The sequence below is a fragment of the Psittacula echo genome, assembly GCF_963264785.1.
Source record: "Psittacula echo genome assembly, chromosome: 6".
Lineage (NCBI taxonomy): Eukaryota > Metazoa > Chordata > Aves > Psittaciformes > Psittacidae > Psittacula > Psittacula echo.
In genome coordinates, this window is record NC_137743.1 from 45,922,133 (window position 1) to 45,993,190 (window position 71,058).

Here is a 71,058-nt window from a genome sequence, read left to right on the forward strand (position 1 = left end):
GCGCCAATCCCTGGAGGTCAGATCCCCTGTGCTCCCCAGTCTCTGCCCCACTGCCTGTGGCTCAGGCTGGAGGTTGGCAGCTACAGTTTCCAGCAACCCCAGAATGATGCTATTTTCACTAAGAGGAGGGCAGAGGAAGCAGAAGTGAATGTGCTTTCACTGTTGCATTAAAAGCTTTGATAGTGTCACAGCTGATCCTCTTTTCTGAACCTTCACTTTTAAGTTCCACTCGCTTCAAATTCAACCAGTTCTTATAAGGCCTCCAACTTGCTAAGAGTTCTTCACATCTGGGGCTGTCATGCTTTTGCAAAGATGCCTTATGGAACTTTGCAAACCTATGGTGAGCTGTATGGTCTTAAAAACAGTGTTGCTGATATCTTGAGTGCTTCTCCAGCCCCTTGCATATCACCCAAGGGAAACATGATCTCCTGTTTCAATCCAGGTGCAACCTGCCAGTGCAAATCCTCTTCTAATAAATTCACATAGTATGGTCAAGGACATGACTTCTTCATTTCAATTTCTTGTTTGGACACTGTGCTGCTAATTTGCTTGGAAATGAGATGGTGACAAGCCCTACAGATAGAATTGGGATGCTGATCCCCCCCATGCTGGTCCCCAAACCTCATGTCTGCCAGTGGCTGTCTGCCAAATTACCATGGAGAGGCTGGCTGCGGGACCTGACGTGGCAGCTCCAAAACCCATTGCCAGGGCAGAGCAGAGCAGGTACACCCAGCATAACCAGGTCACTGTGTCCCAGGGTCAGAGATACATGGGGGGACCATGCCACCAAGATGTGATATCAGGATGGACTTTGGCAAAGAGTAGTCAGCCTGCCCAGAGGCTGCACTTGTCTAGGTGAAAGCAGGATGGAGCCAATGAGGACTGTTACATCTTGTATCAAAGCCCATTGACCTATGCGTGTTTCCAGGGGACTTTCAGGTGTAGATTCTCATAAAAAACGTCTAGTGGAAATAATGAGACTCAAACACTCCTTACCCAGGGGAATACCAGTACAGGTGGCCAGTCTCTAGGCTTGGAGGCTGTACTGGGATCTGAACTGGGGAGGCCACTCTACCATCTGAGGGTTTTCCAAGCACAGCTGTTGTCTTCCTGGAGAGTTTCCAGCTCTTGATCACCCTGGGGCAGATGGGAAGGTGAAAGGAAAGACTCCCTAAGGGCTCTTTTCCTTTCCCATGTTTTGCATGTGATCTTTAGTTGCACACCCACTCCAGCCTCTTATTCAGGAGTTTCTAGGAAAGACCTGGAAGCAAGTAGAAAAAAAACCCCCACTGATAAAATATGCAGATAGCCCAGAGGGGGAAGCAGGAGATAACAAAGAGTACACAACAGGCCTCAGGGGTAAATCTTTACAGGGTGACTCAGCGGAAAAGAGCAAAGGCAAAGAGCAGAGAATGCAGGCTGCACCTCCAGCACAGGGGAAGGGTCATTCTCCTGAAGGACACCGCAGCTGCTGCTAACCAAGACATCCCACAGCAGGTCTCCTTAGCAGTGAGAATGATTCACCATGGAGCAAACTGTAGAGGGAGCTGTGGGATGCTCCACTCTGTAGCCTCAAAGCCAGGAGAATGTCTTTGCTGGAAGATATTCTGCAATGCAAGAACAACTAGCTGAAATTCTTTAGCTCTGCTAAACACAGCAGATGATATGTTATAATAACCTGTAGTGACTATACACCCCATTTGGTGCCATTCATTTTTCTACAATGGACCAGAAGCTTGTGAAAGCGGATCCTGGTGTCTGCCTGTCTGTTTGTCACAGCCACCTCAGCTCCAGTTCTTTTCCAGCCACTCCAATCTCTTTTCCTTATCACAAACTCTTGCTGCTAGAAAGGGAGGACAGCTTGCCCTGCACCAAGTGTCATGTCATGCTTTGGTCCTCATTTTCAAAGGTCTCCCAGCTTCTGCTCAAGTCACTTCACTCTTACTCTGTCAGCTTTCCCACACTCTGTGGTCCTCCTTGCCTTTCGTCTGCAGCTGCTGATGAATCCTGGTCCACTCTCTGGCGTGTCAGCCCTGCTGTGTGCTGAGGCAGGATTGGGCTCATGATTCAAGGCGGAAATGGCTGCGTCAAACCAGTTCTGGGTTTGGCTCAAGCCCCTCCATTTTTGTTTGCTAGAGGCATTGGCTTTGAGTAGTGAAGGCAGGTTTCCAATGCCAAAGGGAAGGCATTCTCAGGGCTTCAGAGACTAAAAGTTTGTACATGATAAAGGGATGCATATTGCTGTTTCTAAATAGTGCAGGTGTGCCTGATGGGTGCTTCCTTAGTGCTTTTCTAATTCTAGTGCTTATAAATCTGTGGGGACTCTCTTCCTGCTAAAAGCCATGCTTTAATACAGAGGGAGCCTTCCCTGCAATGTCTATTAGATGGGGAGGAGCAGGTATGGCCCAGGTACTCTGGGGTTGTATGGGACATACCAGCCAGGAGAATCCATCCATAGGGCCAGGTGTGTCCAATGTAAAGCTGAGGGCCTTAATGGCCCTAAGGAGCCTCATCTGGGGCCTCCACACAGACTCATGGGCATATGTAAACTCAGCCTCCATATTAGGTGGGTTTTTTGAGACTGTGAAGGTGGTATTGGTATTTGTTTTCTTTGTCCTGTATTTGCTACCCTTGAAAAGGACCTGAAGCTGCTTCACGTGCTTGCTGTATTGGGGAGTGCTGATGGTGACTTTTGTGAGGACCCAGCCTCAGATGCTTCTAGACAGACCTCGTTGGTGAGGGTGTTATATGTACTGGGTCACCCTAGAGCATCCTCCTGCATTGTATGGATCACGTATCCTTCAGTAAGTTGCTGTTGTTTCCCAAACTGTCTGCCTTTTCCTCCTGCTTCCCCTTTTACAGGTCTCTAAGGTAGGTAGGATACATCCTGTGACTCTTTGGGCCAGCTGAAGTCTCACTCTGCCCCTCAAGTCCATCATATCAATGCAATGAGGTAATGAAATATAAGCAGTTTGGGTTTTGTTTTGTTTTTTAGGTTTTGGGTTTGGCTTTTTTTAGAGGATGAACAGTTCAGGAGATGATGTAAATTCCTGCAGAGCAGCCTGTTGCATGTCCTGTGAGCAAGGGCTGGAAAGTATCTTGTTTTACCTGTTTAAAAAGCAAACGACTCAAAATCAAGTGGATAAACTCGTGCTCAGGTAGCAACACTAAATATTTGGCTTTGAAATGTTTGGAGCTATTTTATTTGTGAATTTGTCTTACTTTTTTATATAGCTTTGGTCTTGGCCCAGCCCTTTTAAAAACAGTTCACACAAGTTGGGCCTGGCAGCCAGAAGTGCTCTCTTTCCAACCTGTTTTTTCCCAGTTGCTTCTCAGGAAAAGACTTAGATTGTGCTGCTTTTGTGGAGGAAAGCAGTTAACACCAGTGATGAGTCTGTTATGAGACAGAAAAGAAAAGCTACTCTCCACCAACCCAGTGGAGAGACTTGTGAACCTGCCATTTGCAAGGTGCTTGACTGTGCACTTTGTGCTTTATCATATGGAGGTTGCTAGGCTGCATTTCTCAGCACAGCAACAAAGCCTGCCTCATTTTGTGTCCCTTGTTTCTGCCTTCTGCCGCCTGAAACTGGCTGTGGAATAACCCCTGTGCTTGCCTTTTTAAGTTGCTACTTGCTTACCATGGCTATGTTGTGGGATGGACGCACACACCTCAATAGATGGAGTGGTGGTGGGGAGAGCCTCAGCATAGCAAAGTGGTATGAACTGTTCTTACATCTCAATCTGAGATCTCCCAAGGCCTGATAAACTGAAGAAAAGACTTTTCTGTGTTAATACACGAAAGTGATATCTTGTGCAATTACAGGAATACAGGACTGGCATCAACTTCAAGAGGTTCCCTGGCCCATTTCCCTGTGGTTGACTGTACCATGACAAATAAACATCTGATCTTTTTGTAAAGAGCTTCTGCTGATAGAGATTTCTCAGTTTTTTTAGTGAATTTATCACAGTATTTTACTGCTATAGGGATGTCTCCTTTTGCTGCAATTTTACCCTACTGCTTCTAACCCTAGCCGGTATGGAAAGTTGTTTCTTTAAGAGAGGAATTTGAAGATACCTCAGCTGCAACCCTCTTTTCTTCCTTTCTCACCTTACAGGTCCTCTTTTCCACAACCTTGCTCTTTCCCTATAACCCTTGGTAATCAACTGAACTAGAGGGTTCAGTTCCCCAGTTAAGTCTCTTGTGTATGCTTGCTTTTCTGTCTTCTGAGAGCTGTGTATGAAGATCTGACTTTGAGGAGCCCATCCTGCTCCTTTTGCTCAAGCAACTGGCCTTACAGTTTTTTTCATCTCCTTCTGTAACTCTGGTTTTGGACTTTGGCACTGATGGGATTCCTTAGGTTAGCGCAAAGGACTTGCTGAAATGAAAAATATCCAGGAAACTTTTCCTTTTTTAAGGTTATAATGCTTTCTACAAGTCCTTGAGTCATGACCATATTTGTTAAAAACAAACAGTGCAAAAGCACATACATTTCTCTCTCCTGGCCCCTTGTATTTCATCTTCTTTCTGCATGGTTCATTAGTTTGCAATCTCAACAATTGCCAGGGAAACATTTCTAATCTTGTCAATCGGCAGTGCAACTGCTTTTTAATTTAGTTTTAAAATAGGTTTTTAAGTCACGCTATGCCTATGCTATTGATTTTGAATTCTTGATTTAGTAAGTTGCTTAACAAGATCTTCGCTATGCTTCTTTAATGCCTTTCTGCAAGGGTCAAAGAATAATATTTACAGAGAGGGAAGAAGTGTTGCCCGGTGGTTGTTTATAAATGTAGTGTATTAAGCTAGGTTTCTTTAAAAGCCATTTAGTGTAACTTGCATTCAGTGAAATTAAGGCACTTGAATTACTTGGGAAAATTGTCCATTTAGGATAGATCCACACAGTGAACTGTGGACAGATGCTGTTCACCTGATGTGGATGGCAAACGTGTCCTTCGATCAACGGAAGGCCATTCCCCCCCCAAAATATCTGTTTTGTGCTAACCCCAGCAATGTAGAGGAAAGGCAGAAGCTGTACAAGGTGGTGTGCTGTACGCAAGAAATCCCACAGATGTGCTTGATGTTCAGTTCTTTCAGATCCAGCCGCAAACTGTGGAGGGGATGAGCACCCTTATTGCTGGTTGGGTGTTGCAGCCAGATCACTTCTGATTCTGCTTAAATTCAGTGTAAAAAGAGAAAAAAAAAAAAAAATCTTAGGGGTGCTTCAAGTGAAAGAAGAGAACAGAAAGATCGGAACATTACTGGCCATAGTAATTGGTATTTTAGTGTTCCTGTTTCTAGTAAAACTATATATCCAACATAACTTTTCACCACAGTGTTTTGGGATAAACATTGTCGAAAAACCTGACAATCTGGCTGCTGCTTCTCCTGTTCAATATTAGTGGCTAGTTTTCTTCGTTTGCATGCTTTATTCTTGATTGTCATGAGATGGTTTCCTGAACTGAGGTCCTTTGAAATGCTCAAGCTTTCAGAAGGTCAAAAGCCTTGCTTTGAGAGAAATTGATGCTTTTTTGATGACAAAGCAATAGCTTTATCAAAAATCTTTAGAACATTGTGTACCTTTCCAGCACAATGGTGTGGTCACTTCTTTCTTTGACATGAGGGGAGCAGATTGCTCTTGACTGAGATCTGCTGGGAGCTCCTTTGCTCTGTGGATACCTTTCTGCAAATGCTGGAGGTCATTTCATTGCATGTAGCCCCTGTGACCTGATAAGGAGATGCTGGCATTGGGCTTGCAGAAGTAGGAGTATCCAGAGGGCATAAAAAGTTGAATGTCACTATGCATTCAAGTCCTATGTGGCCATTAATTTTTCAATGTACATGGTACCATCAACAATGTCTTTGTTTATGTGCTGGGATGTAACTACCAGGCTCCTGTTTGTGCTGGTATCAAGATTACTTTGAGCACCGTGATGTCGAAAGCAAGGTATTATATTTACCAGGGTAATTGAAGCTGACTGGATAAGAGCAGGCTCCACTGACAAAGTGCCTAGAAAAGCCAGTGCTGGGGTCATCTTCCAGTTGCTCCTAATCTCTGCTGCCACCAACAGCATGGCTGTCTTGCATAGTGAGGATAGGGAAGAAAGTAATGGTTGGTGCCAGGGGATCTTGCTCTTTAACTGGTGTTTAAACTGACTTTCCTCAGACACAAAGAAATCATGGAGGCTTTCATGACTCTGACATGTGTATCTTGTTACCCATCAAACCACTGCTGTGCTCTGGTGTTGGATCTGACTCTGAGAGAGCCAGAACTTGCTTAGAATTAAAATGATGCTTGACAACCCTCACATGCAGCTGAAAAATCTCTTGTTTCTCTCTCTGGAAGAGGGATGTAAGCCATGAGGCATTAGGCCAATGCTTGCTGCATTTTATTTACATTCTTAGAATTAAACAAGGGGTTGATAAGATTGACAAGGAAGATATGACTTAAGAGCTTGTTAGACAGCAACCTCTAAACTCTTTGAGTGATTTAAAGAACAGTAGGGTATGAAGACTGTTTTCCAGTGTGAGATTAGAGTAATCAATAATAACATGCTCACTGACATGAAAGTTGCTTCTTAAAAGCAATTTATCATTCATTGAAATGCAGGAGCATTTGTGTTTGACGAAGCCCCAGTGGAAGGATGAAGAATATTCCTGTATGATTTCTTCCCCTTGTTGTGCCAGCAAGAGCAATCAGTCATATTTAAAGAAGTGTTTTTTGCTCTGTAATCACCTGTAGTTTGAGGGGAAACAGTATCCAGGAGCATTAATTATTTAATCTGCATTTCTTCCTCTATGTGTGAGATCTGGGTATTGTGCCGGGGAGCAGGGCCAATAAAATTTCTGGGCTGTATACTGGGACTTGGAGGTCGAGAGGTTAACACTCGGAGAATCAGCTCCCTCTACGGTCAAAAGAGGGAGATACACCTGCCTTCATGAGGCCTTTCCAGATTATGCCCTTCGAGTTGGGTATTCTCTGTTCAGTAGCTGAAGTCTTGTCTCTTCCTAAAATTGTGGTGTAAATCCCCATCAAGGTGGTAAGTCGCTCAACTGTATGGGCTCAGAACTGAATCATGTGCTTGGGCCAATACACCTACTGTGATGTGACTAGACTGCAAAAAGTGTTTGCAAATGAATGAACAATGATGAGGACTGGTATGGAAACACTGTTCTGCTTAAAAGACAATAGACCATGAAATGCTTTTGTGTTGCACTGAAAATCTGGCAAGAAATGGAGGTGCTCAACCATGTTAGGCACTCTTGTCTGCAGCCTGCATAGGAGCTGCTGGAGGGGGGGGATGAGGCTAATGCAGAGGAACTTTAAGTACACCCAGGAGCCTGTGTGGATTTGCTGCAGTTATGAGGTTGTGATTTACCAGACTTAAATGGACCCCTTAAAGAATTGCAGAGGGATGTGGAGATAGGATTTTGGGTTTACATCCCCAGCTGCTGAGCGAGCATGGATTTGGATGCTTCTTAGCAGGGCTGTATGGCTTTATGTGGGCAGCAGCTACTTCTCCATTGTTTTGGAGGCTTAAAATAAAATGCTCAGGAACTTGATCACCTCTGAGCTGCTCCATTGTGAGCAGGAGAGGAAGTGACGCCTTGGAAAGCAACACAGCTTATTCATGATTGGGAAGATCCTACTGCTGAACCTTCTCCATCAGCTGCAGATAATACTGCTCCTATCTTGGACACTCAGTGAAGCAGGATAAATCCAGGCTGTGGTTTCTATGCCACACAGATAGCAAGGAGCAATTATACAATCTTCTCAGGCTAATTCCAACTATGGGGCTGTTGAGAGTAGTTTGCTATCATTAGACTTTGGAAGGGGACCATAAGTGCTATTTCATGTTTATGGACCAAATACAGCAGTTGCAGCCGTGGCTGTTTTATAGGAGTGGGTCCCTTATGAGACTTGGAGATAAAATAATATACATAAGTGTACGCAAGTGACAGAATGCAGTTTTGCAAAACAGGGACTACTGTTATAAATATGGGGCTGGTAGCTGACTTCCAGGTTGCTCTATGCTGTTTTGTGGGGGTTTCATCATGCTGAGGCTCAGTTTTCTGTGCAATATGGGACAGTCAACATTTTATTTCCCTGTTACTGAGTATGTTTGGTGTCAGCATGTGAGAGCGGAGTAACAAATATGGAAATCCTGACATATACATGACGTGAGAGAATTTTGGCTCTGTTTGGAAAAGCATGGCTTTTAATTTCTGCTTGCATGCCTTGCAAAATGCCGAGGTTTCTGTGTTCATGGCAGAGGTCATTGCTTCTTTCTCCCCTGCCTCCAGAGCGAAGCTAGAAAGTTGGGTGGTGGTTTTATTTTTCTTGGATCTGTTGTTTTGTTTTGTTTTTTGTGTGTAGTGTTTTTTTTTTTTTTGGGGTTTTTTTTTTTTTTTTCCACTAACAAGAAGCTCTGAAGAAATTGGTGGTAAAAAAATTACAACACAGAAAAGAGCAAGCTGAAATCACAAATGTTACTACAGCTACCATGAAGCCAGGACCACAAGGTACTGGTTGCAGTAATCCAAATCTGGTTGGAAAGGTGCCTCTGGCAGGAAGCAGTGCCTCTGCCTAGTCCTTGGCAAGCAGGATTTTCTCCAAATTCATCCTTGGCAAGCAGGATTTTCTCCAAATTCAATCAGCTGCTGCTGGAAAAGTGTTAGAAGCTGCCTCATTGTGGTTTAATTGCCTGTATGGCTTTCCAGCCTGGACTGAACTTATTCTACCAATGGAGTGGGAAGGTGTTTCTATTCAAATATTTTAATATTTACTGGACTAATTCAGTCCGGTGGTAACACTGTCGCCATTACACTGGGAATTGTCATCTTCTTGATTTTACAAGTCTGGTTTACTTTTAGTTTATTTTGCAGTTCTTAAGACCATCACCTGGTCATAACATAATATTGAAAAGAAAAAAACCCAACCAGATTTTCTGTAGTGATGCTACAAATGCTTGGATGGCTGACCAAAGCTAGTGTACAGCAGGATATGGTAATTTGTGGAATTGCTCCAAACTGGGCTGGAGCCTGGTGCTCAGGATGGTGAAGTGTCAAAGTGCTTGTGCAAGCACCAATTGTTAAGATAGCTGCAAGCACAAGGATCTCTCCCAAACCTTATCTGCTGTGTCTTTGCATATAGCCTGTACTATGCAATTAAACCAGAATGTGATATAGTGGTTCCCTGAGCTGTTTGAAGGACATAGCACTGGGAAGCATCTCACAAATAACTTGGACCTCTGAACTCTTGCAGCTGTGGAAGAAAGCCTAGGGTCATAACCTGAGCTCTGCCAGCTACTGGGTGCCTCTAACCAGCTCCACATCGAGACCTGAGGACCAGCAGTGAGCCATGAGAGGAGAAGAGGGGATTTGGTAGGTAAAGTTTCCAGATGACATTTTTTGTTCTGTGGGTGTTTCAGGTCCTGTTGCTGCCTTGAAGGGGTGACACTAATAAAGTAGCTATGCAAAAAAACAACCCTCCTGCTTTGGGTGATGACTCCTTCAGCTCTTTGCACCTAGAGCACCCTTAATAGAGAAGGCAACAGTGGGATACCTAAGGGCATCTGAGAATCACTGGGCCTGCCTTCTAACAGCAATAAAGACTTTAATTTTTTTGGTGTCTCTCAGTGTATGTTTAGAGGCTTTCTTGGAGCAGTAGAAAAGGGATTTGTGGTAAAATCACATGCATGCAAATGCACTAGAAGATAGTGCTTATGTTGTTTGGTCTATTTTGTCCTTTATGACACTGATCTTTAATAAATCCAGTGCCGCTGGAAATAAGTGTGTGTCTTGAGTGGGGCAACTGTCAGAGCTATAGAGATCGGAGGGATGCAAAAGCAGACATAAAACCAGGACAGGAGCAAGGTCAGAGTCCCAGAGCAATAATGGTAAAGGGAGGGACAGGCTAGGGAGGACTGGAGGACAGCACTAGCATGTGCCTAGAGTGCTGCTATGAGGTGCTGCCTCCCAGCTGATCCTAAACATGTTATCCTTGGGTGCTACCTGGGGCAGGTGTCCTTCCAGCAGGACTGTCCTCTGGAAAGCAAAACCTGAAATGCTCTTGCCATAAACATTGTTGGAAGTGACTGGGCTGGGAGTGCTGGAGTCAGCTCTTGCCAAGAGACCCTCAGGCTGTCCAGAAAATGTATATGTTGCGGTCTGCTCTTGGATTATTCAAGGAGTTGAATATTTCCTGTTTGCAGGCTGTGGTAGATGGTGTCTAACGCTGATGGCTCTGCACTTGATAGGATTTTTTTTTATTTTACTTTTTTTTATTTTTTTTTTGGAAAAGCAACAAATATTTCTATTGGGGACCTACAGGTGGTGCTGTACAACTGGACAGGAAAGGGGGGGGAATAACCCCCTATCTACTTGTTTTGTTGTTTTATTTTTTTTTATTTCTAGAAAACTGCACCTCTTTGTCTGAGTTGATATTTCTCAATCTTGTGCTGCAGTCACTAAACTAAGTAATTTCCTATGTTTCTAGGGGGGAAAGGTATTATACTGTGTTCCTTAACTTCTGTAGAGTTTATGTAAACCCAGAGCTTTGTTTCTTTCTTAATATATACACAAAACACATAACATAAATATTATTTTCCCAAGAGCTCTTATTTCAGCCCTTTGAGCAGCTTCTGTCCTGAACAACTTGGAAACAAGAAAAGAGCTAGGATTCCTTTTAATTCCACCATTTCAGTGTAATTTTCTGAAGATAGGAACCTGTGCTGCCTGCCAAATAGGAATACTGTACAGTTGATTCAGGAACTGAGCCCATATGTGCACAATTTAAAGTTGCATCAATGAAGGTAACAGGAAAGAACTTTGTTAGTGTAGAAAATAGCTACTGTTCTTGATCTTTTTAGTTATAAATCAAACAGACTGGAAAATTCTAAGTTAACCAGATAATGTTTTTTTATGCACACCCATGTTATGCTTTCATTGTGAGAGTCCTTTGAGCTAATTTATTTTTATATTGCCTTTTAAAAGTCTGTTCCTCTGATTGGTATGAGTTTTCTTCCAGTTCTCATCCCTCAAAGGTGCATTCATGTGTTTAATTTTATGCACTGTAAATTTTATTAAGCTTGTGCAGTACTTTGAGTTAAGGCTTAGAGCATCTATTCAAGACTAGACTTGCCTCTAGATCTTCAGGGTAAGCTGGGGGAAGAAAGCTCCTGTTAACGGAAGTCTAAATAACCACATTTCCATGGAGCAGTAAGACTCAGCCTTTGCAACACATTGCACCCATGTGTGTATTGACGTTGCATGCAACGTGGCAAACAAATCTTACAGGGGCACTGATGCAGTTTTCCCTGGGGCAGTCTGGGGTTGTAAACAGCCTACATCTGGGCTGTCCTTACAACAGCATCTTGCAGTTGAGTTAGTGTCCCATGTAATATGGGTGTGAGTAGTCAGTCAACTCAGAGCATGCTTTGCTGCAATACATCCCACTCAGTCTTTGCAAAATAAAGATAATCGATGTCAATGAGTACATGAATTGGGATCTTATATGATGGGTTGTGCCCCAGCAGCCACTCGGCTGATCAATCTGGGCTTGTGCGTGCTGTGGCCATTTGGCTGATGTGAGCCATGGAACAGTGGAAGTGAAAGGGGGAGAAAATTTTCCACTTTACCATCAAATCTATCTTATCCTCTGCTTTCCCAGACTTGTACAGAACCACACTAACAAAATAGACTAAATGACAGGAGAAGTGTAATTTGGGCTGTGTTAATATCATAAATGATGTTAACATTTTGATAGAAGTATGGGTCTTGATCCTAACAAACCACTTGTGGGGAACACTACATTTATTTAGTTTTGCTGCTTCTACTTTTGGCTCCTAAATAGTGGTCAGATTCTTAATTATTCGATTCACTACATCACCAGGGTTGTGAGATTACCTGCATTGTTGATGAGTACAGACTGCATGTGCTCTGTATTAGTTATGGACACTTTTGTGGTGCATAACTAGTTCAAGTGATACTGCCCTCTTTGTTGATCAGGCAGGGGAAAGGATGGGGGAAACCAGTGCAGGTAGTATCTCCTTCAGTACGGGTGGTATCTCCTTCCTGGGTCTTTAACGTTCTCCAAACATGCAATGGAAAGTGGTCAGTAGACTATATCACAATTTAAGACTCAGATAAAATAACATTAGCGGATAATGCATGTGACTAATTCTATAGACACTGCTTTTATGCTTCAGAGGCATGTCCTCTTGAAACCAGACAAAACAGCAGCTCCATGCTCCTGCGCAACTGTGAACTTCAGATGCTCATGTGAACTTGTTTATAATCCTTTCTGGCAGGGTTGGGTCCTAGGCTGTGTGGTTTTCTCAGTTGCATGCTCTGGATTCCTGGCTGTGAAGCACAGAGGGTTTAGTCAGTGCAGTGGGGTGGAGGAACACTTGGACGTCCAGATCTGCTGACTTGACAGCTACTTGGTTCTCTTGGTGTGGCTGGCAGCTGCTGCCCACTTCCCAGCACTGCACACTGTGGTCTTCAGTCAATCAGCAGGGAATTCATGGAAAGGAAATGAGTCTGGGGTGAGACACAATGTGCACATCGTGATCTATTCTAGGAAGCCAATGTGTTTCTCATTTCCATCTCTCACAAGCCATGGCTGGCCGGGGCACAGATTGTAGTTCCTGGCTGCTGCTGAAGTAGAGAGCAGTACCTGTTGTAGGAGCACAGGCTTATTGCACTTTCCTTTATGTCTGAGAATTACAGCTGGAGGCTTGCTAATGGCTTACCTATTGATTTATTTCTTACTGCGGTGTTGGTGATATGCTTAGGTGGCAAAGTTAAGCTGCTTGTAAATGACAAATATGAATGATCATAAATCCTGTGGAATAAGTAATTCAGTCTCTAAAAGAAGCCCTGATTGGATGTAGATCAAGAATCTTAAATCTACATCAAATCCCGTTACTTCTCCCTGTCTTTTAAACGTTAGCCCATACCTTTTCTTTAGGATTGCCAGATCTAAGGAAAATGGGTTGAATAGGTGGAGCTGTTGTTACCTTAAACTACATCAAGAATGCAGTGTCCTTTTAAAATCGTCATACAAATTTAAATCTATGCTTTCCTTTATGCCTTGTGTGGGTGTCTCATCAATGCAAGTTAAAGACAGGGTGCTGCTGACACCTGAACTGAGAGGTGATTGCTCCTCTCAGAAGCTTGCAGCTTCTTTTGTCCTGTCCCTCCCAGCCAACTGATTGCTGCTGGCTTGAAGGAGTGAGCAGGCAAAGCTGTGGCTGAGAGGAAAAAAGAGGGTTTTTTCCACTTAGTCACTATAATCCCGTCTTCACATTACTTTGTGGAAAGAAGAAAAGCACTAATTTTTCTTCATACTCAGCTGCTTTCAGAGTTGACTTTTTGCATCAGCCCTTGAACTGATTGGTCCTGCTGGATTGGTCTCAATGACATCCCTTATAAATATGTAACCTGTAATACCCACACACAATGTAATGCTAACAGCCCTGCTGGCATTGGAAAACCAGGACTCATTTGTTTTTTGTTTTTGGTTTTTTTTTTTTTTTTTTTTTTTAAACTCTCTCCAGTCCCTTTTCCAAGGCAGTGTTTAAAGAAGGGTATGAGAGCTCTGTTTTAGCCTGGGCAATGCTGGCAGGCATCTTGGTTGGCAGAATGGAAGTGTCCAGACTGCAGCTCTATGGGAGAGGCCCTCTTGGCATTGCTAGGAGGCTACAAGTGCTTAGAGCGATCATCCTCCAGCAAACCTACGCTCTTGGCCTTAGTCTGCACGAGGCTTCAAGTCAGCTCAGGCCATGCAAGTGACCTGGCTGTCCTGTTCCTCAGCCTCAGGATCCCCTTCCCAGCCCTTTCTGGGGGCCAGCAGCAGCAGACATGGAAGACCAGGGCCAGGATCTCATGCAATGGCCGGCTGCTCCTGGGAAAGGAGACTCCCTTCTCTGTGCAAGAGCAACTGCTTTGGCATGCCCACAACACTAATCCCACCACTCGTGAAGACAAGTTACTTTCATGGTTTTGTTCTGAATAGTGGCAAGAACCACTTCTACCTGGGCTGTGTGATGGACCAGAGGAAAATGGAAACCTTCATTTAAATGAATATGGAAAACCTAATCTTTGTGGAGTAAGTCTCCCAATTTCAAGATAGCTTTACATCAGAGTTAAGAACCTATGAAGAAGCTGTGGTCCTTTGTCATGTGCTTTAAGGAAGTGGCTCTAGCTTTCAAGTTGTTATTACTGTAATGGAAAGGCTGCTGCAGAACCTCAGTTCTCATGGCTACAAACCCTCTTATAGTTCTGAGCTTAAATGGGTTCAGGGCCAACCTGCATCCATTTGTTCTTGTGCCATTATTGTCCTTTCACTCAAATGGCTCCTCTCCCTCTTTGGTGTCTCTTCCTCCACCACCCATGTATTTATAGTGAGATACAGTATTCCCTTCTACCTGTGCTTTTAGAGATATTAAACAAACCAAGCTCTCTGTTTCCTGGCATTATGTGAAGGTGTGTGTAAAGATTAGCAAGGTTTGAAATGATTTATCCTAAGAGGCTTTTTTCAGGGTTGAAGGAACAAACAAGATTTCCTTTCACACACTTGAGAGGAAGATATTACTTAGACATAAATATTTAGGATATTTTCCAAATAGCACCATTTTTTTCTGGAAGTTTGGGGACCGCAGCGCTTGTTGCAGAGGTTGTTCCAATTGGAAAACACAGCTCATTCAGGGTTGTCTCAAATAGAAGCTTTCTTGCAAGCGCATGGGAAGAAGACCTACTTCGTGAGAGTGACAGTGGGTTAGTAACAGGTCTGTTCCCTTTGATATCAAAAAGAACATTGACATCTAGGGAGACTTCTAAAAACAATCCCATGAGGGCAAGTTTTTTTGAGACAGTCACTGTCTGGTGACTTATGTAAGATGCCATCTTCTGCAAGGAGACAGCTTGGATGGCATGGTGACAGCCAACAAAAACAGCTACCGCTTGTAATGCAGCACAGGGTTATAAATATTTGTGCTACAGATGCTAAGAGTGGATACTTGTATACCCATTTCAAACCATTGTAAAAACAAAAGCATTGGGAGGTTAAGTGCAAAGAGCTTGAACAGCCACACCTGAATATGTGCAAGAGAATGTACAGATTTGTAAATTTTAAAGCAAAGATGTGCTCTGTAGTGACCAGAAATCTTCAGCTTGTTTTAGTGAACCTAATGTCTTAATATGTTTGGAAGCTTGCAGTAAAAGGTGCATTTCAAACACTTTATTATGGATACAATGGGAGTCAAATAACTGCCAGTTTCAATTAAACTCTGGCAAACACATGCATGATTATTAAACAAATTCAAGTCCCCACTCCAAGATCTCCTGTGTAGGCCTGTGTGAAGATGGGCACTTTCTCCTTCTGCCATCTCCAAGGAGAGGGGCAGTTGCTCCAGGTAATGCACCAGGCTGGTGACAGAGACAGCACCCTGTGGCACACTGAACTGCAGTTGCACCATGCATTAATTTTTGGGCTGGAAACAAGCCAAATGCTACTGTCATATTTGTTCAATTTGCACCACTTATTTACAATCAGAGAACCCACTTCTGTGCCCTGAAAACACACCCCTACTTGAAGCTAGGCTGCTCTGCCATCACTGCACAAGGGACTACTTACTTGAAATGTTTCCCTTTCTTTCTGCCACTGCCCATCTCTCCCTCTTTCCAGCTTGCTTTTGATCCCCCAAAGGCAACCTTCTACCTCCATGCTATCCTATCCTTGGGGTGTGCTCCCTGAGCTGTGGATCATTGCATGTGTATGAGAAGCATCTAAGGAGCTGGGATTTGTCTAGTTTGAAGAGAAGGAGGTGACCTCATTGGTTTCTACAGTTTCCTGAGGAGGGGAAGTAGAGAGGGGGGTGCTGATCTCTTCTCCTTGTCATCCAGTGATAGCACATGACATGTGGGAATAGTTCAAGGCTGCATCAGAGGAGGTTTGGCCTTGACATTAGGAAATATTCCTTTACCCAGAGAGGTGGTCAAACACTGAAGCAGGTTTCCTTGATTCGATGCCCCAAGCCTGTCAGTGTCAAACACAGAGGTGTTTGGATTATGCCCTTAGCATGCTTTAACATTTTATCAGCCCTGAAGTGGCCAGGCAGTTGGACTAAATGATCACAGAGGTTCCCTTTAGCTGGAACTACTCTTGTAATCGTTGCTTCCCACAATTTAATTGCCCTTTGGATGTTTGCCAGTTGCTATTTGCCCTGGATTCCTAAAAATTGCTGTGCTTGTAGGAGGCTGGTCTCAAACAACTCTTGCCTTGTTGTGTTTGAAACCCAGCCTTTGTTTTGTGAGGTCACAACTGATACTGGTCATTATGGTGAGGAAGCAGTTCCTCAGACCTGGTGGTCAACTCCAGGCACGGACCAGGGCGACCTTATAAACTGCCTTTATTTTTTTTTTCCTTTTCCAGGCTTTTAAGTGGAAAGTTAAAAGACAGCGTTTCCCTATGCTGCAGCGCCGATTTTGCCACCTTTAACCTGAGGGAGCGGCCTCCATCCCGGCCTCCCCAGGCTGCCGTGCCTCCTGTCCGCCGCTTCCCGTTTCGCGCCGCTCCGCCCTTTCGGCGGGAGCGCGCCCTGCCTGCGGCGCGCCCAGCAGGGGGCGCTGTCGTGCGGGAGCGTCGGGGAGGTGCCGGGCAATCTCGGTACCGGGCTGGGAGGAGCGGGGCAGGGCCAGGACCCTGCGAGGCGGAGGCCGAGGAGGAGGCAGTGGCAGCAGCGATGGTGAGCGGGGAGCGGGGGGTCGTGGGTCCCTGAGTCCGCCGGCGAACAGAGGGGTCAGAGACAGGGGTGCCCGGCGCGGCCTGCGCTGTCCCGGCCCTCAGGCAGTGAGGCCGGGGCCTTGTCCGTCGGGATGGACCGGGGGATCTCAGGAGCCGTCTGGCCAAGCTTGGCTGTCGGCGAGGGCTCCCCTTTCCTGTTTCCCTCGCTTCGGAGCATCACCTCCCCGGACCCCCGCCGGCGCTGCGAAGCCCGTGCTCTGCCCCTAACCAGGGAGGGGGTCCCTTTTGCAGGCCTGCTAGCCGTGCAGTGCTTTCCTTGTTTTCCACAGGTGTCTGGTTTCAGGGCAAAGAGGGTTAGAAATGGTATTTTCGGCTATCTCTGTGGGTTTACTTCATCAGAGTCGTGTAAAAACTGCATTTTCTGCTTGTTCCGGATTTTGGGGAAGGTATCTGAGCTCTACTAAAAGTTATGTGGCTAATAGAGACCTTGTTTCTTTTTTTTTTGTTTGTTTCGTGATTTTGTTTTGGTGGAGTTTGTTTTGTTTGTTGTGGTTTTTTTTGGGCTACAAGTAGCAGAGAAGCAAACTCTTCAGACGCAACAGGGATTACCTGAGATATAGTTGGCTCTGGCATGCAGTGGTATGGCCTGTGTTTTCTGAGACCTCAAACCTGGAAGGTGTGGTAGTTTCTTTCCCCCTGGAAGGTACCTTGAAATCGTGGCTGCTTCTGGGTGGTGATAAAATTGCATAATCTCTGGCCAGCTGCCTTTTCCCACTCAGTCACGGGGAGCAGCTGTCCATGCCCAAACGCTCAAGTGCTGCTTCCTCTTCCCACTCTGGCATGGAGCTGTGCCCAGCCAGTGGGTCACCACCTCCATGTGGGGAACAAAGGCAGGGCCCATGCCATTCCTTGTGTCTGTCAGCACGGGTAGCCTGGGAGAGCATCGTAAGCTTGTACGGCTTGTGTTTCGGTTGCTTTCAGCTGCCAATAGTTAGCTCTTTTGGAACTGAGTAAATACTGCACACCTTGTACACTGTGTGGTCTAGACTGGCCTGGGGTTGCTGGAAGCGTGCTGTGTGGTCAGACTGTTCTCACCTTAGTCACTCCGTGCCAAGGCTTTGCAGAGAAAACGGCTGCTTACTGCCTGGAAGACCTGCACAGGTCTGCTGTTTCATTTGTTAGACTAGACAGTAGCTATTGCACAGTGTTCCTCACTTTTGGAAAGCTACTGAAGTTGGCTGTATACTCAGGGACCAAAGCTTTCTCTGGACAAACACTGATGCATCACATTTTTTACAAAATTATGATTTTACTCTGCGATCCTTCCATGACCTTAGCAATAGGGGTTGCAAGGCACAGGAAATTTTCTTACCTAGATGAAGAAAAATCTTGCATCTCCCATGTACTGTGCAGTTCCTGCCTACTAAGAGTTTGCCATCCTCTTGCTACCCTTAAAAGTCAGAGATGATATCCCCTGCTAACCTGAGGTTCTGCTGAGATGATGCCTTGTTCCTTGCTTTTGATTTCTCCAGCGCATATTTCCCCTGTTTGGTGGTGTTAAGATAAACCTAATCACAGCATTTATTGTTGTATGTGGTTTGACTGGTGTGGCAGTGATCAAAACCTTGCTATGACTGGCTTGGCAAAAGGGAATCAATAGAACCCATTTCCATGAATAAGGATTTTGAGGTTGCTGCTTGTCTCTTCTGCCAAACATACTGTTCTGGCAATAGTTTCAGTCAGATCTCCTCCTGCATCAGCAGTCTCCCACCACAGACCTACGTGCAGTGAGGGTTGTTTCAGAAGGCCTGATCTGTTCATGTCTTTGGTTTTTGAAAGTGGAGTGATGCATTTTTGACCTAGAGCTGTTGCTGTCATTCTCTGCATCCTAAATGATCAAAGACATTCCCTTTCAAGTATTAGCAGACCTTCTTCTGGAGCATTTAGTACTGAAATCTGTTTGTATACTGGCTAAATGGCTATGTCCCTTTAGTGGTTAGTGTAGCAACAGGGACTTTGGAGTACATTTTGGTACTGTCCTAAGAGCATGATGCGTAACTGAGATTTGGGTTCTGTCAGCTGATGCAGGTGCGTTGGTCTCTTTGCAGTGGGTTGTGGTGACTGTAATATAATTTTCTTTATTCTTTTTTAGGAATTGTTTGTGTTTCCTAGAAATTTACAGGTAAAAGTCACTTGGAAGCCCTTGTGTTCTGAGCATTTCAGTTTCCTTTGCCCCTCCTAGCTCACTGCAAGCCATCTGTGAACAGCATGTGAGTAGGTATCATATAGGCCAAAGGGTTTTTCGTGTTGGTGTTGATAAGATAGTCTTTGAGGATCCTGTAGTGTGGTCAGAGTTGCCCAAGATTAGGGCCCTTAATGTCTAATAGCAGTGTTCAGTTTGTGCTGATACTAGGGGCTTTGTTGGTAGGAAACTGTGCCAGGTTTTGATGCTGGCTTTGTTTGCAGATACCAGTTCCTAGAACAATTGCCATGCTATCGTCTGCTTTCAGACAGCTCCTGCCAAGACTTTGTCTTTTAATGCTGTGTGTACCTCTGAATGGCGCTGAGCTACTTGTAAAATGTTTCAAATAGATACCCATTTTATTCTCCAGAAGGCATGCAGAAAGGACTGTGTGATCTGCATCTGAGAGGATGCCAGGTGGAGGAATGAACAAATATGTCCAGATGAGTCCTGACACACAGGGAGCTGAGCCCTTCTTTTATCCTAATTATTGTGGATGCTGAGAGAGGACATTTCCTCACAGAAACTGCACCTTCTTGGAGCCAGTGACCCACAAAGCGATCTGTAATGAGTTCATGTAGGGCATCTATTGAATGAATCCAGTCTCTTCCAAGATTTGTAAGTTATGTGCTACCTGGAGCATGCCTAGACGTTTGCAGAAACTTTGCTTTTATGCATTTGTTGAGTGAGCAAAGTGAACAGTAGGTAAAAACATCTTGTGCGTGTTTGTGGTTAAATGAAATCTGAAATAGCGCCTGATTTTGGTGTCCTTTGAGCTGTTGTAAAACTACAAGCTTTCAATCAGCCTTTCGCATCTTGTTTCGGTAATTTTACATTCCTTCTCTTCAGTGGAAGCTGGGATGCTGCTACTCTTACTCTGAGTTGCTGCCTTGTTTGTTTTTGTGCTTAAGCTGTAATTAGCCATTGTCTAGCCACTCCTGGTGGGATAGTACGTGTACATTCATTTCAGATACTGTATCTGGCCAAAAAAACCCAAACCAAAGCTGTCACTCTGGGGGGGTGGGGTGGGGAGGGAAACATTTCAGTATGGCAGTGGTGGAAATAAAATACAACGTAGAAGAAACTGGTGGTACCAGGAAGCTGTGGTAAGATGAGCGTGACCTGAACATGTTTTTCTGTCATATAGTTCAGCCCATACACCTACAGATTCATGATTCTTGATTTCTGAGAGATCCTGTGGCTGGATTTTCTCTGTGTGCCCATGTCCTTTGGTGAGGGGGGCAGCACACAGTCCAAACCTTGAGCTGTAATTAGGACCTGACTAGCAAATATTCTTTGCCTGGTGCTTATGTAAAGGTATTTGTCATGCTAGGGGTGGTAGGGAGGGACGGAGGAACAGATTCATTACTGGGGTGCAAATCAAAACACTGTAGGCACATGCAGCAGCTAGCGCCATTTGAAGCTGAGGTGGCATTGCTCAATCCCCTTCCCTCGCTCTCCTGTAGGAAGCTGGCTGGCTGAAGGCTGCAAGTCCAGTACGTAGCTGCGGCTAGACCAGTTATGCTGCGTAGTTAGGCTGGCCAGACATGCCTTTTGTGGCCAGAGCAGGCACAGGAAACAAGGTGTTAGCTAAGGCACAGCTAATTGAAGTCTTCCTGCTTCTTATGGGCAGAATAAATAAATGAAGTTGCTCTGTCTTTGCTCGTTTTGTGTGGTTTAAGTCAGGAAGCGTTGTCCTAGGAAAAACTTGTTGCATAGGAGCACGTGCCTTAATTACAGTGGCAATACCTGTATTCCATGTGTTATCATAATCAGAGCAGATCTACCTCATGCAGTTGCTGTCTTCTTGATTTACTGTGTGCTGAATTGTGTGTCATGCTGCCTCATTCATCATGCTGCTCTGTTGAAGAGAGGAAAAACAAATGCCAAATGCAGACATTAAGGTTTTGGCATGGGGAGGTGGTCAGAGGGTCTCTGGTTTGGGAAAATATGTGGATTCAGGCAAAAGGTGAGGATGAGGTTTGATCTTAGCAGTTCCTACTTGCACAGTGAACCGAAGACTTATGCTAGTGCTTAAAATAAACTTTCCTTTAAGAGCTACTTTTATTCTGTGTCCCACTTTAAATGCTCTCTAGGGAGAAGGAAGATTCTGCTGATAAAACCTTTTTTCTACTCTTCCCACAGATAAATGGTGGTTCTCTACTTTACAGTGCCAGAAACAGGAGGCACTTGTAACAAAAGCGTAAGGTCCTCTGGTTTACTCTTTCTCTCCCTGTCTCTTCCTGAAACTCGCATCTGAGGAAATGCTGTTCTGGCAAAACTGTAAAATGTGCTTTCATTAGCTTTGGCCTTCTCTCCTCCCCCTTCTCTTCTGTCATCTGGGACAGAAAGCATTACTGCGGTTAATTTGTCCTCTTTTGTTGTGGCATAAGTGCTATCCCTGGAACCAGCTCAGCTAGCTAATGGCTTTTAGAAATAAAGTACTGAGGATGTATTCCTAATCTGTGGAGCTAAAAATTCAATATGTAAACTGCTTGGATTGCCGAGTCATTAATACCTGTACAAATGAACAGTGTAGGTCCTAATGATAGCAATTAATATTTTATCTGATACCTGGCTAAGTCTTGATGCTCTGAGAATTAAAAACAAATCCTCCAGTGGGGAATGTTCCCCCCATCTCTCTTAAATCAGGCTTTTAAACTGCTTCTAAAATAATCCTGTATCTTGTGAAGCTTTTGTGTGGGGAAGGTTCTTTTAAAGAAATAAAACCAACTTATCTGCTCAGCTATAGTGGGAAGGGAAACCTTTTATTTTTTGATGCCTTCACATAAAAGCAGGTTATTGTCTTACATGAAATTCTGTCCTGTAGATAGGCCTAAAATCAGGCCAGCTTGTTTTCTTTAGTCCATCTGGAAAGCGGTAATAGCAGGGGCAAATGAATGGTATAATCCTGCATTGCTGAAAGAGCATCTTTTCTTACTGCAAGTGATGAATGTTTCTTTTGGCTGAAGTTGATTAGAAAAAAAATCCACCTGTTTTTTATTCTGTTATGAGCAGCTCCTCTAGGGTTGTTCAGCTTTTAAAGCCTTGGCTGCACATTAAGCTTTAAAAGAAGGAAGTGGTGTTGGGCCACAGCGGTGAGGCTGCAGTCCATGTTGTTGGATGTACTAAAACCAGAATACATTCACAAGCAGCCTTCTGAATGTCCTCTAGTTTCTCTAGGATTAAGTTAGTAATTCAGAAGGTAGAGGTCTCTCATATCTTGCTGGATACTTTGGGACAAAGACGCACTTCAAAAGCAGAATGCATAGTTAGCCAGGAAGCTGAGAAATTGTGTTTCACCTATTGGCATGGTCTTCCAGGTGATTTTTTTTTTTTTTTAATTTTTTTTTTTTGTTAATCCCTCCTTTTTAGTATCCTCCTAAATTGATCAATCTCATCCTTCAGACTCTTATATGAAAAGGCTGAAGAAGGAGGAAGTGAGAAATACAGAGAAAACTACCCTGTCAAAATGTATTCTTTGGGGAGTGATCTCATTGTTTTTTAAAGCAAGAAGGGCAAAGAAACTTTTCAATGGCTTAGAACTAACATAGTGAAGATCTTCTCTTATTTGTTCAAAAACTTGGAGGTACCACAGAGCTGCTATATGTCAGTGCTGGCATGCATGCTTCTTGCTTGAGGTAGACTTAAGGCAAAATACTTTGTCTTGCATCTCAGTAATGGAAAAGTGAGTGGAGTCAGAGGCACAGGGCCTTGTATGTGGTGGGCTAAGAGCAGAAAGGTGGATATTGCTCATTCATCCATGATGTCTTTATGCACCTGAGCCTTTTTTGCTGGTAATGTGGCTGAGAATATATTTTCATGCAGAAGCTCGCTGGAGTTACCCAGATGTTCCATCTGCACTTTGCTTGGGGTCACTTGAAGTTCATAGTCAAGCAGCCTGAATTTACAGACCAGAGCACTGCTTTGATGTACTCTTGGAAAAGAAAGAACAGGAGGGCCTTTCTGGTGGGTTTGCTTATACCTGTAACAGGATGCAAGATGTGCCACTGGTATTGGTTGTATCTTGAAAAACAAGCTTATTTTTAACTCCTGTCTTAGTGGAGAGATGGTGTGCTGAAAGGTGCAGTGGTTTCAGTGGGGATTGTGTGATTTAACAACAAAGTCTGTAGTTGGCTAGGTTCTTCTGTCCAGAGTTTTCTCTGTGACTGAAATCAATCTCTTGCCAGATTTATTTATTGTATTGTGACTTGGCCATTGACTTAAGTGACTGCTGTCTAGAAGGTCATGTTCCATTTTGATTTTGAGGTTATAGCTTATAGTATCCTCCACCTTCAGGAAAAAAAAGGAAAGCACAACCCGCTTAATATTTGATACTGCAGCATTTTCTTCCCATCAGTTGAGAACAGCTATTGAGACACATTAGTTTCCATCCTTTAAGTGCTGAATGATATCCTGGCGTTAGCTCCTATGCAGTGAACCAAAGTTGTTGTTGGTTAAACACTCCTTTCCAGGGATTTTTCAGAGGAGATTGTGCAAACTCGATGAAACTTAAGTACCACCTCTGGTTAGTTGGAAAAGGTAGCTCTTTCCTTAAATTCTAGGGTTAGATCAGCTTTGTGGTGACTGGATTGAAGTACTGGAATTAGCTAGGACATTGCCTAATTGCAGTGGTTTATGTGGCTGCCTTGTTTTCAAGGCTGAAGTAGCTGGTGTGTATTCTTAAATTGCCCTTTGCCAAGTGGATGGGTGCTAATTTGGCTTCTCATAGCTGAGTGCTGCTTTTCATGAGCAGACCTGTTTTTGCTCGGTTCAGTCTGTGTCCCTTCAGCCTGTCCTGTATCAGGGACATGGGTGATATTAGTCCTCTGTGATGGGTTGACACTGTTGTTTTGCTGGGATTTTTTAGCTTTATGCTTGGGTTGCGTAAATATTTTTAAACTTTCTCACATTATGTACATTTTACAGCTTTGCAAAAGTAGTGAATATTCATTAGTGTTGGGGTTTCGTAAGGAATCCTGCCTTCCTCTGTTGATTGTTTGGAAGAACTTTGCTTTTTTTTAAGGCTGTTTGTAGCCTCTCCAGTTGTATTCGAATTACATGGCACCTCTAAAGCTGACCTTAAAAAAAAACCAAAACAAACCAACAAAAAAGTGAAATCCGTAAAAGGTCCTGAAAAGGAAAGTTTTAGCAGCTTTTAATTTAGTGATTTATTTATAGCAGTCTTTGCAAGTTGCTCTGACCCCACCAAGGGTGTGACAGCATAGGTATCAAGGGTGTATTCCTTCCAAGGTTTATTAACAAATCTTTTGAGAAGACCCCATGTACTTTCTGTGACATTTGGAGGGTGAAACTTTGTAGTATTGGAGATCCCCCTCAGAAAGCTTCCCAGCAAAGCTAGGCTTGATGGTATGTTAAAGGGAAGAAGGGTTTGGAAGAGTGCTCTGGGGGTGGCTGAAAGAGCTTTAAAGAAAGGGAAGTAACATGCACAAGCTTTTGTCTGTAAAATGCAGCAACCCCAATACTTATTTTTGGTCATAGCTCCAAATAAGGTGTGGTTGCTTCTCTCTAGAAAACTCTTTTCAGAGAATTGCACTGAAGACCCCCATTTTGGGGGAGATAGCCTTTTTACCCCTTATGCTCTGTTCTGAGACTCAAGAGAGTGTGTTTTGAAGCTATTAATGAGGTACTTGGGCTCTGTCCGGACTGTAATTGCAAGTTTCACATTGTAATTGCTATTGCATCACAGTCTTCTGTTGGTGTTATTTATTTATTTATTTTTTATTTATTTATTTTTGGCAGCGGAAGTGTTTGTCTCTTTGGTCTTCCCTTTGTATGGAACGTAATAATTAGATCTTAACCTTAAGGAGTTGCTGAGTACTTGGATCTTTAAGAATCCAGCCCTAGACAGGTAACAGACCTGTTTTGGTGGTGCCTGATGAATGGTGGCTGCTTTCTGACTGGCCTATTGCAGTAGTTAAGCCTTCACTTACCACCTGATAATTCTTTGGAAAAAGCCATTAACACAGTTGCTTCTCTTTGTCATGGTAAGATCTGGTGATGAGTCTTGGGACTGTGAAGCTTGCATTTTCTTGTCTGCCCTTTGCATTTCTCTCTGAATGTAGGAAGTGTGTATTTTTATCAGTGGCTCTTGACTGGAAGTGACAACTATCTCCTAACCTGTTCTGTTTACAGGAATTAAGGAAAGCATGCGGTCTGCATACAGAAAAGCACCTCTTTAATTGATGGTAGACTCACAGACCTTTTTGATGCCTTGTTTGTGTGCATTTGAACTTTTTTCAGTATCATTCTCATTTTCCTTTACACAGGATGCCCTTATTCCATACAAGGAAATCCTCCAGATGTATTGGGAGAAAGCAACAGGCTTTGTGAATACCCAATGTGATGGACTCGAACCCTGGCAACTAATTGGGTTGACACTTTCTTCTACACTTATAAGTGTATGGCTGCATGGCTTTCTCTTCCAGTCTGAGAGTAAGTATTTGAAATGGGGTATTATGTTTGGAGAGAAGCAAGAGGGGGAACAGAGTTGTTCCTAAGTAGTGGAAGCAAAGAAGGTGGAACAAAGCCAAACACTTATTAAAACAGACCTTCTGCTGTCAACTAGTATCAGCAAAACCCCCTTCCAAATTGAGGTCAAGGCCTGTCTGATCAATGAAACACACCCATTCCTTTAGGGGGTGTGGTATGCCAGCCTGACATGTGCCTGCATCTCCTTCCCTTCCTGTCGTCTTCCTTTTGCGTTTGGCTAAACCATTTACTTGTTGCAACACTTTCTTCTTGCTCTAAACCTGGGGAATTTATGAGAGCTGGGTTCTTGTGAACTTAGTCATATGTACAAAGTGTCTAGAAGTTGTAAGTACAAAGTGTCTAGATAACTCTTGCTCTTGACTGTTTCCCTTCCTGCTGGAGGAGAAGGTGTGGTTTTGATTTAGTGTTGGAGGCATGCTTCATCCCCAGGATCTTCAAGATAATTGCATCTGGTGGTGGTGTGTGGATTCTTCACATCCCTGGAGCATTTTCCTGTTTTGAGTGATTTCTGATATTGAGAGCTCTTCAGTGTGATCTCTTTTGATGAGCCTACAGTTTTCTCTGGCTGTGTGATGGTCAGAGATAACTACTTTGCCCTCAGAGGAGAACATGGTGCTTTTCAGTTCTTGCAGGCCTAAGGGTTACACTCCGATAGCAGTTTGTTAAAAACAGAAGTTTTTAACTTGATGTTTACTCCTGTGCCTCTCAGTTCCTTAACCAGGCTTTTTAATTTTAAGGATGGGAGTAACTAAATAGTGGGAAAATCTATGAAAGAGACAAAATGGCATGAAACTTTTGCCTAGTACAGGACTAAGTTAGCTTCTTGGCTAGTATTTGTACTGCTGGGCAGTATTTTTAAAGTATTGACTAGCTGTTATAAGATCAGATTAGATCGTCTGGATTTTTCAGGGGTTTGCAGTCTTCTCGCTGTGGAAGTTCTTAATAAAACTGTGCACGCTGAAATACGCAATAGAAATGTTACTGTCAGAATGTTAATGAGTATTTGCTACAGAATGTGCCACACTGCAATTACTGTTCTTATGTAGCATTTCGAAATACATATGAAGTGTGTGTGGGAAATGTAGATAATATTGCAAAGTCCTAAAATGGTCAATTTTTAAAGTTTGCTTACTTTTTTCTTGGTGTAAGCATCCTGTAACTGCTGCTGCTCAATTGAAATGCCTGTAGGACTCAAAATGCATTTTTGGTGGCTGTAAAGCATCTGTGTCATTCTGATTTCATTCCTGCCTTTTGAGCTACCCCAGGAGTTTGCTGGTGTTTGTCATCAGTGGCTTCTCTCATTCTAGTATGTGGGCTGTGGCGGAATTTCTGCTCTTCCCTTTGTCCCCTTGCCCTGAGTTGCCTCCGATTGCATCATGTGTTTCCAATATTGGATGGCCAGACACCAGCCAGATCCTTGTCACATTATGGCTGAAGTACTATTTCCTTCTTTGTTCTGGGACCCTCATGTTGCTGAGTGGTTTTGTGTTACAGTACTCTTCTCATTTGAAGAGGCAGAAAATAACTTCAACCAGTATTTTCCTTTTTTGCTAGAGAACTTCACTTTAGCAAATTGTAAAATCTGTCTCTTTAGTGTAAAATTCCACATGTGGGTGTAAATTCCCTTGTTAGTAAAAAAAACTGAGTCAAACTATTGATTCCCATAGGTGGCTACTGTTCTGCAAGCCAGATGTTTCTTTAGCATGGTCCACTTCTGAACCTTGCTCTTTGATATGCTCATCTGTCTCACCATGTCCCCTTGGTCACTGTGTTATTTTAGCTTGGATCAGAAATACTGAGCCTGGGTCATGGGCTGTATCTGAAGTATTGTGCTCTGAATCTGTTTGGTCTTTTGTTGTTGTTGTTGTTTCCTGAGTCATCTTAGGTTAATTTCTGACTCTTTGTTTTTCAGGTTTAGCATCCCGAGCTAAAAAACAGTTCTTTAAACTACTGAGAAAAATGCCATTTGTTGGGGCTATAGTGAGTATTTGAACCACTTCTCTTAATATTATCCGAGGTCCTTGTTTCAGCCTGCTTAACTTTCTCAGAGAACTTAGAGTTCTCTGCATCGTTGTTGTCATGTTCTATGATTATAGTGATCTGAGGATATAGATCTGGAAGGTCTTCTGCTGCCACCTGGTTTAATGAAAGATATAATTTCTACCTAGTCTTTTTGTCATAGTATCACTCTCATAAATAGGCGTGCTACTTTTTTTTTTAATCAAAGAATCAGTGAATGTGGTTACAGAATTTTCCAGTAACATTTCCTTGTTGTTTGATTTTTAGAAAATAATTTTAATAACGGATGAAGGGGACAGGATTGAACTCAGTTTGTTGTTTGTGGAACTGTCTTATTCTTGAGCAAGTGTGAGATAGCCAGGTGTTTGTTGTGCAACATGGAAGGACAATTTTTTTAATCAAATGGCTGGCCGTGATTAGTTTAGAGCTCAGATACCTATTAGCAATAGTTAGGATTATAGTTCAAGGATATTGGTAGTTCTTGTAATCATTAAAATGAGACAAACTTTAATGTTGGGCAGATGGGATTTTTTTTGCATAAAAACTTGAAACTACTAAATGAGCATGTTTTAGCATGTTAATGATTTAATGATTGAGAAATACACAGGTTGGTTTACTTTACCTAGTAAATGTTGGTATCATACTTGATCGTGCTTCTTTCTGCTTGATGTGTTGCCATATTTACACATTGATTCAGGGAGTTGGTTCTATTATAGGCAATTTTGTCAAATGAGGGTAGCAAAGAGGAACTTTTTCCCTTTGCTGTGGACATAGAAGTGGTTCTCAAGTTTTACCTGCAGCCCTCTGAAAGGGACTAGCATCCCCTCGTTATGTCTTATCAAGTGCTCCACCTTTCACCTTCTGACTTGAACAGCCTTTGATCAGATGAATTAATTAATTGTTCTCTTCTGCTTGTTTTTTTTGTCTGCCTGTTAGAAAAGTTCTGGGCCCCTTGTATGCAATCCCTATTTTGTTCAAACTTACGTTCCAACGGCTAGAGCTGTTAAGCTGTCCTGTGCCAGAGGACTCCTGGTGTGTCCTATCTGTGTACTCTTCCTGCTCTTTGGTAGGCTGATACCTGATAACCTCTCAGTTGCTTACAGGAGGCCTTGGCTTTGAGGCATTCCAATGTCCAAAAGTCTTTAAAGCTGATAATATCCCAATCCCTGTGTTGCCTGGAAGAAGAATCTCAACTTTGGAATGTGTTGTGAGAAGAAGTCTGGGCCTCCTGAATGTAAGGTGGGGTTGGGAAGAAAGAAATCTCTTGTGTCTGTAGTGGAGATTTCTTTATTGCTTTTATTTTCATGAGTTTCTAAATATGTGTGGTGTCCTGTCTCTGCTCCCTCCCAGTTTTTTGCGCCTCTTCTCACTGGCAGAGCATGAAAGACTCAACAGTCCTTGATCAGAGTAAGCACTACTTAGCAACAACTAAAAATCAGTCTGTTATCAGCATTGTTCTCAGATTAAAGCCAAAGCACAGCACTGCACCAGCTACCAGGAAGAAAATTAACTCTATCCCAGCTGAAACCAGCTACCAGTCCCACAGGCACTTCCTAGGGTGGTTTAGAGACTAGTGTATGCCAGTTTGCTATTCTAGTCAGCTTGTTTTTGGAGGGAGAGGTTGGTAGGAAGGAGAAGTTGAACTGTGTGGCTGTGAACTCTGCTATGCTTTTTGCTCATAGAGATGGAAAAGTTCCTGTCTATTCCTCTTGATAGTATGGATGTAGCTAGGGAGTTCAATCTTGCATGCATTCAACAATTATTTATAATATGTCCAGTGTCTTTGTTGATAGTATTTTCCTTTCTTTGTAGATTCAAAAGAAGATTGATGAAGCCTTGAATGATGTCACTTCCAGTTTATCCTTCCTGAAAGATGAAAAGGATTATATCAAAGCACTGCCGGAACAAGGCATGAGTCAGCCTGAAGTACTAAAGAAGATGAAAGAGTACAGTTCAAAAGGTATGAATGTGAGTCTCTACTGCAGCAGGTGGGTCTGTTTCATAGCTCTGACATTAGGCTTACTTCTTAAATGAGTTCTAATGACTCCTGCTCATGGTTTCATCTTAAATATTTCTTCCCTGATGTTCTTTGCTTGCAAATTTTTGTCTCTTTTCTTTCTGGAAGTGACTAAGATCAGTATTCGTGACTTCTAATACTGCACTTGGGTATTTACATTGAAATTCTGTTCTTACCCCAAGAATTGTAGACTCATGATGGGAGGAAGTTACTTGGGTGTATTTTTGATTATGTTTCTGAGCAGTTGCCTTGATGTTTGACTTTACCAGAAACGTGTTTTTTGTGAAGCTCCAGGGAATACTCACAATTAAAAGACCCCAAAACAAACCAAAAAACTTCCAAGTAGGAGTTTTAGGGAATTTCCAAGACTGTCTCTCTTAATCAAAGTCACAACGGTTTGCACCTTTTAGGTGCCGTTTAAGGAAGGCAGAGTCATTATGTTTTTCTAGCTTCATAAGCAGTGTCTGAAACTTGAGTTGCCTCACTCATGTAAATACCTTCACGCCAATTTATGTACCTGTTACTCCCAATAAGCAAATTTGGGTGATTTGCTGTACAGAGAAGATGTGACTGCCCTGCTCCTATTCAAAATTTGAGAAATATCTTCAATTTTGTGCTAGAACAGTCTATCTACTCCAAATTCAGAAACCATTTTGTAGTTGAATATCCTATAACAACTTCCTTCTTGTCTACTTTTATGTATTGCTTATGTAGCATCTGTCTGCAATTTCCCTCAAATGGTTATTTCCTTCCTTCACCTGGTTCTTTCCTTTTTAATTTTCCCACGGCCCCCTCCTTCCCAGACATTCCCCTTTGAAAGTTCCTTAGAAATGAAAGCTGGATTGTGACTATGTTCACATTGTATATGCTTGTGAAGCTGATGCCCTTGAGTTTTATAAAGGCTAACAGTTAGGAGAGGGGAGCAAATAACCAAACAAGTGGAAATACACTGCTGGGGTGTTTGGAGGTAGAAAGCTGCTTGTTTTAAGTACAATCACATTGGACAGTGGGCTGAAGCACTTTTCAACAGGGTGTGCTGCTGATGCTGTTCCATCCACCTGCTTGTTAAAGCTTCAGCATCATATCATTTTGGTGAAATTTGAGGTGCTCAGCACTGTAGGTTTTAGCAGTGCAAGCTTGGCCTTCCCATCTCTTTTCAGCTTACACTGGTGATGGGTGCTCTTTGAAAGTGTCTTTAACTTTAGCCAAATTAGAGTTCAGTTGGTTGGACAGCAGTTTGGGGAGACTGAATGGGTATTAAGTGGATTACGTATTAATGTAACTGCTTGCTGCAGCGAGATGTTTATGTTCTCTTTAGTCATCATTTATTTGCAGTTTGCTAAGTTCATGGGATACATGATGCCAGAGGCTTAGTGTCACACACGTCTATCTGTGTGGCACAAAAATTATACTTGTTCCTCTTCGGAAAGATCTCAAAAGCTGAATCCTCATCTTCAGAGGGGACTTCTCTGTGCACTTCTATATGGTTTCTGAGAATGGCTGTGTTTGCAAGCAGTGCGGTGTTCTCTTTCAGGAGATGTACGTTGGCAGGATGGGAAAGTCTCTGGGACTGTGTACAGTGGTGAAGAAAAACTCACCCATCTGCTAGTGAAGGTAAAGTGCAAATGGTAAAACTGCATCTTTAAAGATATCCTTAGAGTTTTCAGGGTGACTGGAAACCCCTCAACACTGTTGCAGCATCTTTCAAAATAAATAGGGAAGATCTGAAACTAAGACTGCTGAACTATAAAGACAAGAGTCTAGGATAAATGTAGGTGGAAGGTGAATTTAGGGGAATTAAGCAAAGCATTTAGGCAGGGTAAACCTGGGCAAGTGACTGTCTCTGAGAAAACAGAGATAACTAGAATCAAATCAGATGAGATGTAAAAGGTACAAAGCTGGTAACAAGTGAGCTGGAAACTGGTTCTGACCTCCTAACTCAGGGAATGGTGGAAGGCATAAAATTGCTGTAGATCAGCTTCAGCAAGCCTCCTGACAGATGTGCCTTTACTGAGGGCTGAGGTGAAAGTATCTGTGGCTGTCCTGTTACTGGGAGGCTGTGGAACCCTTGAACTGGAACAGCTTCACTAAACAATACTGAATTCCTCTTGGTTTAAGCAAAATACAAGTTTGAAAAATGGTTTTTGGCATTACTATGTGGTCAGAACCGTCCAACAATGGAGCACTGGCATGCTTCAGTGGTGTCTTTGTTAGGTCTGTTTACCTACTTGGGAACTTTTCCCTTTGAGAAGGTTGGAAAATAATCTAAACAGCCCAAAGGTCTGTTTTCAAATATATCTACTTCAAGAGGGGTTTTTGCTAGCAAGGGAAGTCTAGCCTTCTTGCTCCTGGGAAAGCTTTTATAACAGCTGTAAAGAGTGCTGTTTGGTGGTTGCTACTGCTATTTTCTTCTGTGCGTTGACATTTTCTTTGCCACTTCTGGAGAAACATGGAGTTCAGAGCAGTCTTTCTAGAGGGGCCTCAGCTTGGATTGAATGTTGTGGAAACATTCCCTCTGTGCTGATTATTCGCTGGTTTATTCTTCTGTATTTCTTTTAACATCCCTGCAGTCGCTTTTTGATCTTGACTGCAGGAGGCCGGAACTGGTCTGTTCCAGTCTTACCCTGTGAGTCCACAGTTTCAGAACAAGCATGAAATACTGGTTTCCACAGCCACTTTTGTTGTGGTGTGGGTGGGCATCTGTGCTTTCCTAGCTGCTTCAGAATTCTCCTTTAATAGTAAACTTGAAAACTAGTTCTGCAAAGTAATTTTTTGGCCTGCCTTTCCTAAAGAAATCATAGGGTGCATATTGTGTTCTTTTTTAAAAACAGATAAATGGTTAAACCTGTCTTTAAAACAAGAAATGTTGCTGTGTTACAGAATCACTCCAGAGGTCAGAATGCCCTAGAAAAACAAATGATTTTTTTTTTCCCCCCACCCCTCAGCTGTTGCTTCCCAGCTTGTGGTATTTACTTGCAGCAGGAGTTAAGTTCAAGAAGATTTGCAGTATTGTTACAGCTAAATGCAGCTAATTTGCTTATACAGTGCATATAGTAAGTTCTCATATCTGCGCTGATAATCCAGTGCTTCATCTGCAAGGCTAACTTTCTGTCTTTGTTTTCTGGAGGTGTATGAAGAGTTTGCCTGGAGTAATCCTCTCCATCCAGATATATTCCCTGGTTTGAGGAAGATGGAAGCAGAAGTAGTGAGAGTTGCCTGTACACTCTTCAATGGGGGCCCCAACTCTTGTGGTGCTGTAAGTAGCCTATCTTCATGTGTCCCCTGAACATTTTGGATATTTCTGTCTTTAAGTGCAGATGCACCTTCTGCTATCCAGTCTAGGTGGAGGTCAGGCTCATCCTGGTATATGCTATGCCAATGTAGTTGTACAGAAGACAACTGATAATTGCTCCTCTTGGTGAGCTTTGTGAGAGACTATTTAACTCAAGGAACTAGTTCTCTGGACAAGACTGTTTACTTCAGCCTTTTTTTTTCACGCTCTTAAATGATACAGGCTCGATGGCAGTTGGGAAAAGAGAACTAGTGTAATGTAGCCTGTCTGGTTGTCAAGGATGGATGGTGAACAGAGCAGTGTCATTTTGAGTAGCTCCCCTCAGTTTTAATCTCTGAACTGGAAATCTGTGAGCCTGCCAGAATGCTCAGATTGAGAACAAAGCTAGCTGGCTGGCTAGTCACCAACAAACAGCTCCAAGTGTTGGTGATCAAGCAGGCATGGCATGCATTGTCATCTGTCCAGCTGGAAAGCTGACTTTGCAGGCTTACGTGGCCTTCCAGTGTACTATGGTGGAAACCAGTTTTAAAGCCTTGATAGTGTTCCTAGCAAGAGTCCAGATGAGTGTTTATAAACTGATGTTTTCAGAGTTGGTCAATGAGCAAAAGATGTGAAGTTGCATGATGAATTATTGTTATGAAAATAAGCTATGGCTTCTTATGCTCCTCTCTCTCTTGCCTTATCTTTTCAGTAAGGATCCTCAATTCCTTAGGCCAAATTTCCTCCCTGTTTATGTGATGTGGGGATCAGTGAGATCTTATCTCCTATCATGGTGGTCAGGCGCAGCTGGCATACAAACAGGCTGCTTAATAACTTGTGAAGTAGTTCTGTTTGCGAGAATAATCCAGACAATATTTTTCAGAGACTGGGTGTGAGGTGATTGCTGTCTGTAGGTATGTGAGGGAGGGAGGCCAGCAATGGCTGAAAATCAGTGTGGGAAGGGTGCTGACGCAAGAGCTTATGAGGTGGACTGGCCTTGAATGGCCTTAACCTGACAGTTGGAGTCTTGGTTGTGTTAAGGAGGTAAGTACTGGAGTAGTATTGTAGTAAGTGTAGCTCAACCAAACTCCAACTGGATTGAAGATGAAACTTGACTGTGCAGTGGCTGAGAGTGTAAGATGTGATTTGCCTTTGATAGCAGGAGGTTGCACCCTATGGCCTAACTTGTCCTCTTAGGATTGTTTTCCTTGTATTACCTTCAAGTTTAGAGAAGGAACATGCCTTTTTGTTCATAAAAAGCATTTAACCTCACCTCATCTCCTTCCTGCCTTGTAGTGCTGAGAACACTGGTGAGATTATCCTTCGAGTGGGGAAGAGGCTGTGTCTAAAGCTGTTGAACTTTATCAGCAGCTGAGATGTCAATTGATACAATAGTCAGATAGCTCTGTGACACTGTATGCTTGGAGGATTTTGCTTGCTGAAGCCTGCAACGTGTGTGTGCAGTTTTTGTTACGTAAAGCATGTGTTGTAAATGTGTCAACCTTGGCCTTGTGTGCTCTTTCGCTGAAATCTAAAAGTAGAATTGCCTAAGAGGGGAAGTTCAGGATTGGTAAAAAACTGCTCCAGAACACTAAGATGGTGATCACAGCTAACATGAGACCTCCACAGATGCTCTCTGGGGAATCCAGATTTTCCCTCTGTCTTCCAGAGAATCATGACATAAAACTATGGTTAAGATTCAAACAGAAGCAAAGTAAACAGATGAACGTGCAGCCTGTGGCAGTTACATTCTAGTTGGTTGAACAGTCAAATCTGCATGATGAGAGGGAGGGTTGAAAAGCTGATTGGCCGGAAACAGAAGATTATTTTTACCTAATTGTGTACCCTATTGCAATACCCTAATTGCATCCCTGTAATTATCTTGTCCAAATGAGTCTCTCCAGTGGACTTTTTGTCTCCCTCCCACATTACCCTTCCTGACTGTGAAGTGTCCAAAGTTGATACTCATTGATGGAGAGATGTGGGTGGATATGTGGAGGTCACATGCTCTTTAAGTAGCTGGGCTCAAAGACTTCTCTTACTTTCTTCTCCCACAAACAGAATTAACATTTCAGAATTACTTCTGGAGGCTTAGACAGTTACAAAGTCATTTTAAAAGAGGGTTGTTTGTTTTTTTTTTCAGGTTGATGCTATGCTTTCTGTCTCTGGAAGGCCCTGCTGTAGCTAGTTGCTCAGACTGCCATAGTTAAGCTTCAGTAACCACTGAGGCTGTAAAACAGAGAGATGGCTAAACCAGGAAGGGCACACAATGCTGTGATTTATCTGTATCTTCAAATTGATCTGCTCAGGAGGTGCTGCTGGCTTTTTCTGCTGAGAAGGCTCCTTTTTCACTCAGTTCAACTCTTGCAGTGATGAAAACCAAGACAAATGTTTGGGTTTTTTTTCCCTGAATTTCATCACTGTCATCTCTGAGAAGCAGTGCATCTTAGTGCCAGATCCTCATCCACTGGATTTACTAATCTGATTTAAGCAGCTGGGACTGCTTGTCCAATTTTGTTGGTGCCTGGTGCTGGTCCCTGAAGGCAGATGGAGCTTGTTGGTGTTTCTGAAGAGTGTATGTGTGGCTGTGCTATGTGGAAAACACCAAAAGTTTTTGTCTGCTTCTGAGTGAGGCAGTTTCACTTCCTTTGTGCTCTGATTTCCACAACGTGTTGCAAAACATTTTTTGGGTCTTATACTCTGCTGCTCTGTCTGGGAAAAGCAGCAGTGACACGTTTGTGCTGTTCCCAGGGCTTTCAGCAGCCTGGAAAGACCTCTGTGTGGTCCTGCCCTGTGTCATACGGGCATCTTCCTAAGCAGGATCTCTGGAGAACAGTCCCCCCACTTCCTCTTTGAAGGTTTTCAGTGTGTTTAATAAATGTTAAAATGAAACATGCCCTTTTAGATTTCTGAATGTTAAATCAGATGAGCAGCTTGCATTATTTACAGGAGTTGCCTTTATCTGAGACGTGGGGGCTATAATTCTCCTTCATTTAAACGTGGGCATAAAACTGCTAACAATGCCCTTGTGGTGAGGGGTGTGTTGGCATGCCTTTTGCCTTAAATTGCATGGAGAGATGTTCCAGTTTTTTAAGCAGTTTTTAGAAGTAATCATTTTCAGCAGTGGATGGATGCTTCCTATTTCTCACTAATTACTACTTTTGTTCTTGCTTTTAATCTTGTTACACGAGAGCAAAGAAGCGGGCATTGGTGATTTTCGGTGCCCAGGAGATTCTAATCATATTTTTGCAATGATTTGAAAGGACTAATTAATCTCAGCAAGTAGAGGAGGAATGGAGGAGTTTGTTCTTGTCTGATGTGTGCATATGTTCCTGTTCACAAGGTGCTTTGTTTTGCAGTGCTGTGGATTTCCCTTCTAATTTGGAGAGAAGTCGTCACTTTTATGCAAGCTTCAATGATTTGCTTTTTTAGTACTTTTTTGAACTTAAAAGGAAATGGCAACTTTGAAGTTCAGGGAAATGTGGTGGGGGAATAAGGGGTGTGCACACGTGTGTAGTTGATGTTGGTTTCTCTCTGAATTCTTTGCACTTACTCTGCAGCTGAAAATGAGAGAGGAGGCAAAATCAGCAAATGCAAACCGAAGCCTCCTGTAGAAACCATCTTGTCTCTTTCCCCCTAAACTCTGAGGCTTCCAAACTTTGTTGTAGTGCTGGCTGTACATATGAAGTAGGGCTTTAACAGTGCAATGTGAGTGATGTGTCTTGGGGGGGTTTAAACTCTGCAGATGTGTCAGGTTTTATCTGTAGTGATGAGTGGGTCACCTTGAGAGTGACAACTAGTGGAATTTACAACCTGCAGGTTTAGAGAGGTTTTATACAAGTCTGCCACTATGTTATGACCATGCAGTGAATTGTGGTATATTTTTACTCCAGTGCTACCTTAGAAACAAATTGTAGTTTGCTTTCTTATTTATGGGGTAAAATGTTGTGAAACTTTTGGTCAGCTTTGTCTCCAGGGTCTGAATGGATGTGTTTCCTAAGTTGAAAATACAAGAAAAAATTAGAGACCATGGACTAAAGTGGTTCTTTTACATCTGACAGTGATATGCAAGTGGCGTGGCCAAAGAAATCCCTCGAACAGAGACTGTAGCTCTTATTGCTGGTTTAATGTTGAGGTTCCAGAGCACTGGTATTTGGAGGGAGGGAGCAACAGAAGGAATATACTGAGTTTAGAAAGCAGGAGAGATATTTTTCCATAGAACCATAGAACACCAGGTTGGAAGGGACCTCAAGGATCATCTGGTCCAACCGTTAACCATTAGTGTATAAGTAATCCTAGAACCCCAGACTGGTTTGGCTTGAAGGGACTTTAAAGCTTGTCCGGTTCCAAGACCCTGCCATGGGCAGGGACACCTTCCACTAGAGCAGGTTCCTCCAAGCCCCGTCCAACCTGGCTTTGAACACTGCCAGGGATTTCCCTGTGCTTTCTCCTTTGCTCTCCCATTTGGAAAATAATAAATAAATCAGGAACAAAAGGAAGTCTGCTTGCCTTTTCCACACAGTTTGCCTGGCTTTTGAAGATAGTGCAGGGTTGGAAAGCTGCTTAAAACAATGCCTGTTTCCAGCCCCTTCTCCCCATGGCATTGCTTGAGCCTATGGACTTTCATTTAGAGGAGAGAAAAAAATACTTGTGCAAGCCATTGGCGGGTGCTGAATCACTGCACTTTGGCCAGCTGCCGGTGCACTGCAGGCCGTGGGGAAGCTCCATCCCGTGACAGTGATTCAAGCCCTGGCTATAACAGAACGAGTTTGCTGTTGAGAGCTAGGCTGACAAAGCCTTCTCTAAAGGAGCAGACTCTTTCTCTGCAGGTATAAACCGCATAGACCAAAAGGGTTTTTGCTGTTCTAGCTCTGCTACACTAAAGGTGCTGCTGTAGATCAAGCTGCTCTGGCATACCTACTGCGGTGGAAACTCATGTTGGTACCAATATGGTGATTGTGGGCCAATTTAGGAAGCTGATCTGGCTGAAATTTAGCTTGGATTCAGTGGATTTTCAGAAGCCCGAATGAGCTGTCTTTGTGGTCATCTGCATGCCTGTCTTTGTGCCTGCGCATTCAGTAATGTGAATACCAAGATCCCGAAATCATGCCTAGCAAAGTTTTCATGATCATTGCAAAATTTTAAGCAATTTTGCAAGCAATGTTACAAGTATATGATAAACTCATTCTTCTCCCACCTGGCAGTAGAAGGGCAATCCATGTTATACCAGCTGGATTTTTTTCCCAAAAAATAGTAGCTAACAACTTTGCTGATCTTTTCATGAGAAAGTGGAGAAGTGAGTGACTGTTGTGGTTTAAGTGACACAGCCTGTAAAACTCTTAGGACATTGTGTTCCTGCTGCTGTCTATTTCCTTCACAATAAATGCAACGATTTCTTCATCCAGTGTCAGGCTCTGTGAGGGTTTATCTGCGACAGCTGTTGCTTTTAAACTACCATAAAAGCAGAAATTGTCTGTGGTGTGACAGTCACTTCCACACCGCCTGTGGTGGCAGCTGTTGTTAGCTTGGATCTTGTTAGGAACAAATGTGGCAGGCTGTTTTGTGTGCCTGTGAACTTTGTTACTTATAACTGTACTTAATGTTTAGTCATTCTCATGCAGTCACACTTCTTCTTTGCATTTTAGGGATTTGCAGCTATGTCAGCTGGGAAAAAAAAGCCAAAGGGAAATCCAGACTAGCAGATGTCTTGAGGCATGCAAATGTGATCCTTTTTATGTTTATTTTTTTGGGGGAAGAAGTTAAAAGGGGAAATTGCAGTTCGTTTAGCGGATGTTAGGATCAAAATTAGTCCTCTGTAAGTGCTGTAAGTAGCTTTTGATTCCTCTTTTTCACATGTACTTCTGTATATCTGTCCCAGGTACCCACAGTCCTCAAACCTGTGGCTTGCCCAGCATAGCAGTCTTTCAGGCCTGCAGGCTGCTTGAAAAAACCAACCTCACATTTTACTAGGTTAAAATTTTACTTTGGAAGGTTTATGTCCACTCACTTTTCTGTCCCCTGCATGTCAGAACTTGTAAAGGCTGGCCAACAAGAAACAGTCCTCCCACTTGAGGAATTTCTTCCTGTGAGGAGTTCTGTTTATTTATTTGCAAGAGCTCTTGAGTTCTAGCTTGCAACAGTAAACTTGATCAAATGGCTTGTATGTGTACCTTCCTCTCTTCCACCTCCTGATGTAAACCTCCTTATTCTCCTATGGTCAGGGTAAAGAGGGCTGGGAAAGCATGGATAGTGGGTTGTGTGGGTACTGGGGGACTTGCTTGGGAGAGTAATGCAGAAATTCCTTCTGGTGTAATATTTCCTGGGTCCTTGAGGGCTTAGAAGCTCTGGCCTGGTGTGATCAGACCTGTGCTGGCCTCTGCAGAGAGACGGTTGGAGGGAATTCTCTGCTCTGCAGTGTTGCAGGTTCTGGGAAGGTTTTGTGGCTCAGGAGCAGAGCCAAGTCTGAGCTGGCTCTGTGCCTCAGCATGGCACTGCTCCAGACCTAATAAACCCTGCTGGACTTCAGTTAACTTAATACAGAATCAACTTTGTTTTTTCCATATGCATGGCATAATTAATCTGTAATCCAGATAAACAATCCCCAGGTAATCAAGAGCTAAGTATGTACTGGCAGTTTCATGAGGTGTGGTCATGTTTGCCAGCTAGTGATTGTGCGGCATGATCTCTTGTTAGGCTTTTGAGTTGAATTTTGTTTGTTTGCTTTCCCTTTTTTCCTTCACCTTTAAATAGAAGAGTCAACATTTAATTAAATGTGCATTTTCAAGCTGAATGTCACAAAGCTACCTTGAGCTGTTCAGTGTCTTCTGCTGCCCTTGAAAACCTGAGTTGTCCTGTGCATCTCTTGCCTCTGAAGCATCTCTGGACAGAGATGCTGTGGCAGCATCCATGTAAGTGGTTGTTTTTCTTGTTTGCTTCTTTTTTTTCATGACAGATGACATCTGGAGGGACTGAGAGTATTCTGATGGCCTGCAAGGCATACAGAGACCTGGCTTATGAGAGAGGCATCAAACAGCCAGAAATGTGAGCGGTAACTCTGCATCTTGCTTTTTGCTTTGGGGGCTTGTGGGATTTACGCTTCTTCTGAGTTGAGGTGGCTGCTAGACCTCAATAATCCTTCATTTCATAGCTCATTACCATCTCCTCCTTGTCTATCTGTGTCTGAAGGAGAGAAACCTGAGTCAAAAGGGCTAGTGCAAAAGCACAGGAAACTAAGCAGCCTGGGAGACATGAATGTTGTGGGGGGGCTGCAGTAGCTATTCTGTGCAGATGTATTTTGGCAATACCTTTTGATATGAGCTACTCTGGACAGAGCCTGCAAATATCAGCTTTGGGCCCCTCTTGAGCAGAGATTGTCAGGCCCTTTGAAGTGTTTAAGGGTTTGGATTTATTCAGTTCAAAGAAGGTTTAGCATGAAAACTCCAGGACTAAAGTTGGGGCTGGTTGGAGCTGAAAGGAAGAATTGTGCTAATCGTCACACTGCTAATAAAGGATTTGCTGTCTCTCATGTCCTTCTTTTTTCTAGACAGTGCATCAAAAAATGTTTCTGTTAATTGCTTATGAGAGGAAAATGTAAAAAGAGATGAAACACTGTGGTGTTCATCTTCTGCTGAATTCCTGCAGTTCTTTTCTTCCTTCTCTAACACTTTTGCATGTTATTAAACGCCCTGATAAGATATGATACCTCAGAAAATGAGAGAGTATTTTCCCCAACTTTTTGCATGTTTTGGTATGTATGATTTCAGGCCAGTTGAAACATGCAATTGGGCTGTTTGTGACTCGTCTGTCACACACAAATATCTACAGGTTGAATGTTTTTGCTTTTTCCCCTCCTGTTCACGGTAAAGCTTAGGTGCTGCTTGTGTTGACACATGCAATCTGTTACTTTTCTAGGTTGGTCCCAGTGAGTGCTCATGCGGCATTTGACAAAGCAGCACACTACTTTGGACTGAAGTTGATTCACATACCATTGACCAAGGCTATGGAAGTGGATGTTCAGGTATTGCTTTAGGCAACACAGCACTTTTTCTGTGGGAGATTAGCATTAGCATTGTATAGCAAATAGCAAGAAATCTACCTATCCAGGGAGCAAGTCAGTGGACAGAGAGGAATGAATGCTTCCTGGAAATAAAAATGCAGGAGTAAGTACTTGTCATTGCAGATAAGGTTTTGTTTGAAATAATGGGATGTGAACCGTCTCTTTGTCCTGTGTGATTCACATAGAATCCAATAATTTATGTATTTCAGAAATAGCTCCGAATTTCTGATGCGGCAGAACAAAAGTGTTCTAGTATTTCCAAGTGGATGAGTTAAATGACTCAGCTGATATCTACTGATTCTTGTAGCTCATTGCTTTGCTTTTTACAGGCTTTTGTGCGTTGGTTTTTAAGACCAGACGCTGCATGTTTTCACTTTTTATCTTTTTTGGCAGGCACTTGGTAAATGGAATATGAGCATCTTCTCTCTTTAAATCTTCAGGCAATGAGGAGGGCTATCTCAAAGAACACAGCCATGCTGGTTTGTTCCGCTCCCCAGTTCCCTCATGGAATTATGGACCCGATTGAAGAGGTGGCAGAGGTATGGCACCCTGGGACTTCTGGGTGCTGTAGCAATAAACCCAGCATCTCCTTCTGTACAAGAGCATCAGGGGTGTTCCAGGATGTTAACCAATGAATCTGGTGGGAAGAGTAGGCTGCTTGGGAGAGTATTATTATTGTCCTCAGATCAGGTGTTAACCAACAACAGCATATGTAGGACACAGTTTGGAGTGAGGATGAATATAGGACTTTTTTTTTTCAACCCTTAGTTGCTGTGAAAAGGTGAGCTCTAAATACCAGATATTACCTCTGGGCATTGTTATAAAGCTGTTTGCATGGGACTGATTTTGGACTTGAGCTCGTGCATTTGATGTGTCATAGCAAGGCAAAGCAGCAAGTCTTTTGCCCATGCTTTGTCTCTGAACTCTCAAGTCTGCCATAAACTTCTCCTGTAACTGAAGGTATGTATTGTGTATGTGGCTTATTGCTCTGATGCACCCACTGTGAAACCAGCCAGAAAGGCTCATTCTTTGCTACCTGAAAGGAAATAACAGCAAAATAGTTCCGAAATGAAATAACAGCAAAATAGTCCACCTAGTAGAAAGGCTTTGATTCAGACCCTACTGGTTGTAGCAAACTTGACACAGAAGTCTGAGGAATGCATGGAGGGAGTAGGAGTCACAGGGCTGGGATCTTATTTTACAAACATGCCTCTTGATTTTTCTCTCTATGCTCCAATTATTTATTTTGTATGTAACCAGCCAGGGCCTCTGACCTTCTTTTCTTTTTGATCACACTCTTACACTTTATTGCAGATATTCAGACCACATTGTCACATCCTTTTGGCAAATACAGCAAACTGCCAGAATGAGACGTTCTTTTTCCTTTCACTGGCAATCTTCACGTATATGGAAGGCAGGGGAAGGTATCCCACAAGTAGCCAGCCCTTTAAGATCTCCTATCCTCAATGGCTAGAGAGTGGCATGATGCTCCCAAACAATCCAGGAAACATTTAATTGTGAATGCAGAGTACCTTTTGGTGGCCGGAGTTTGGGTGCCCTAACCACGTTGTTTTCTTGCCTATTGCATGTTACTCAATAGAGTCTCTTGTTCACACACAGCTCGCAGTGAAGTACAAAATCCCTTTCCATGTCGATGCCTGCCTGGGTGGTTTTCTCATTGCTTTCATGGACAAGGCAGGGTTCCCTCTAAAGCATCCGTTTGACTTCCGCGTAAAAGGTGTGACCAGTATTTCTGCTGATACCCACAAGGTAAGAACTGGGGAGAAAGGTCTTACAGTGCTTTCACTTTTGGGGAGAGATTCCCAGTGCCATCCCTGCCTTTAGGCACATTTCTGCTCTGCTATGTGGAGAGGTGCTGAAGTGCAGGGGTAAGGGCTGCTCTATTTGGGTGCTTTGTGCAATAACCCAGAGCACAAATGGGATCTTGGTGACTGCATGCGGTGAGTGCTTGAATGTGTTTCTGTGCCCTCTTGCTGCTTTTTAATGCTTTCTGTGCCCCTTGCAGTATGGCTATGCTCCCAAGGGTTCTTCAGTGGTGTTGTACAGCAACAAGAAGTACAGGAGCTACCAGTTCTTTATAGCACCCGACTGGCAAGGGGGCATATACGCCTCCCCCTCCGTGGCAGGCTCCAGGCCTGGTGGAATCATAGCTGCATGCTGGGCAACTCTGATGCACATAGGAGAATCGGGTTACATAGAAGCTACGAAGAGGATCATTAAAACGGCGCGTTTCATCGAATCAGAGTATGTGCGTGCCTTAGCATTTTGATTGTACTGTTTAACCCTGTTCTGTACTCCTTCTCCCAGACTGCGTTTATTTCTCATGCAACTTTTCCCTGGAGCAGTTATAACACCTTACCTGCTAGGTAGGGATCTACTGGGCAGTTATGGGAGAAGATGCTTTTTTTATTCCCGGATGCTGCCCTGTGCCAGATAGCTGTGAGGCACAGAGAGGAGGGGTGCAGGCATCTTTATTTAGCTCACTTTGCTTCTAGAGTTTCTTCTGCCTCAGCCATAACTAAGGGGGAGTCTGGATGACAAAAGAAGGGTTATGCTCCCTTTTTGAGATGCTTGTGTTGCTAGGTGAGCTGATAAGCTGTTTTTCTCTGCTACTCTGTCTTCCCTTGCCTCTCTGTTTTCTGTCTTTTCCATTTCTTCCTGATTTTTCTTGATTTTAGGGCCTGTAATGACCTGAATCCTCTTGCCAGTCCCAATGGCCTGAGATGATTGCACGGTTTTTTGGTTTGAACGTGCTGTCATCTGTTGCTTTCTGTAGCTTTTCCCTTAGGGCTCCAGAGAGATGGACAGAATGTCTTTTCCCTCTAACCCTGGTCAGTCATTTCTTTTCTCCTTTTTCTTTTCAAGGTTGAGAAAATTTGACAGCATCTTCATTCTTGGGAAGCCTGAGGTGTCTGTCCTCTCCATTGGTTCAGACACTTTTGACATTTATCGATTATCTAATTTCTTAGCTGCAAAAGGATGGAACTTAAATGCCCTACAGTTTCCATCAAGGTGAGTTTGTGGAGACCAGTGGAGTGATGTGCATAGTCGGGATATGCAAGATGGTCATCTTCAGGCCATGTAGCTGTTGTGACTTGCTAAGTGGTGGTGTCCGTATCTGATAAATTGTTGTCCAAATCTGATAAATTCCCTCTATAGAGGAGGAGGAATTACTTTTGTAATTGCTGATATATAGCAGTTACTGCAGTGAGGATAAGGCAGTGGTGATTTTAATGAGCCTGAGGCTTGCTTTCTATTTATCTAATACAAGCAGAAAAATATAAATAACCAGGGTGTTACCTCATGTTAGTTAACTGAGGATTTGTAGATGTATTTATTTTTAGTATCTTCCTGTGCTGCCCACTGAAGATGAAGGTTATTGAAAGAACAATGAAAAACTGATCATTTTCAGTGATCTTTCCATTTCCAGCTTGGTGTAAAATGAATGTTTTCAAATGAGGCTTTCCTTAAGTAGGTAATTGTTTTTCTGTGGGTAAAAAGAGGCCAGTGCTCTCAGATGTGGATGCACTGAAAAAAATTTTGGACTTTCAGTTAGCATGAGGTGAAGCAATAGCTCAGTGGTGTAAGTAGCCCTGTTCCTTCTGGCGGATGCTATCTTCCATGCTGTGCATGGCTGATGGCTTATCTAAACTGGAGAGGAAGGGGAGGGAAACGACGGCAAGGATTACTGTGCTGGCAGGCAGCTGCATTTTTCTCACTAGAAGTACCTGGAATGGGATGAGAAAATTATAGGCCTTTAATCCTCTATGGTGAAGTCAGGAAGGAAGGAGGAGTTGCCATTCTGCAAGAGAGCTGAACTTTGCACTAACAAGTGTTTTGCAGGGATTTCTTTTAATTGGAAGGGAGTGGATCATCTTCTCCCATTAATACTGCTGAAATGCTGTTTTAAGGAGATACACAGTTGTTGCTGGCCAGGGAAAGACTAAATTGCTGTCAGTTGCTCAGAAAATTTGGAGCTGTACATATTTAAGATGGTTAATCTCTCCTCTCTCATTTGCCTGCCCAGCATTCATCTCTGCATTACACAGTTGCACACAAAGCCTGGTGTTGCTGAACAGTTCCTGAAAGATGTCAAAGATGGCATAGAGGACATCATGAAGGATCTCAATGCCAAGACCACAGGGATGGTAAGGAGGCCAGCCATAGAGTATGAGAGTATGTTTGGGTGAGTGTGTTTCTCTGATGGTATTAACGATCCTTTGTAACAACCTTCTCTTCTCTGCTTAGGGAGCCATCTATGGAATGGCTCAGTCCGTCCCAGACAGGAGCTTGGTAGCAGAGATTTCTCAGGCATACTTGGATGGCCTCTACAGCACGGATGTTCCTTGCAGTGAAAAGCACATGAATGGCTCTCCCAGCCACCACTGACTGTACAGCATTAATTGGTGCCTTGCCAACTAGCACAGGGGTGGTTCTGAAGGTTTCCTAGGGGAAGAGATTGCAGTAAGCCTTTGTTCCTACAATTGCAGGTCTGATACTGGCTTGATCTTGGAAACTTGCCCATCTTAGTCTGTTTTGAAATCTGCATTATTTTCATGCCTGACTTTAGTTTTAAGGCTTTTCGTCCTTTCCCCCTGCCTATTTTCAACATAACTATTGATAGTAAATCAAATGTCCATTCCACAACTCCGAATTCCTCAGGTATTCTGCATGTCACTTCATTCCTTGCTGTTTCTTCTTCCACAGACCTGGTATTCAGCCGATGACCAGCCAGGTGTTAGATTTGAGTTCTCATGTTGTGTTCCAAAGCTTCGATCTTCTCAGAAGTTAAAGGCAGAAAGTAAATTGAAAATTTTGTTTTCTTCTGCGTGTTCCTCCAAGCTACTGCATTTAACAGACTATGCTGGGAGCCTTTATATCTATTGTAATGCAGAGCGGATAAATTGGCAAAGAAGAGATGGTCATGTACTCTTTTTGAAATCCCCTCTAGAGATCTCAGACTGCAATCAATATCTGCTGAGGGGGGAAAAGTATGCAACACAAAATCCTTTTCTGGAATCTCTTGGTTTATAGAACATCAGAAATAGAAACCAAGCAGGTAGTGTAGGGAGAGGAACTAGATGGTACTGAAAATCCTGGTACATAGTAACTGTTTTGCTTCCCTGCCTCCTCTGGAAGACATGCATTTGCCACCTAGAGTGCTGTTGTACCTTGCCCAATTCTGGAGGGATATGCAAAACAGTGATTTCACTGTTCGTAACTTGAAGGTTTTGCACTATCTCACAAAGCTGTAGTAGAGTCAGTCAGGCCCTGGCATGTGCCATGCCTATGGACTTCATGTGCAAACAGATGGCGCCAAAGCTGACCTTTTTTTACCGTGATCTTTTAGTATAAAAAGGTGACTTTTGTAATAGTAGTAATCTCTGCTCTTTGCACTGATTCTTTTAAGGCACATTCTCAGAAGGGCATTCACCACTGTGCCTTGACACTTCTCTGGCTTTTTTTGTGGGATGCCAGGAAGGGTTTGAAGGTTCAGCTGTTGACCACAACTTTTGCTGTGGTCTTTCCTTATGGTACTATACTGAATAAAACCTCAAAGGCAGACTGGCCTCAGAGAACATTCTTGTCTATAAGGTAGAATATTAGTTGTATTGAGCCAAATCCCTTCACAGTATTATAAAGGTGCTTGTATAGCTCTGAGAGGTAGATGTTAGATAGAATGCAACAAGTTGGAAGCATTCAAGCCTTGGGCATGTGACTCACCCTTCCTATTTTTCTTCACTGTTTTTATGGTGAGTTTTTCCCAGTGTAGCTTGTGAGGCAGCTGTGGCCTTAAGGACAAGCTGGAAAGAATCTCTTGAGTTATTAAACAGCAGTAGAGTTACTCCTGCAGGGCTTTCCCATGTGTTTCCTCTCAGCTTTTTGCATGCTACTGGAGTTTCCCAGGCAGAGTTCACCACCTGGGAGAAGACTTCATGCCACGTTTGCACAGACTTGTGCAGGGTGTCTGAAGGCGTTTGTCTCTCTGCAGTAGTGGGCTTGTTAGCCTGAACTTGACCCTTGCTGGCTTAACATAGGTAAAGCACACACTGGTACAGTAGTTATACCTAATGAAAAGGTTACTAAGGTTACTTAACAAGTTGCTGAGCAAACCAGTGCAGCTTTGGGCCCAGTGATTGAGGGAAGTATACTTGCTTTTTAACAGGTTTGTTCTCCAGGCTAGGAGACAAAAGTATTTTGGCCATCTGCCCTTAAATTCGTGACTTTATGCATGTCTCTGAGCCCTTCTGAAAACATCTCATTTGAATTGCCTGATAGTCTCTTGATGGTGTTACCAGCTCTGGCAGTCAGCATTTATGTTGGACCTATTTATTCTATTAATGTCTTGCTAATGTGACCATTACTGCACCTCTGAGTTTGCAGTACTTTGGAGACAGTCGCAAGTGTCTGGCTACTGTGATGGTTCCCTTTTGAACTGAGATTTAAAAAACAAAACAGAACAAAAAAGGGAAGTACTCTTTTTGTTTCTGCTTTAAAAGAAAGAGTGGATGCATTGGGCTAGGTGAAGGGAGAAAACCTCTCTTCCTCGGTTGCATCCTCCTCCGAGGATGTAGGTGGATCTAACAGATCAGTGCTCCATTTCACATTTTTGGATGTATTTGAAGATGTTATTTGTAAATCAATGTATTCTATTCTGGGCTTCACTTGTAATATTTGGGGGTTTAATTGTTTTATGTGTATTTGTTCTATACTGTAAATGTAATCTTCTGATCAGGAATAGGCCACTGTAATTTACTGATGTGTAGTCTTTATTCATCCTTGTCATCTAACATGTAATCTGCATCTCCTTTATCATGCAAAGTGGTCTTGGAAAAATGGTGTGATTAAAAGATTGCATAATTATTTAAAAGAAAAAAATATTTATGAACTGGATTATGATCTGAAACTGGATGATACTTTAGACCTGGAGGGGATCTTCATGACTATTAATTCCTGAGAGATTTCTGACCTTCAGGTGCTCCGAGTGAGACACTTAATCTGTGCTTTTACAAAGCACTCCCAAGGCATTTGCATGCTCCTAGGTACTAGACTGAAGAATATCCAATGGGATGGACCAAGAAGAGATGTACATCTTCATGCCATGGATTTCATCTGCACTTTTCTGATGACTTTGGGAGAGGGAGTGGAAAGGTTGTGTACGACACAATAATATCTTGCCCAGTAAATACACATTGACTTTTTAATGAACAAATGGGACGAGTTCATCTGAATTCATTCTGTATTGCTCTAATTTGCCACTGTAAAACTTTAGTCTGAAATAGATGAAGAGATTGTGAAAATGGGCCTAGTTTGTATTAAAATGATGCATTTAGCTATTTAGGCTCATTGAACTCTTTGTTTTTCCATTTCGATCCTCATTTGAAAGAATGGAGACCTTTTGCTCCTGGTCTTTGCTCATGCAGTCTAGTCTGTTGCAGGGAGAGCAGTTTATGAATGTTACAAACTCTGCCTGAGGACTACTTTTTCATTCTGTTAAGATACAGGTGCTGTTCATGGCTACATCTTACGTGATGTTTAAAGATGCTAGAAATTGTCATTTAAGAGCTATGATTTTCTCTTAATACTTTATAGAACTTTAAAAGGTTAAAAAAAGAACCCCAAAATCAAAACACCAGCAAACCTCTGCTGGGGCTTTGTAGCATTTCTCCTAGATGGTTCTGCTTAAAGCAACTACTGCTGGTTTCATAGCAAATTGTTCCTGTTGTACCAGAAACACAGAGATTTGACTGCAGACTCCTTGAATGTAGTGATCATTGTTACCAGAGTAAAGATCTCACACCACTAAATGCACCTATAACCTCTTTTTGGGAGATATTCCGCCATAAGCAGCCCCTGGCTCCTTGCTATGCTGCTTTCATGCCTTTTGGTTGTGCCTTCCTTGTGTTTGTGCCTTGGCTATGGTACACTTCTGACTTCAGCACAAGCAGTTTTTATCTGATCTGCTCTGGCTTTGATAATCTTACTCTCTTTCAGATCCTGTTCACTTCGAGGTGCAAGCCTGTGAAGGCACGTGTCATTTCTCTGTGTTGCTTCATCAAGAAGCTTTTCCCTGGCAGAAGCACTTTCTTGAGAGCAGTCAGGCCAGTACCTGCCTTGGGAAAACCTGTTGTCATAATTTTGACAGTGAGGCCTCATTCCAAACTGACATCGGGTTAACCAAGACATTTATTGTAAACATTTTCAGTTGGTATCCTAGTAAAGGCCAGTTACAACAGGGGTGAGATCACATGCCTGCTTATAATACTGCTAGAGAGAGGTTACAGTAATAACCAAATTGCACATCACAGTTGCTGGTATGTTACAGAGAAACCAAAGGGTTCATGTACCATGTTTTAGGTGGAGAGCATATTCCAGCAGGTAAGAAGAAATAACACAGTAAGTGGCTAGATGGGGTCAGGCACTGGGAAGATTTACTGGTGCAATTGTGTAACATGACTCCTGGTAAAAGGGCAGGTACACTGAAAGCCTCAGAGGCTCAACAGTTTGCAGGCTGGTGGCGCTCAGCTAACAAAGGGTTTAAGAATGGTAGCGGCAAGATCAGAGATGGATATGCGCGCAGTGCCCAAGAAGTGCCTTCCTCCATCTGAGCTGTGGCATGGTGTTAGGCAGTCTGGATCCAGGAACTAGCTTGGAAGTGGGAGAAGGCTCTAGGTGCATTTGTCTAGGCGAGATACGGGTTGTGGCAGCGGCACAGTTGATTTTTGGCTTTGTGTGTCTCTGGTCAGGAGAGGGAAGCTGCAACCTGCTCAATGAAGCTGGCCAAGTTGATGTCTCGCTCCGATAAGCCTCCACACTCGTGGGTGCTCAAGGTGATGTGAACCTAAACCAGACAGACAGACCGACAAGTGTTGCTGGCAGAAAGCAGGAATGGTTTTCCCCAGCACTACAAACAGTTTGCACCTGATAAGGCATGTAGTGCTATTACTTTCTCAAGGCTTGTTAGCAGGATTTCCTGGGATAGAAAGCGGTGGTCTGGCGTTTTGCCTGGTTTTCTCCTTCCTACAGCTCATCCTGGCCACAAGCTGTCACTGCCACCCCTGCCTTGGTCACAGCACCCACCTGTGCCCACTTTACAAATCACTCTTTCTTCAGAAACTTTTCCCCTTGCTGCTACTTCTGATTCTGATTTAAAAAAACATAACCCTGGTGCTGGCACTCAGGCAGCTACTGCTCAGCTGGACACATAAAAAGAGGGGGAGGAAAGGATCTGTTAAGTGACAGCTGTAGGCTGGCTGTGATATGTGAAGGGAATAGCATCTGATGGAAAAGGTCCCATTGAAGAGGACTTGCTGCTGGTTTATGCCTCAAAAAAGGATATGCTCCCTGTAGATCTCCATTTGCCTCACCATCCCTGTTTCTTACCTTATTGTACACATTGAACCATTCGGGGTGGTGATCGAGTTTTTCTGCCTGTAGAGCCACTCTGGTCATGAAGCCAAAGGCCTGCCCAGTGGAGTAAGAAGAAAAGCTAGCTCTGAACCTGGCGATATATTGTTTTTCACCCCATTACTGTTAATTTACACCGCATGTTTCTAGGCAACCTAACCAAATAGAAGGCATGGCATTTTCTGTATCTTTGCTGGTGTTTTCTATGGATTTTCCCCTTTTGGGGAAGCTTTTCCCAGACAAATCATGTGCTGGTCAAGCACTTTGGTGTCTTGGGCAGGTTATATTGCTCAGTCATGACATTTCAGGAGAAACACAGAGGGGTTTCTTTGGCTGAGCCTTGCAGATGGAACTCCCTGCTCTGCAAACCAGGTGTCCCACTTCGTGAAATCTGCATACAACCGATGCTCATACCCGGTTGAAGTCCTTGAAGTGAAACTCTTTAAAGATGGCGTCTCTGCCTTCCACCTCGTTCCACCCCACAGCTCTCAGGTTTGGCAGCAGCTGCTCCCTCTCCTCTGTGCTCAGCCTGTGGGCTTTTCCTGCCTGACACCATAGAAAGGAAAGGGAAGAGGAGAAGATCAGTGTGGCAGAGGTAGGATGAAGTGAATGTTCAAAGCAGCAAGGCATCCCATTGGTCAAGGAGTTACGGGTCCATGGAGGCAGCTGGAGGCTGGCTGGGTGGGTTAGAATGTCTGTGTAGACCTGAACTGGTGGGTACTGATGACAGGGGATATCAGTGCTGTCCTCTGTTCCCTACCCTGGGTACACAGGTCAAGGGCAGTCTGACTTGCCACTTTTGTCCTCTAACCTGCAACACTTTACCTCTATAAATGTGGATTCATTATAACCTGAGGTACTAAGAATGATAGCTGCGTAAGGTTAAGCTCCCAAATACATTACATAGAATTTTCTGAAAAGAAAACCTGAAACTGTGATGGCTTCAAGAACTGAGAATGGCTTGCATTTAAGGTTTGTGAAGTACCTTCTTAAAGCAGGAGGGCTTTATTTGCAGGTCATCTGCACTGGAAGCTTGCTTTAGAGGAGAAAGAAGTGGTGTGAATCAGAGAGATGAGTCACGCTAAATTGGAGTTCAGCTCCTTTTCCTTTTCAATCTCGCTTACATTATGATGGAGTTTAGGAGGCTGTTTCTGTCTATAAGTAACAAAGGGCAGAGGGAAGGATTGTGATTTAGCATTGTCTTCTGCTCTTGGGCAGAGCTGCTGTTATTTGGGTTTTTTTAAAGGGAAGGGGGGGGATAAGGAAAGTTCAGTTCTTCACTTTGGGGAGTGAATACCCGCAAAGATGAAACTAAAATAGAGTTCTTGGTGATGGGAGCTAACTAAGCCAGTGTGTCTTTTGGCTCAGTAGGGAAGGAGTGAGCACAGAGGGCTGTTGCTCTATGTGACAATTAAAATTCTTTCCTAGTGGGTGATCTGAGCTTTCAAGTTGGTGAGGATTGTTGTTTCTCAGTGACAATGACCAACATCTCTTTGCAATTTGTTTTCCTTTATATGCTGTAGAGCACGGTGTGGCAAGTCAGATAGTCCCAACAAATAAAGCACACTGTTTCTGGTGGGTGTTTGGTCAGCAGCCCCTTGAGATGCTTGCTTGGGCACTGGTGCTCAGAAGTAGCATCTTAAGCAGCTGAGCAATTAAGGCAAATAGTCCTTTCCTATAGCATGCCTACTCATAGGCTGTACAAAACCAGAGGCAGCCATGGAGCTGATGTTTTTGTGGGTGGTTTTTTGGTTTTGCATGTTTTGAGGAAGACTGGAAAGATTATTATATTATATAATAACACTATTCCAGTGTTATCGGATCTGCTAAGACATGGATCGTGCTGTGTGGGTGCCTACCTGTCTGCATAGCCGTGACCCTTATGCTTAAAGAAAGCTGTGAGCCGCAGAGCACCACATGAAATGGAGAGTACCAAGGTGTACACTGAACCTTAGCTCAGGAGTGGCTGGCGGTGGGATGGTTCCTGTCCCCCTGCCATCGTAGCTGCATGCTCTTCCTCTTGCATAATATCTGGGGAAAGCCTTCCTCACCTGCACATGCTCTGGCCTTGCTGGTAGCATTCAAACCACCCTGTGCTGCCCTTCAGTTTGTGCAGTGTTTTGGATTGCCCCCTGCCAGACCCAGATTCACCACTTCCCCGCTTCCCGAGCTCCGGGTTTGGAGGAAAGGCAGTGAGTAAACATGGCTTAGCGCACTAAACTCTCAGCCGTTGCCCTTCCGTGCTGATGGTGCGATAAGTCGGGTGCAGGTAGCTTAGCAACTGGATAACGTGGGGAAGGAGGCTGGCTCTGCATGGGGCCGCCGGCAGGGGGGCACCCGTGGGGGCTGCCCTGGGGGACTGTGACAGGAATGGCGTAGGAACTGTGCCAGGTGTTGGGACCAGGGGCTGAGACCTCCTGCTTGTGTATTGGTACTGAAGAGAGGAAAGGCTGTGTAAAGCCAGAGCTGTTGCTTGCCTGAAGTGGACGGATATGGATGCAGGTGGCTGGGTTCCAAGCCAGCCTTCCCCAGACAGAGCAAGAAACCAGGCTGCTTGGGAGGGACGTGGCTTAATTGTCCTCTGAACCCTTTTCTGCGGTTTCGACTACACGGGAGGACAGGCCCCGGGGCTTTTTCCAGGCCCAGTTCCTCTCTGAGAGCCTCGCACCAGTGGGAGGCAAGGCCAAGCTGAGGTTTGGCCAACAGACCACACGAAAGCCACCTCCTCTGGCTGTGTCTTCTGATGGCAAACTGCCCGGAGCACCCTTCATCCTACCCCCTTCCCCTCTTCTCTGCCCCAGCGCCCCATTGGCCAGCCTGCTGGTTTTATCGGTATGGCATTTAAATACTTTCATGTGCACTTACTCCTTTAAAACACACTATTCTCATTAGGGAAATTTAATTATTTTGTTTTCTTTTGCTGGCTCTCAACTGCCAAGGCATTGGGATTTTTTGTTTTGTTTTTTTGCCAACAGGAAACCAGTAGATGCATTGTGCAACTGAGGGAAAGGAACCAGCACTGGAAACTGGGAGAGCTTTGAGCTTTCTGGAGATGAAACAACCCTCGCTGCCCAAACTAGTATCTTCCCTTTTAAGGGTGAATTGTCACCTAGAAGAAGGTAAAGGGGGCAGCCCTGGTGTTAGCAGGAGCTGCAGGCAGGGCTGGAACGAGGTATGCCACAAGGCCCAATGTCTTTTTCTCCTGTCCCCTCCACTGCTGTGAAGAAGCTGGTTTCCAGCTGTCCAGGGTGGACTGGGCAGGCTGTGCAGATGGAGCACATGCCATGCAGAATTTGAGCGGGGGTCACACTGGCAGAGCTGCCTTGCTGGCAGACCCTTTCCTTCCCCCTTGCAGAGGAACCGAGCCTGGAGAGCGCTGGCTTCGGTCATTCAACAGCAGCAGGCGGCGGAGCTGACTGTGTTACTTATTAACCACAGCGCAGAGCTCTGCTCCCTTCTCCCTTTCCTCCTGCCTCTTCTCAGAGGCCGGAGCTGCTGCTCAAACCTTCCTGCCCTGTCCTCTGCCGCTGCCTGCAAAGCACCAGCCGGAGTTCCCAGCAGCGACTTACCATGGCCCGTGGGTGTCCGTGGCCTCCGTCCGCGGTCCGGGCTGGGTGCTGCGCGCAGAGCCGTAGCCCGGCGGTGCCGCGGCCTGTCCGGGGTGGCGGGAGGCGTGGCGAGGGGGCCGGCTCTACCCACGCCGAGGCGCTGTCCGCGCCTTCCCCAAGCGCTGCCCGGCAGCGGTCAGCCTCCGGCGGGGCCGTGGGGCTTGGGGGAGGGTAAACCTAGGTCTCTTTGAAGCGGTGATGTGTCCACCCCGAACCACCCGCCCTTCTCCGGTAGGTGTTTTAACCTGTTGAATGAGGAAAAGGCGGAACGGGATGGAGAGGGGCAGTTAGCACTGGGGTACCGCTGGATGCTCCTGACAACACGTGGTGAATGTGACAGTCGTCCAGCCTGAGCATATACGTGTGCCTCCCCGGTCTTTGAGGTCTGTGCAGTGGTAATCACAGGCTGTCGGCTGCATTGTTTGAGGACAGCCTCGTTTGTATTTCAGAGGGAGGGTAATGGGAGGAGTGTGTGCAGGACAACACTGCTGAGCAATTTTGAGGTGCTTTCTACTGTTACTGAGGGAAGCATGTCTTCATGGATGCCGTGTGCTGCTCCCTGGCCTGTTTCTGCGGATGTGTGCCCATGTCCCGTAGCTCATCATCTGCTAAACCCACTTGTGTGACAGGCAGTTTTCCAGTGTTGTCAACAATTCTGTACTGTGCTGATATACATTGTAGCCAGAAATTCAACATCTTGATATACCCTCATGGCTTTTTTCACCTTCGAAGCAACTGATTCTGGAATTTTTTTAATATAGTGTGGCGTGCATCTCTTGTATATATTCCAGTGCACATTTTGTTTTCTACTGTTTGGGTTCATGTGTGCCACTGAGATGATTTGTTTCTCCAGCAGGTGAGTTAGAAGGAAGGAAATTATTCTTTTCCTTTTTTGCCCTCTATAGATTTGCTTGTGACAGTAATGAAAAGGAAAATGAGCATCTTTTGTATCCTGGGAGGCCCTGAGTGTCTGTCCAGGGAGAAAAGACTTGGAGAGCAATGCAGCACCTGGGAAGAAAATAATTGTGTGCAGATATGAAGCTGGAAGCTTTCATATGGATGAAAAGAAAAGTGTACTACATGGTTGCTAGCAATGAAATCGGGAAGTGGGTTTGTTTGTAAGGGTGGGAAAGGCCAGCAGAATATTTCCTTGGCATAAGTTTGAATTGCCAGGCCTACCAGTTTCATCAGCACAGCTCAGCAGAAGTGCCCTTGTAAATAATGGCATAAGCAGGAGGTAAAGGGAGCAACAGTGCTGTGAAGTTGCAGGTGGAGATATAGGTGTTGCACATAACAGCCATGTTCAGAGGCCCTGAGCTGCAGTTTTCTCAAGAAAGTGAAGTGACAGTTTTGATGGTGATCTGTCAGGGCCTCGAGTGCACCTTGGCTAGATGACAGTGCCACTGCTGGCCTCCTCCTCTCCCTTGAGATCAGGGGGGAAGCAAATGCTCCATCTCTCATGGTATCCTGCTTTCTCTCTGCTGGATTTTGTTCCAGCACAGCTGGGAGCCAGTCCTACTTACCTTACCAATACATGTGCTGCCAGTACGGAACAATTGACAGACACCTCAGCTCACCAGAGGTAAGAATTTCTGTGGTTGAAGAACACCGGGAGAAAAATGATTAATTATACTGATTACTTAGCTCTTTTGTAATGGCATTTGCTTTCCTAGGTTATAAATCAAGCCTTAACTGCCAACCGTACATGTGAGAGATCTCTTGCAGAGTGGTGTGCTTTTGCTGAGAGTGTCAACAGGGCAGTTGAGATTTTTCCTTGTACTGTGGTGTGAAATTGTGGCAAGGGGATTCTTTTGCTGACTTAACTCCTGAATCTCTCTCTAAGTGCAGAAACTCCCCCTCTGCCTAGCTTGAATTTCTCTTTTTGAGATGGGACCCTTTAGATGTGCTTTTAACGAATAACTGAGTGATGCTGGTCCACGTGTTTACTCGGGGCAGGTTGCAGCCCTTCTGCAAGGGGCATATCTGTTTCCTGGGAGCAGATTTTTGCTCTTTTTTAACTTCCTTTTTTGTCTAGCTGGCTGCTGTGCTTCTTTTGGCAAGGTCAAACTGACAAGCATACGTTACTGTTACATACCTGCAAGGGCTTCTGCGTATTTGGAGGGAGCTCTCACATGACTCACCTGCTATTATTTTTATTTAGCCAGTAAGAATTCAACAAGATGTATCTGACCCTTGAAGGCTGCTTTGGTTAAGAGCTGTGTACTGTTTGCCATCTCAAGATCTGCCTTTTGAATTCCCCCCCCCTTCTCATTTCACACTCCCTGAAACATTTTGATGGTCCCTTTGAGGGAACAGGGACGCTAGCTTCCTTCCATGAGAGTGCTGGCTGCAACGGGTGACTGCTTGCAATCACTGAAGAGATGTGGAGAGTGTGGGCCTTGCTGCAGGGGGAGGGAAGCTACCTGCAGGAGCCTAGGATTCTGCAACACAGCAAGAAGAGTTGCTTGGGTTTGGTTTTATTTTTCTGTTCTGCTTCTCCTACCCCCACCCCCCTCTCCATAGTCTGTGCTGGCTCCTCACTTGAAAGTATTAAAAATGTGCTCAGTGCCGTCATCCCCCAAGTGTGCTTTTCCAGGCATCCCTGGAAACCCATGGGGTTTAGCATTAGCATGATTCAAATCATGGTAAATTCACTCTGATTTTGCTTCCTGCATCCTCTCACGAGGCAAATGGGATTAACCAACAAAGTGGTGGCTCCTGCCATCTCTTCTGCTGCAATGCAAGTTTGCGTTGGAGCTGCTGTTAGCAAAGCTGCTGTCTTGGCAGCAGGATGTTTGCTTATGATACTGGCATAAGGAGTATTTATCTCAAGCAAGGTGTGTTACAGGGCTAGGTGTTTGGTTTATGTTGTGCTTTGGAAGAAGGGTGGGTGTCCTCCAGCACTGCATGGGAGAGGTTTGTCTGTCATGTCTGGGAGCAACCCAGCGGGGGGGTTGCTAAATAGAAAACACATCACGTGAAGGTCTTCTGGGCTGTGAAAGCAGGTGAAGGTAGGAAAAGGGAGGAGCTGTTTTTGTGCTTGCTCTGTTCTTGCATTTCCCAGGTCCACTTCTGGCTGCAGCTGGAGGCAGGGTGTGAACTAGACCCTATGTCAATATGTCCCTGCTCCTTAAAGACCTTTAGAAAACCTTGGGTGTACTGTTTCTTCACCTTTAACGACTGTGTTTGGCTCTTCTTCAGGTCCGGCACACTCTGCCATTCGTTCTTCCCTCCATTCAGGAGACAGAAGGGCTTCCTATGCTTCATCTCTCTTCCCTTAATGGGGAGATGCAGGGCCAGAGAATTGTTAGTAGCCCACAGGATGTGGAAACAGATTTTTGCCTGGTGGGTACTGAATTGTCCATGTATTTATGGCTTTGAGGTTGCTCCTCTGATGAGACTGAAACTCGTGTTGTAGGCAGGGGGGAATGACTTGCAGAGTCAGCAGGAAAACAATTAACCAGCTGCCATGCCCCAGGAATTCACCAGGAATACATTTTCAGAGTTTGCATCTGTACTAAATGCATTTGAACAAGTAGCTTGGGGACACGGTCACAATCCCCTGGTGAACCTCAGCCCTTACAAAGGGTTTTTTAAGCCAGGGTGGGCCAAACTCTTTCATCATTGACTACTTGCTGCCATCTGAAGCATTGCCCTTGTGGCACAATAGATTTAATTAAAGAGTTTGTTCAGCACTGGAAGGGATTTATGGCAGTTATGACAAGTTTAAGTTGACAAAAGGGCCCAATAAATAGAGATGAATTGTTAATTATTCCTGTGTGAGACTTCCTCTTGTAGCATCATTTTATCACAGTCACTAAGGGCTGGAAATCAGCCTCAACACAGTGAACAAAATAAATTGGAGGCTGGTAGAAATTGGAGCTTCTGTGGTCTGCTCACATAAAGAGCCTTGATGTCAGGCAATGTGCAGTGGCATAACCATTTTAAATGTGTAGAAAACATGGATATCAAAGTGGGAGATGATTGTGTGCAAGATGGTGGAATATCATAGTATCTAGGAGCAGAGAAATGCTGTGCTGAAGGGATGTTTCCCAGAGGAGGAGGATGATGCAAGCCTGAGTCCAAAGTGCCTGAGTCCAAAGTACCTGAGTGCACATTGCCATGGGTGCCTTCTCTTGTGTCAGACTGGTGCAGGAAGAGATAGCCCATTGCTGGCTAATGCACAAAGAAGCCTGGCATGAATTAGATTTGAAAACTCCAGAGCTGGACCAGAATAATCCTGTTTTGACTCAGAGTTTGTCCTTGGAACCAAGTGGCATGACAAAAACATGGGCCATGGGTGCTGGCAGCTAATGTACTCCTGTGTCACAAGTGATGTCCTCCAGGTCCCCAGGAGTTTGCTCCATGGTCCATTGCAGATGGTGGTGAGATCATGCAGTTTGCTGCCCTGCCAAGGCTGCTCAGTTCCCTGCAACAGGATGCATTCGCCCTTGTGGGAGGGTAATCCATCAAAACCGCCTTCTCCCCACCCCTTGTTTTGTCCAGTCTGCTGATGGATTAATCCTGTAACTTGGCTTCCCTCGGCACAGCTGGAGCCTGGTGCAAGGAAAGCTTAATGTATTCAGTTTGTTTCCTGACTTTCAGTCCAAATTTGAGTTTCTTTGCTAAACAGGTTGGATTTTCTGCAAATTTGCAAGGGTTGCTGAGGATAAGTATCTTGACAGATTTGAAAACCTTTTTCCCATCTTAAAGAGCAAGTTTTGCTCCTTGTTTATGCGAGAGTTTAGCTCTGCATGTTGAGAGGCTGCTGTACAGCCACGTCTTGTCACTAGGGGTCAGGAAAACGCTGATAAATGGGAGAGTTCCCGGAAACTACGGCTCCTGGCGGGAGGGCACATGGTTGAGGCTCTCAGAAACCCATCTGATCCTAAAAGCCAGGAGTGATTGCTGACACGATCAGCTCTGCTAAAGAGTGTCAGTGCTCAACAAAATAGCTCTTCAGCTGGACCTTCATGATCAAACTGCTTCTCATGAGAAGCACCTCCAGATCCTTTGGTGTGCACCAAAGCATCAGTGCCACTTCTTGCATGTGACATGCTCACTTGTAGATACGTAAGCATTGAGGATGTCTGTTCAGCTAGATTGCTAGAGGTCTTTGGTTATCATGGCTGTTTTGAAGTCCTGGAAGTCCTTCTGTTTTAGTTCCAGCTTCCTAACTGCAGGTCTTGTAGTGAGCTGCCCTGAGGTAGGGACAGGAGAGGGGCCCTGGAAGTGATGTACAGAAAAAACGTCTGTAAAACATCTATACAGACATTTTATTGGACAGGATTAGAAGATAGGATTAGAGAAGGTAGAGAAACTTATGGACATACAAGCCCTTCTGATCAAAACTAGAAATAGAAGGCTTCAGAGCCAAATGAGTTGAAAACACTTGCTCAGAGACTAGTGAAGTATTTAACACATGTGGTTGCTTTATGAGGAAAGAGTGACTGTAATGTACAGGAAATGATGATAAGTGAGTGGAGAAAAAAAATGTGCCAGTCAGTGATTTCCTTGGAGACAGGGACGGGCAATTGGCCATGGCATATGGTGAGGCTGCTAGAGGGGTCGGCGGCCAGCTCCAGGAGGAGCTTTTCTCTATAGTAGCGTTGTGATTTTTATTTCCTGGGCCTGCCTTTGGGAGTTATTTCAGATCGGGGCTGACAGAGTAGAGGGAGTGATTTACATTTGTTTGTGATACAGGGTCCTCCACTGGCTGCAGGGTGTGCTTGTCTCTTGCAGATTTTCTGTGGGAGCCTGTCTGAGTGCTCAGCTTCATCTCCAGCGTTCCCAGAAGGGCGGTAGGTGAGCTGGGTGAAGTGTATTACACTGCTGGAAACACTGCAGAATCTGATAACAGAAACTAATGTGTGAAATCCGTGTCAGGTGTAGTGCTGGTTTTTTTCCTTGTTAGCATTAAACACACTTTTTTGATGAGATTATTTTCTTATTTATATTACCACCTCTGTATCTTGCCAGTCTAGTGAGTTTGTACTGCTTCTTGCAAACTGAATTCGTCTGCTTTGCTTGTTCTTGCTATTAGGGGGAACAAGCACTGGACCATGCTGTCTGCACTGTTTGTTCAAAGCAGGATAAAAATTAATATGAAAATTGTGTAAGCAGCTACCTTAAGAAACCAAAATGCCACTGTGTCTCACCTGTCGGGGGTAGGAAATTAAACAACGTAGCAGCTCACTTCAAAGCCCAAGGATAGAGAATTCCTGTGGCAGGCATGGTAAGGAGGGGAGAGATGAAATCCTGTGAACTATCAATGACTCACAGCGTGGGCTGGCAAGTTTGCTGATGTGCCACAGCAAAATGGAGCTGTTTTATTCCATCCACTACCGCACCCTCTTGCAACAGCTGTATCTTGAAGGGCCTTTGGGCTCAAAAGCCCTGTTACTTGTAACGGTTTGCCCTCAGCTCTTGGACATCTACTTACATCCTTATGAAGTGCTGTTGAAGGCTGCCTGAGTAGTACCTTGAGATGGTCTTGGAAATTGCTACTTTGGTGTAGGTTGGTTTTACGACCTTGCAAAGTGTTGAAGCTGGTGGGAAGGAAGGAAGGAGAAAGGGAGGTGATCAGTTCTGACCATAAGTGGAAAATCACTGGTGCTGTGAACTCCGATGGGACATTGCTTGGTGGCACCAACTGCCCTGTGTTGTTATCTCACAGCTAATGTCCTAAGGCAAGATAGCTTTCACTGAGTGCTGCCGCCGCCTGCTTGAGGCACTATGAAGACTCAAGATGTTGGTGACAGTGCTGTAGGGCTGGGAAGGAGAATTTGGCTGGGAAAGAGACCTGACTTCTACTGGAAGGAGGATGTCTTGTAGGACTGCTTTCAACCATGAGCCCTCCAAAGGGTCTTTCTGAGAGCTTGGTCCTCATGCTGGTCACACAAAAGGAAGGTGAGGAGCATGATTGTGCCCCACAATGGGGGGACAATGTTTGTTCATGGGATGGGAGGGTTTCCAGTGCAAGGGTGTATTGGGGGATCCACGTATGACCTTATCAGGCTCACATGCTTTATCATCTACTGGTGCTTTCCCTTCCTCAGCCAAGGGTGGTGGCTATGGCTTTGTCCAAACTGCAGAAGAGGAAAAACAAACCAGGACTTCTTCTCCCCAAACTCTATTCGTGGATCAAGGAATTTGTGTTAATAAAAGGATCAATAGGTCCAGTGCAACTGGGAGATGTGACACTGCTGGAAGGCTTAGCTGCACTTTGGAGCATAGAATTGTTTTTCTTCTTTACAGAGCCCCAGAAACAGTACTTTAGAGCCTGAAGAAAGCTTCGACAAGCAGGAGAGAAGGTCTGGATCTTTCCTCTCTTTGCCCTGTGCCTATATTTCATTGGCAGTAAACATGGCACAGAAAGCACCTGTCTTATTTTCCAAATCACTACAGCCAGTGATCAAGTCTGCCATGTCATAGAATCATAGAATAGTTAGGGTTGGAAAGGACCTTGAGATCATCTAGTTCCAACCCCCCTGCCATGGGTAGGGACACCCCACACTAAACCATGCCACCCAAGGCCTCATCCAACCTGGCCTTGAACACTGCCAAGGATGGAGCATTCACAACTTCCCTGGACAACCCATTCCAGTGCCTCACCACCCTCTCAGTAAAGAATTTCTTCCTTATATCCAATCTAAACTTCCCCTGTTTAAGTTTGAACTCGCTACCCCTTGTCCTGTCACTACAGTCCCTGATGAATAGTCCCTCTGCAGCATCCTTGTAGGCCCCCTTCAGATACTGGAAGGCTGCTATGAGATCTCCACGCAGCCTTCTCTTCTCCAGGCTGAACAGCCCCAACTTTCTCAGCCTGTCTTCATACGGGAGGTGCTCCAGTCCCCTGATCATCCTCGTGGCCCTCCTCTGGCCTTGTTCCAACAGTTCCATGTCCTTTTTATGCTGAGGACACCAGAACTGCACACAATACTCCAAGTGAGGTCTCACGAGAGCAGAGGGGCAGGATCACCTCCTTCTACCTGCTGGTCAAGCTCCTCTTGATGCAGCCCAGGATACGGTTGGCTTTCTGGCCATCCCTTCCCTCCAGCGTATCAACTGAACCACACAGCTTGGTGTCATCGGCAAACTTGCTGAGGGCGCACTCAATCCCACTGTCCATGTCACCGACAAAGATGTTGAACAAGACCGGTCTCAACACCGATCCCTGAGGGACACCAATCGTTACCGGTCTCCAGCCGGACATCGAGCCATTGACCACAACTCTTTGCGTACGGCCATCCAGCCAGTTTTTTATCCACTGAGTGGTCCACCCATCAAATTGATGTCTCTCCAATTTAGAGACAAGGATGTCATGTGGGACAGCGTCAAAGGCTTTGCACAAGTCCAGGTAGATGACGTCAACTGCTCTGCCCCTGTCCATCAGTTTTGTAGCCCCAACACAGAAGGCCACCAAATTGGTCAGGCAGGATTTCCCCTTAGTGAAGCCATGCTGGCTGTCACCAACCACCTCCTTGTTTTTCATGTGCCTTAGCATGCCTTCCAGGAGAATGTGCTCCAAGAGTTTGCCAGGCACAGAGGTGAGACTGACTGGTCTGTAATTCCCCGGGTCATCCATTTTCCCCTTCTTGAAAATGGGGGTTATATTTCCCTTCTTCCAGTTGTGGGGAACTTCACCTGACTGCCATGATTTTTCAAATATGATGGCCAGTGGCTTAGCAACTTCATTCGCCAGCTCCAGCATTTATTGTAGGTGCTGGCAACTGACTGGGTGTGTTGGGATGAAACGATGCTCCCCTCCCCCAACACATTCAGTTTAAAGAAACCTTGACCAGCCTGGCAAGCCTCCTACCAAAACTGCTCTTCCTCTTCTTTGTCAGATCAGCTCTACCAGCCCCCAGTAGACCTGGCCTACTAACTTGGGTCCCGTATTCAAAACACCCAAACCCCTGACTATGGCACCATCCTTTTAACCATTTATTAACCTGGCCAATCCTCCTAGCTTTTTGAAGGTCTCCCCCTGTATCCTGGAGAATTGATGAAAAGACAATCTGAGCTCCAGAGGCCCTAACCGCCTCTCCCAGGGCTCTGTAGTCCTTCTTTATGTTCTCCAGGCTACTGCTATCTACATCCCTAGCACCCACATGGATCACCAGAAGCGGGTAATAGTCCGTGGGACTCACTAGAGCAGGCAGCCTCTCTGCAACATCCCTGATCCGTGCCCCAGGTAGGCAACACACCTCCCTCGAGACCGGGTCAGGCCGACAGATGAGTGCCTCTGTCCCTTTCAAAGTAGAGTCCCCTACCACTATGACCCGTCTCTTTTTCCTGGCAGCACCAGTAGTGATCTTCTTTACCGGTGCACCAGCCGGTTGTTTCTGGTGCAAGTGCCCTTCCTTCTTAGCCCCCTGCAGGACAGCAAAGCGGTTCTGGGTGGGGACAACAGTTTTAGGAGGAAGCCCCTTGCTTTTAATTGTCCTCTTCCTCTTTTTTTTGTTGTTTTTTGTTGTTACTATTTCCCAGCTTCCTGGGTTGACAGCCTCCTCCTCTCCTCCATGAGCTTCAGGGGACGCCTGAGGCCCCTGCACAGCTTGAGACTGGAGCAAGCAGTCCTGTTTCCTCTCAGCTTCCCTGACATCTTGCAGCCTATTAACAGCATCCCGCAGCTCAGCCACCTGCTGCAGGAGGACCTCCACCAGGGAGCACCGAGTACAGCCCTGCCCATTGTGCACCGTTCCCTCAGGAGACCAGTGCAGGCACTCTCTACACTCTGAGCATTGCACTGCAGCCTCCCCTCTCATCGGCTCTGCCTGGGTGCCTACGCTGGGTACTGCGGGGGCAGCCAGAGCAGAGCTCCCAGACCGGGCCCCGGTCATATGGTGAGTACTCACCATCCCGCTCGAACTGCCGCGCAAACTGCCTCGACCAGGGGTGTTTGCCCGTCCTGCTCCCCGCGCTCCCTGGGGCAGGTTTTTACCCAGTCAGGGCTGGTGCCGCTCCTCGTGGCTCCGCCCCCTGTGAGTCAGCTGCTCGCGTCAGCTGAGCTGCCGGCTCCTGGGCAAGTCCTGCCGAGGACCTGAGGCTCCCTCGCTGGCTCTGGCCGCTCTGAGTTGAGGCTCCTGGACGCTGATCTCCTCCCTGCTCCGGTGTTGAAGGCGTCCTCCAACAAAAAGTAGCAAGACCTCTGTGTTCCGCTGATGCAGAATGATAATTTGTGGCTCAGGCATTACTGAGATGTTAGACTCCGAAATTGTGACCACTCTGTCAGATTGACTGGACCATTCTTACTCCTAAGCTTTCCACCAAGATGATTTCCAGTGCTTGGAAATTAGTCTTACTCTGCAGAGCTGTCAGTGCCTTGCAGCTGTGTCAGTATGCGCTCTAACAAATATGTATATATATATGATATAGTTATTTCATCATCATTCCCAGCACTCCGTCAAACATCTGGGAAACTCATCTTAACTGCAGCTCTCCTCTCCCAGGGGTCACTTTGTTAGTTCTTTTTTTGTGTTTGTTTGTTTTCCAGTAGTGCAGAAAAGCCCTAGAACAAGGTTCCTGTTATTTTTTTCCCCCAGGCTCTATAGACACATAGGGAGAACAATTTCATGTTCTGAGTAGGTTATGCTTGAAATGGGTGTAGGGAGGTTTTATTTGTACAGGAAGGAAACTCAAGCAAGGAGAAATCAAGACCCCGGAGGTGTTTAAAGCTCAGTTCTTAGCAAAAGTTTGTATCCTCAGAAAGCTGAAAGCAGAAAATTGTTGTATAGGGAGGCTGTGCTGAGGTCTCTTGGGCAGGTCTGAAAGGGTTGCAGGTCTTGCAGAAAGGGAGGAGCAGTGCTTAAAATAGCAGATCCTTTGAGAAACAGAGTGCCTGTGTGCTGACCTTCCCCATTGCCCATCCAGAGCCACATGACTGGGTTGGCAGAGAGGGGCCACCTCCACCTTGAGGACACTGTTCCTCCCTGAGGACACCTGGCCCTGTAGCAACTCATCCTGGACACATCCGTTTTTAGCAGGAGGTGGGAGGTCAGAAAAGCCCACTGGGAGAGTTTTTGCCTTTGTTGTTTGCTGTGAAGGTGAGCTGTGAGCCTACAGTTACCTCATCTTTTTGGATACACTCCCTGCCTGATTGGGGCTCTATTATTAGTAGCTGACATGCAGTACAGTCATTCTCCTCCTAACTCTGCTAATTAATCAATGCACCCCACGACAGCTCTTGACCATCAAATAATTTTCGTTACTATCCAGACCCCAAGAGCATGGATGAACCCATCTATCTTCATTAGCTCTTTGATTTCAACACCAGAAACAGGAGCCAAAAGTGACAGTAAAAGGGCGGTTTCCTGTCTAGTCACTTCTGCATCCTGGTGAAAACTGACCTTGCTGATACTTTTCTCTCTCTTCCCCTCCCTGCCCTTTGTTGTATGCTGTTGAAAGGGAAAGATACGTAGTAACTTCAGCTTCTCTCCTTCTTACCCCAGGTGGCTGTCCTTGGGGAAAAAAGTGGACAAAATCTTCTTTAAAGGTGTATAAATAATATATGATTATCCTAACTTTGTAAGTAATCTGAGAATATCTCTCAGGTCACACAGGAAAGAAAATGAAAACCAATACTTTTTGATGTCTGAATTACCTTCCTTCATTCTAAAATATAACATTGCCAGTGGTGTAGCTGCATCTGCACACTGGTAACCCTAAATTGGCCAAAATTGTATGCACAACCTCAAAACCAGGAAGGAGTTACACTTCTTTGAAGTGTTTCCTGATCTCACCTAACATCTGGTGTTTTCCTGGAAGCAATGAGAAGCCACTGCTGCGTGTTCAACCTTGCTGTCCAGAATGAGAGGGCATCACTGTCCTCACTCATCTGCGAGGTTATTTCCTGAACGCTGGTGTAACATGGCAAATATTTGGTCATGCTGTGAAGTCATGTAACTTCCTTCCTGCTAGTTGAATATGCCCTGAAACGATTCTTCCTTTTGTAAGATGAACGCGTTTAAAAGGACTAAAAGGACTCAGGCCTCTTGAGATGGCGAAGTTTCTCTCCTGCTTCTGGATTATATGATGTAGTCCTCCATGAATGGTGTAGGGGTGGTGGGTTTGGCCCCACTGACTTCTCTTTCTCTGAAAGCGCATCCTTTCCTATTGGCTGTGGAGAAAAATACAGACAATAAAGGCCGAGCTTTGAAGAGCTGAGCTGGCTGAGCAGCTTTGCTGCTGCCATCAGGTGTTGTACACCATGAGGAGGTGTATCCTGTGCTGCACGAAGACCCATTGGCCATTGAAAATGGTGGCAGTCTCTGGGGCAGGGAGCACCTACCCATCTGTTTTCAGTAATAATCACAGAAATGCGAAGTGGGCTTTGCATGAGGCTTACCCCAAACCAAGAGGAGATGGCTTGCACTTAGCTGGGGTACTTATGGGGTGAGTTTCTCAAAGAAATCACTTGAGGGTGTTTCGTGGGCTCAGGCTGTTTCACCAGCTTTAAAGTGAGAGCTCCCAGAGACTTCTGGAAATCTGAGGAGGCAGAACAGCAGAAAGGTGCATTTTGAGCACAAGGAAATGTCTGTGTGCTCCTTTGACCTTTTGTGCATGGAGTCAATCTGGTGGCTGAGGGAGGGATCGTGCAGTGGACAATTGCACTGCCTCTCACGACTCGTTCGGGCCTTGCTCATTCCTGCACTGTGGATGAAGAGATGAACAACAGACGTTATTTTTGCATCTTGCTCCTTCCAGGCTGCTGTGTGTAGGCACTGCTTGGGCTTCTGTGTTTTGCTCTCTGTTTTTCCAGTGGTGTTTCTGGGATTCTATTTTTCCCCTCTTTCTGGAGAACTTGGAGCCGCCTCCATTGATATGTGTCTGTATCTGCCTGAAGCCACCACTGTAAGTTATTTATACAATGATTAGTTAAAGCTTCAGATATTTAATGCAACCTTTAAACCACACATCCATCAACAGCTACTGGTCGCATAAAATTTCATTGAGCGGTATCCATCACTTACTGTTTTTCTCAATGTGTGCATATATTTCTATGTATGCAATATATGCATATATATTTTCTACAGACCTCTCTTCCTGATATTTTCTGCTGAGTAAATAGTAAATTGAAAGACTTCAAAAAGTGTTTTGTTGCATTACAGTGGGTGAATTACTTGTAAAGGGAATAGAATACAAAAATTCATTTTGCAAAAAAGTTGCCCTGTTGTATAAATCCCATCTCTCCATGTTAAAACAGATTCAAACCATAAAATGAAATGTATTTTCACAGCATATGCAGTTAGTAAGGGCTCTTCCAACCAGACAGCTTTAAATATTCAACCTTGTTGGGTTTGCATCTGGTTTTTGCCTCTTCTGCCTCAGTTTATAGTGTGCTCATAGGACAACATCTGTTTTGTACTAGGGGTTCAAAACTGCACATGTAAATGCTTGAATTTAAAGATACAGTCAAAATTCAATACTTTTAAGTTGGATCAGAAAGCAGATTTCTTGAGCTTATTGAAGGAAATGAAACTTGGAAGGAAAACGGTAGAAAATGTGAAACTGAAGCCAAATGAACTTTGTTTTTTGAACAAGTAGTAATTAAAAAAAATGAAACAAGATTATGCCTGCATCTTCAAGTGAAGTAGCAAGAGTATATTCCAGCCCTGAGAGCCAGCATAGACCCTAAAGTGAAGCATTTGGGTACCTAATCTCACCCTGTGATCAAGAGAGGTGGCTTGAATGAGTCTGAAGTGATGATTCAGATCCTGGGTGCACTGAACTGCTCCATAAGGGTCTGTCCATGACTACAGTTGACCTTACAGTGGCTGGGACTGTGAGCAAGGAGCCTGGAAATGGGTAGGCTGGACGCTGACCTGGAGATTCAAATACTTCCGTGCATGTACAATGCAAATCCTCCTTTTCAGGTGTGCAGGTCAGTTTGGAGAGCCATGCTTGATTTGTGTGTCTTCAGCTTAGAATTTGTGGGTATATTCTGCTGTGCATCTAACATTGTAGTTCAGTTAGTCTGGAGTAAAATGTTGCAGTATGTCTGTGTAACATGGTTGTGACTGGTTTAGCCAGCTTGGAGTGAACAAGTCTCTCCCTTTCTGTAGGTTTCTATAGGGTTGGTAAAGAAAGGAGGCAGCCAGGGGCACTGACGGGGAAAAAGTATGAGCTTTCTCCAGCTCTGTGTGCTTTGATGGGGACCTGTCAGCCTTCCCTGCCATTGCAGAGCTGCCCGGATAGTCTCACAGTTACTCTATATAAATAGGACATCATGTGCATCCTTGCTCTTCCAGTTGGAACCTGCAATCTGTTTGGTAGTGAGCAATGCAAACCCTAAAACAAGTACAGAGCTGGGGAGTGACAGGCTGGTGTTTCAATTTCTGGGAAACAGCTGGCAAATTTGGAGCCCCATCTGCTTGTGGGGCTCGATGGAAAGGAAAGAGAAAGTTGCTTGTGAGTCTGGTGCCAAACAGGGGACATCAGTGGCCGCAGGGTCTCACCTTGCACTGGGGTGCAGGCACAGACTCACCTTGGCATAGCCCCTTCCCAGCCCAAATATGTGGCCAGCAGCTCCCTTTTCCTCTTTTAAGCTGGTTATAAGGAGCAGAGGAGAGGAACAGGAGGGAATAAAAGGAGAAGCCAAGGTTGGGGAATGGTAGAAGAGGGCTCTTGGTGGACAGTGTGAAAGATTGGGTTGTGGGACATCTACCCACCTGAGCCTCACCAGGGCTAATATTTCCTCTGAATCCTGAGTGCTCAATGCAGTTCATTAACTCATTTGGCAGGGCAAAATGGAAAACAGTAGTGACTAAGTAAAGTGAAACCACGGATTTTAAGCTGTCCTCTTGGATCCCAGGAAGACTCTTTTTACTCTCTTTGGAGCTGTTTACTATGTCAGTACCTTGCTGTTCTGCATTCTTCTTGCCCAAGGTTTGATGGATGCTGAGGTCTCATCTTTGGCTAAGAATTGGGATTTCTGTCCTCCTGGAGGCAAATTTTCCATTTTCCAATTCCTGTGGCAAACGAACTTCAGGCAGAGTTAGCTTCTGCCCTCACAACAGCAAGGGCCTCAGTCCTAACTTGTGCTGTAATTAGGTCATTAATTAAAAAACTTTAAATATTTCCTCTCCCCCTTTTCTGAAATATGGATGGAGTCAGACTTCCATTTGGCCCAAGTGTACTTAGTGGGGCTGAGTAGTAAAGACACAGTGGCAAGTAAATACAGGTGATGGAGAGTCTTATCTGTGTGTCTTCTCACACAGCTGTTAAGTACTTGACTCCAAGCCTTGTTATAAATAGGGGTTTGACCTCTTTTTAACCACAGTTAAAAGCAGCATAGCCCCGTCTCAGCATTATTTGGTATGGCACAAGGAAAAGGAAAAAATCCTCCATGGACTTTAGTGGACCCTTTCCAGGTGTGAGGGAGCTCCTGCTGTATTTAAAGGCCAGAGTGAAACGCTATCTTTCAATACATTGTATTTAACTCTGTCCAATTCTGTTCCCTTTTTCTGCAGTGATAAAACTACTATTGCTCTTTCATCTCTCCCCCTTTCCTTCCCGAGTAGGTTCTATGAAAATGGTGTTTGGGGGCAGTAAATCACAAAATGAAAGCATGCATTCATAAAATGCTTTATACCTCCCTCCATCAATATTTCAACGTACAACACAGACACCAACATTTCATTTTAATTACACTGCAAATTTCCCTGTCAAGGAAGAAAGCTGAGCTCTGCAAGGCAGCCCAGCCCCGTCCCCTCCTTGCCATGGGAGCACTGCAATATCCAATTAGCCATGTCTTTTGTTCATCTGAGTCACAGGGCTGTATGTTAGTTTAACCATGCCAAGTGCAAGGTCCTACACCTGGGTCGGAGCAATCCCAGGCAAGGCTACAGGTTGGGCAGAGAAGAGATTCAGAGCAGCCCTGTGGAGAAGGACTTGGGGGCGTTGGTTGATGAGAAAATGAACATGAGCCGGCTTCAGTGTGCGCTCGCAGCCCAGAAAGCCAACCGTATCCTGGGCTGCATCAAAAGGAGTGTGACCAGCAGGTCGAAGGAGGTGATCCTGCCCCTCTGCTCTGCTCTCGTGAGACCTCACTAGGAGTATTGTGTGCAGTTCTGGTGTCCTCAACATAAAAAGGACATGGAACTGTTGGAACAAGTCCAGAGGAGGGCCACGAGGATGATCAGGGGAGTGGAGCACCTCCCATATGAAGATAGGTTGAGAAAGTTGGGGCTGTTCAGCCTGGAGAAGAGAAGGCTGCGTGGAGACCTCATAGCAGCCTTCCAGTATCTGAAGGGGGCCTACAAGGATGCTGCAGAGGGACTCTTCGTCAGGGACTGTAGTGGTAGGACAAGGGGTAGCAGGTTCAAACTTAAACAGGGGAAGTTTAGATTGGATATAAGGAAGGAAGAAATTCTTTACTGAGAGGGTGGTGAGGCACTGGAATGGGTTGTCCAGGGAGGTTGTGAATGCTCCATCCTTGGTAGTGTTCAAGGCCAGGATGGATGAGGCCTTGGGTGACATGGTTTAGTGTGGGGTGTCCCTGCCCATGGCAGGGGGGTTGGAACTAGATGATCTTAAGGTCTCTTCCAACCCTAACTATTCTATGATTCTACTCTATGGTTCTGTGTTAGCATGGTGCACATCTCTCCCACAGGAGGAAGACATCCAGCAGCTGGGCTGAGCCTGGCCTGGCTAGTCCTTTTCTTGCCACAGGGTGTAAGGAGGTCTTAAAGCCATTGGTGTATGTACCTGTGGGAGCTGGTACGTGGCTTGGAGGCATCCAGTGGGCAGGAAGGTTGATCCAGCACAAACAGAATGTTTCGGAATATAGGTTCTGACAGTGCTTAGAGGCAGGTGAAGGCTTCCCTGCTACAGCAAGCATCAACGTTTTTTAAAGCTGTCCTTTCTAAGGTTGCTTTAGTTGCTAAAACTGTTTCCATTTGCAGAAGAGAAAGAACATGACCATGATGTGCAAGTCACTAAATGACACAGGCATGTTACCCCATGCTCTCATGTAGCCCTTTCTGGAAGATCTAAGAGATGGCCACTTACAACTGGGTGGCAGTACAGGGGTCAATACATTACATACCCATTAACATACTAACCTGCAAAACTCCTTGGCAGAAGATACTCTCAAATAACCCCCCCAAAAAACATAGCAGACTTACTTAAGGTGTAACATTCCCAGGTATGTGAG

The 71,058-nt window shown here is 44.6% G+C and overlaps 2 protein-coding genes across 2 annotated transcripts; one reads left to right on the forward strand and one right to left on the reverse strand.

Annotated features, from left to right (window-relative positions):
• Window positions 1–16,737: 16,737 nt before the first annotated feature.
• On the forward strand, window positions 16,738–45,273 carry SGPL1 (sphingosine-1-phosphate lyase 1; the record flags this gene model as incomplete). The annotated part of the gene is made up of 14 exons (XM_080621059.1): window positions 16,738–16,746; window positions 25,278–25,443; window positions 27,413–27,480; window positions 29,332–29,479; window positions 31,071–31,150; window positions 32,664–32,792; window positions 39,760–39,848; window positions 40,719–40,824; window positions 41,304–41,402; window positions 42,484–42,633; window positions 42,890–43,128; window positions 43,750–43,896; window positions 44,912–45,032; window positions 45,133–45,273. Exons 1-14 carry the CDS (start codon window positions 16,744–16,746, stop codon window positions 45,271–45,273), a joined length of 1,686 nt encoding a protein of 561 aa, XP_080477185.1. The 5' UTR covers window positions 16,738–16,743.
• A 4,153-nt stretch (window positions 45,274–49,426) lies between these two features.
• On the reverse strand, window positions 49,427–53,864 carry PCBD1 (pterin-4 alpha-carbinolamine dehydratase 1; the record flags this gene model as incomplete). The annotated part of the gene is made up of 7 exons (XM_080622006.1): window positions 49,427–49,726; window positions 50,269–50,349; window positions 50,707–50,838; window positions 51,278–51,328; window positions 51,417–51,447; window positions 52,152–52,188; window positions 53,798–53,864. The coding sequence occupies 7 exons, from the start codon at window positions 53,862–53,864 to the stop codon at window positions 49,628–49,630; spliced, it is 498 nt and encodes a 165-aa protein (XP_080478132.1). The 3' UTR covers window positions 49,427–49,627.
• Between the last annotated feature and the right edge of the window lie 17,194 nt (window positions 53,865–71,058).